This window comes from Pithys albifrons, chromosome 1 (assembly GCF_047495875.1).
Source record: "Pithys albifrons albifrons isolate INPA30051 chromosome 1, PitAlb_v1, whole genome shotgun sequence".
Classification (NCBI taxonomy): domain Eukaryota; kingdom Metazoa; phylum Chordata; class Aves; order Passeriformes; family Thamnophilidae; genus Pithys; species Pithys albifrons.
Window position 1 is genome coordinate 62,632,447 of NC_092458.1, and position 72,089 is coordinate 62,704,535.

The 72,089-nt window shown below is 41.2% G+C and overlaps 1 protein-coding gene across 4 annotated transcripts; it reads right to left on the reverse strand.

The window, feature by feature from the left end:
* Positions 1-22,975: 22,975 nt before the first annotated feature.
* SERTM1 (serine rich and transmembrane domain containing 1) lies at positions 22,976-36,566 on the reverse strand. 4 transcript variants are annotated; one of them, XM_071571048.1, is made up of 3 exons: positions 36,409-36,566; positions 29,377-29,478; positions 22,976-24,154 (listed from the first exon to the last, which is right to left on the reverse strand). In XM_071571048.1, the coding sequence occupies exon 3, from the start codon at positions 23,969-23,971 to the stop codon at positions 23,648-23,650; it is 324 nt and encodes a 107-aa protein (XP_071427149.1). In that variant the 5' UTR covers positions 23,972-24,154; positions 29,377-29,478; positions 36,409-36,566; the 3' UTR covers positions 22,976-23,647. The 4 variants fall into 4 exon arrangements, with proteins under 4 accessions (XP_071427149.1, XP_071427157.1, XP_071427165.1 ...); XM_071571056.1 differs by lacking the exon at positions 36,409-36,566 and adding an exon at positions 35,971-36,402; XM_071571064.1 differs by lacking the exon at positions 29,377-29,478.
* Between the last annotated feature and the right edge of the window lie 35,523 nt (positions 36,567-72,089).

The following is a 72,089-nucleotide window of genomic DNA, read 5'->3' on the forward strand; positions in this document are numbered from 1 at the left end:
TAAATTCCTTAATTCTTAATCACTGAGGATTTGACAGCAAAGTGCTGCTGCTCTACCTGCCATTGGAATGGCTTCATTAGTTTTACAGAATATATCAGAGTGCATTAGTCTGATGTATTGTCAAATATAATTATTGTGCAGCCATACTCTGGACAGCAGATATGTAAAAATGCCATCTTCTTACACAGCAGGTCATTGCCCTGTGTGCATGCATTCAGCTCTGCCTATTTTGTGACAGAAATACTCTTTTTTGGGTTTCAGTTCTGCAAGCCCCTTGTTTATACAATATCAGTAAAACTGAATATGTTGAATGCCTCAAGGGCATTCTCATCACAGTGATCACCAAACCTGAGGCCATGGAGTTGTGCACAAATTTTAGAAAAGCACAGTTAGAGATCTTAGGGCTGATGAATCTTGAGTGAATTCACAGCTTGATTTTCTATAGGCAACAAAGTAGACATAATGAGAAGAGAGTATAGTCTGAGTTTTAGAAGGCAGGCAGAATTTCCAGAGCTAGGAGAGCACATCTTATTGATAGAGGCAGTGTGTTTAATCTGAAAGTAGTTAAGCTATAACAAATGTGGAACACCATAAATGTCATTTTACATGACTTCCATTTTCAAACCACTTTATAAAATCAAGCTGTAGTTGTCCAGTGTTACATTTTATTCTGCAACAGCCTTGTTTCAGTGAGGCTACTCTCTTAATCATGTTGCTTCATTTCTGTATTAATTCACATAACATAACACTCTAGGATGTCCATCTTTCTTCATGGTTGACTTAATCCTTACAACCCTGAGGAACTTGATTTCATCAGAAACATCACAACAGTCTGTTACTCACCTCCTCTTCCAGTTCATTCACAAATTACGTCAAATAACAAAATGATTCCCCACAACTCCCTCCAGTCTGAAAACAATTGCTCCTGTTTCGTTTCCTATCTCTACCATTTACTCATCCATAAAAGCACTGTCCTGCTTGCTCCATGGCTGCTTAGCTCCCTAACTTATCTTTGGCAATGGGCTTATCCCAAAGCCTTTTGGAAATCCAAGTAGACCTCCATCTATAGTATTGTTCACTCAAATTATTTGTTCATAAGGCAGTATTTATCTCACAAAACCCTTGATTATTCTTGTCATTTTTATTCAAGTGTCCACTAATTCTAATCTTCATTATACTTTCATTTAATTTGCCTGGTAGAAGCATCAAGATCACAGAACTAGTTCCGCAAAGCTCCCCCAGAGTCCTTTTGAAAATTAGCATCACATCAATTTCCCACCCTCCAGTTTTCTGATATCAAGACAACTCAGCACAACTGCTTCCCAGACTACTGTGATTTATTTATTCATAGAAATGTAACAAGCAAAGAGAACAAGACTGAAACAAGCAGAACCTTTATCCTTCTTCTTTGCCAACCTAGTTATCTTTTTCTAAAATTTATGTTCCTTTGAGACTTACCTAAGAAAGTTGCCATATAACTTATTTTGTCAGTGTTTCTGTTGGTCTTCCTGCAAGCAGTAGTTGGCAAGTCACTTCTCTTAGTACCCTCAGAGAGCAAGTTTTTAGTCTTGCTGACACAACTGTTTAACTTGGTTGGAGCTTTGATATTCCCATTTTGCAGATAATAGCTATCTGTCTTCTTTCAGTTTCTTTTTTTCCTCTCTCTTGGCCTGTTTCTCATCCAGACTGTTGCTCTTCCTACCTACAACAAAACAAGCCTGTTACCAAAACAAGCCAGTATTTGATCCACTGTGCTATAGCTGTACATTGTAAATAGCTAGGAAAATATTCTTAATATTGCCTGTACACTCTCTTTGGCCTCAGACCTGTCCCAAAATGGAAGACTGCAAAGGAACTTCAGATGGTTTGAGGCATCTGTGCTGGTTTCCCAGCAAGGGCCATGAGGCCAACAGGACAGGACAGTGAGACATAATCTGTATAGCTGGAATGGGTGAGAAGCCAGCTCGCATTAAGCGAGACATCTGTGAGATTCTCTTAGTTCCTGTAGTGCTAAAAAGCAGCTCAAAACTAAGCTTAAGAGGGCAGAGGATGGAGAGGTAGCAGAGTACAACATTCCCATGACACAGCCTAGTTCTGGAGTGCCAGGTTTTTAATCAGAAATGTGAGACATGGATTTATTAAGGCCAGGTGCAGCTGCTGTTTCCCTGAAGCTGGCGCACATCCCTCTGCTACTGTAAATGACTGTTCAAGCCGCTGAAGAGGTTTCAGTAGAGTTTGGCTCTGTGCTTAATGTGGCATGGTATGTTGACAGTAAGGGCAAGTGTTTTAGCAAAGGATTTCTCAGCTTCCCACTCCTTGTGCAGTCCACTAGGATGCAGCAGGTTGATGGATGGTAATACACGATCTGTGCTTTATGTCTTTATCTACAGTTTAGTAACTCAGGAAGCTGTGCATGGCCACAGGTGTTTATCCTTGTACAATTAGCAGGTGACAATACACAGCCTTTAATTCAGTGGCAGTGCCACCAGTTTTATTTAAATGAGAAACAAATGTGCAGCTGAGTGCAGAGTTTCAACCCTCTCCAAAGATACCAGACTAAACTGTAGTCCACATTAAACAATGAAAAATATCCAGAGAAGAGTTGAATATTCACAGCATTTTAAAAATAACTGTGTGGGTGCTTGCACAGCCCAGGCTTGGCAAGTGGCCTGAATAACAACACCTGATAAAACAGAAGTGTGAGGTAAAGTGTGTGTGTGTGTGTGTGTGTGTGTGTGTGTGTGTGTGTCTGTGTCTGTGTCTGTGTCTGTGTGTCTGTGTGTCTGTGTGTCTGTGTTGAATACACAAAACTGTCTGGAGGATATTTGTCCATGTTAACTGACCATGTTAAAGATGATGGTGACCATCAACTCCACACCGATGGTGTTAAAGGGGACGAGAGAATATCAATGCATTAAACTATAGGCAGGGAACTTAAAAGAGGACCTTGAAACAAAGGAGTCAGCTTAAAAAGAAGTATGAAAGAAACGTGAAAACTGGTATGGTGGTGGGGAAGACACAGTGAAGGATAACTAGCTGTAGTCAAACATGGTTTGACACTGCCAGAAGCTGCCCTGCCAGCACCTACATCATCCCTATTGAATTCCTCAAGGAGCCTCTGCTCAGCAGGCGGCATGACTGGATGTGGTGTAACATGCAGGGATCAACACTCAGGATGCGCATAAGGGAACTTGTGGAGGGACCTTTCTTAGCCTGCAGGAGACATGGTTTATCTCTTGTATTACTGATATTGATCCTGAATGTACTGCAAGTGAAGTATATGTCATTAACAAATCAATAAACTCCTTTAATCCTGTTTTGGTTTAAATGATGAGGGCTGAATTGGTTTTCCCTGCTTCATTATTTGGGCACTGGATGGTAACACTAGAGAAATCTTTCCATTGGAGAACACTACTTTGCTGAAGAAGAGGCTTTTAATTTTCAGCTATCTAGTGGCTAGATAATGAGGTCCAGACCAATATTTGCCATATACTTCTAATATGACCTTGGAAAAGACATTTAACATCTCACTTCAAAGACCTAATCAGTTATCCATAAAGAAGAAAAGCAGCTGTGGGTTTTTCCCCTTCCCATTGTCTTTAGACAGGGCATACTTAGGGGCAAGGATTGCCCTATGCAATGTTGCAATTTCATTTGGGGCTGCAGGTATGAAAAAACAAGTCCAAAAGTCTGTTTCAGGAGTAGTGTTGGTGAACAAAATACTGAGGTGAGAATGTCTCCACTGAAACACTTTGCAAAGGTACCCTGATTTAGTACATGTCATGATGAAGTCTAACTGTGACTCCTAAAAGTCAGTGACTTCCATTGCCTAACACAAGGACTCAGCAGTCAGTAAGTGATGGCTGCACAGCCTGATTCCAGCAGAAAGGGACTTCAACACTGTGAAAAACTGTTGCTTTCTCAAATGAATATGCAGGGAAAAGGAGACTGCAAAACAGTGCTTTGGCAAAGGCTTTCAGTTCATGCAGTATGCCCAATGCTTCTCAAAGTTCAATGACCTTCCCATATTTCTTTTCCATTTATGAAAATATTTTCATGAGTCAGGTCCCCACTGCTACCCAAGCTTGATTGCAAAATATTCCAAAAATTCTTTCAAGAAGATTTTGATTTTACTGCTATTTCATAGAATTTGCTTCCAATTCAAAATGATCTATTTCTTCTAAGAGGTAGCTTTGTAAGTCATTGCAGAAGATACTGTAGTTAATTACTGAAATTAAGAAGTAGTAAGCCACATGTTTGAAAACACTACTTTGAGTCCTTTAAATAAAACGAAAGTGGTTTTTTTTTCCACCCTGAACAATGCATTAAGGCTTGAAATGTGGTATCTAATGCCCTATTAACTTTTTCTTTAGGGTGACTCAGACACTCCCTATTTTGGGTAGTCTTCTGTCTTGAGTTTAAAACAAAGAAAAGTAAAACACAATACTGCTGTACTTGTCATGCTCACAGGGCATGACATCTTGTGGTAAGACAAATTCCTCTGAGATGACAAAATATTTTGAATTATTCATTTTTACTATTGACTTAAGTAGGACAGAATTTACTGTAGCAAAGAAGTCTAACAGCTTGGAAGGGCTGAGATTAGTTGAGTTTGTGATTCTGCAGAAAACAAAGCCCCTCTGTGATTTTCACACTTTTTCAGCTGCTTAATAGCAACTTCAGCAAATATTCCCTCTGAATAAAAGTGGAGGTGTGGACTATGCTCTGCTACTGCCATGCTCCAATGTTGCATGGCACTAGCTGGAAAGCTGTGTCTTCAGTGGCCAGGAGTGATGTTATCTCTTAGCATGGCTAAGTAATCCATAGCAGAAGGCACTCATTCTTTTATCAAGCATTTAATTTTGTGCTTAAGACTGAGATCTCAGGTACGCTTTCTATTTTGCTTCTTCCCCATCATCCTCATCTTCAGATCTAGACTAATGAGCTATACAGAACAGCTCGGATTAAAGGAAATCTGCAACAACAGAACAAAGCAAAAAGAGAGGATTGGCTAAGGCTTTAAAAAAAAGTCTAAGTAGGAAAGCCAGTGGAAATGTACTTGGAAGTGACCAAAGGAGAAATGGAAAATATAACACATTTTAGTGAAGGCCACTTCTTGCCTGAAAAAAAGTTGCCAGAAAGCAAAACATCCAGAAATTGGTGAGGGGACTAAATTCACACAAGAGCTTTATCTGACTCTAAAATGTTATGTCATAATGTGAAAGAAAAATAAGAGCATTTAGGAAGTAAAGGAGATCTAATAAAAGACCTGTTAATTGCTAAACCAGACATGGACTCCCGAAAAATCAGAACATGAAAAAGACAGTGGATTCAGGTCATATGGGGACTGCAGTATTTATGCAGCAAATGTAGGGTTTAATTGGGAGCAGCCACATTGCCAGTTTCTGCAGAGGTTGAGCCATCTGAGACACTGTCTGGGAGAAGCTATCGATCCCAAGTAGCTTCAATGACACTTCTGGCGCTGGATGTGCTTCCCAGACAAAGATTGGCAGCAGAGACACAGAGCAAGAGACTTCCAACAGTGGTTTAAGGTTTGAACCAGGAAGAAGTGGATGAAGAGCAGTGAAGAGCACTGCCACTCTGTCCTACTTTAAGGGGAGGTCTTACAGTGACTTCCTGTTAGTTGGTGGCTTTGATCTCAAGGTGCAGGAAACTCCCCAGTAAGGCAACTCATGCCCTAAGTTGTTTGTGAACAAGAAGAGAAAATCAAATGTAATTTAGTTTCTGTGGAAGGGAGGAACAATCATGGCAGTTACATTTGGATGAGGATAAGCTCCCATCCCACTCATGCTATGAGGAAAGAAAACCCTAGACATCTATGAAAGGAAAGCAGAAGCCACTGGGGACAGTACGGTAGGCATTTCCCATCCAATGCAGCAGTCTAACTCTCCCAGCTATATCTGCTCCAAAAGTATCTCAAGGCTCCATGCATGTGCTTCCCAAACACCCATCTTGCTCCTAGGCCCTGTCTCTGCCTCAAACAAGTGAATTAGGGAGAAGAAAAGCAGAGGAGGTAACAACAGCAGGTCTTCTATGAATGTAACATGCCTAATTCTGTTGATAGCTCTGACAATTTATACCAATATAATTATGTTTCAGTAATGCACTAGATAGAGTCACTTATGTAATTTTCTTGATAGACTGACTGGAATAAAATATCTGTGAATTGTAAACAAAGGGTAATGATAAACGTTATTGTTTCAAGTTGGTGCTTGGCGGTTTACTGCCGAGACTGGTTTTACATGCAGGCCTATTTAACATCTTATTTAATAATCTGAATGAAGGTAAACAGAGTATTAAAAGAAATCCCAAGAGCAACTGAACAGGGGCAAGGTTTGCACAATGAAGAGGTGAAGAACTGATGAAAGGATCTTAAGGGAAAGAATGATTTGGGGTTAGTGGAGTGGACCAGGGTTCAGTTTCTGATTCTACCATAGGCAACGTGCCTCTGCCAAGGCTTTCAATGGTGCTGATTGATTTGAGACTCACACAGATGCTTTGGAGATAAAAAAAATATTAAATGTGAGATTGCCACAATATATGGCTGGTTTGGGGGTGTTAATGCAGAAGCATCTCCTTGCAAAGCAGGAATCCAGCAAATGCTTTTCATGCCTGTGGGGTGACAGGAGCTGCAACACTGAGTGGGATGCTGAGTAACTTCCTTGAAGTGACTGAGAAATTCAAAGAAGAATGACAGAAGCGACTGGGAGGATGGAGGAGTTTGGTGGCATACACACAAGTCCCCAAATATAGATGTGTATATGAAAGTGAGAGAAAGTAAAATGAACTAATTTGGCATTGTCAACAAACATTTGCAGGATGTCAGACAAATCTCTGTTTCATACATATGTACTGAAAAATCATCACTGGGAGGCTTGTTTTGGTCCATAGCTTTGTGAAATCATAGCCTTTGCAAGTCCAAAAACCTACACTGAAAGTGCTTCTTTAATGATTTTAATCCAGACTGTAGTACTGGATTTTGCAGGCGAGCAAAACAATTGTGAAATGATAAGGAAGATGTTGTAGTTTGGGATTATTATGTAAATTCTCTCCCCTGCCACTTAACTGCCCAGGCCAGCGGTTGACAAAAGAAGTAGTTAACTGTGATCGCTGGGGTGGGGGGCAGGTTTGTCTCTTTTGGTTTTTTTTTTGGATATTCTCCTCAGTCTTGGCTCGGCGGAACGGGGGAGTGGGGGCTCCTAGGAGGCAGGCTGCCCTGCTGGTTACTGCTGGGGTTTTCCCTGGCTGTCTTGCCGCTGCCTACTTCGGACTATTTTTTTCCTGCTGTGCTGCTGCCTGCCTTGGATTTGCTGCTGGTTGCTCGTACCTTTCTGCTTCTTGGACGGGGAACACAGGGGGAAGAGACTGAGTCCATCTGAAAGCCCACTGCTCGTCTGTTTCGCTGGAGAGGGACTGAAACTCACTCTGCAGCCAGCGGGCTGTGACAAGGACACTTAAGTATAACCTTTTCTCCCGGAGGAAAACCTGCTGGGTTTTGTTGTTGTTTTTTTTTTTCTCTTACGGTGTTGGGGAAGTGGGTTGCACTAGTCTGTTTACATATATATATATATATAGCAGTTATCCTTCTTGTATTAAAATTCCTTTTCTTAAATTTGATAAAGAGTGGTGTGATTATTGTGGAGGAGGCCCCTCCCCTGCTTGTGGGTAAAACATTTTGGTTTTTCCCCTCAAACCGAGACATTTCTTGGCGCCCAACGTGGGGCTTGTAAACAAAGAAGGATAACTGCTATTTTGTGGCACCATGTGGGTCTTGAGCTTAGGGTTCATCAGGACCATCCTGTATAATATATTGGCTTTTTGTTGGTACAAATTCATGCCAAAAGGAGCGGCAGGTTTAAGTCTTATCAACAAATCAATGAGCAAAACTCAAATAGCCGCAATTATTATTGAGTTCTTACTCTGGATTTATGGTGCCATGAATTCGATGCCTTTGGATGTCATGTGGGTGGTGCTCTCCAGGCTGTTTTCCTGCCGCAACCTAAGCTGCTACCTCTGGGGATTCAGTGATAATAGTACGGACCCTTGGGAAGGAACAAAGGGGAATCTCTTCTCCCAACCCTTTGTCCATTCCCCATTCAAGTCTGCTACAACAGCTTTTGAGATGTTTAAATTCTCCCTGGATGCCAGAGATATCTTGCTCTTTATGGTTTTTCTGCAGGGTTGTATCCCTGCAGCTTACAGAATGTTTGAAGGTAGGGCCAGGGTTTTTCCAGAATGCATTCAGAAACCTAGCCCAGTGAAGGGGGAAAAGCGAGAGAATAAAACCCCCGATGCCACAGTGAAGGGAGAAAAGGATGAGGCTAAACCAGGAGGACAGGCCAAGCCTATGGAAGTTGCCCCTATTCAGAAAAGGAAATATAAGACCAAATTAGACCACCCAGCAGACGATGAGGGGGCTGCTGCACCTCCACAGCAAGCAGACCCAGAGCCTGAGATCATCACTGAGTCATTGTCATTTGATAATCTCCGTAGTTTGCGGAAAGACATTGCTCGACACCCGGGTGAGCCCATCCTGACTTGGTTGATCCGAGTTTGGGACCTTATGGGTGAAACCTTACAACTGGATGGTGCTGAAGCCAGGTTTTTGGGGGCTCTGGCCCAGGATGTGGCTATTGAACAGGTGTTCGTGAGGGAATCAAAGCCCCTTTCACTCTGGGCACGACTTCTAACGAGTGTAAGAGAGAAGTTTGTTTATAGAGAAATCCTGCAGGAACATCATATTAGGAAGACTTGGAAGACGATGGAAGAAGGAATTTTACGTCTGAGGGAGATGGCAATGATGGACGTGCTTTTTGGAAGAGGTGGGCAAGCCAATAATGACCCTGACAAGGTCAGATGCACACCACATATGTGGTGGGACCTTTCACGCTCGGGGCCAGCTGAATACACCGATTTCCTGGCATCCATGTATAGGGAAGAGAACCATGAAACAGTGGGCGCAGTAGCAAATAAGCTCCGGATATATGAAAGCATGACCCACAGCCCAATGCAGGCCCGTATTTCTGCTGTAGAGACATTGGTTGAGAGTCTCAAGACGCTGCCTGCAGAGGTAAAAGCGATCAGAGAGGAAATTAGGGAAAGTCTCCAAGTGGCACCAGTGCGAATGAGAACCTCTGAAGTCAGAGCCAGACGCCCCCCAGCCAGAGGAAGTGGACAGACCTCACGAACTGAGATGTGGTACTTCCTGGCCAAACATGGAGAAGACATGGGACGGTGGGATGGGAAACCCACCCGTGCCCTTGCAGCCCGAGTACAAGAACTGAAGGAGAATGGAAGAAGGTCAGTGAGAGTAAGTGCAGTCCCAGTTTCCCACGGGCAAGAATCTGACCCACAGGAGGGCACCTCCCAGGTGTACTCATCGAGAAAAGGTTCTGACCGCTATGACCAGGATCAGTGTTAGAGGGGCCCTGCCTCTAGCCAGGTAGAGGCACGGGACAACCGTGTCTATTGGACTGTGTGGATTCGATGGCCTGGTACATCAGACCCACAAAAGTATAAGGCTTTGGTTGATACTGGCGCTCAATGCACATTAATGCCATCAGGACATGTGGGCTCAGAAACTATTTCTATTTCTGGGGTGACAGGGGGATCTCAAGAGTTGACTGTGCTAGAAGCTGAAGTGAGCTTGACAGGGAGAGATTGGCAGAAACACCCCATTGTGACTGGTCCAGCCGCCCCATGTATCCTGGGCATTGACTACCTCAGGAATGGATATTTTAAGGACCCAAAGGGGCATAGATGGGCTTTTGGAATAGCCACTGTACAGACAGAAGGGATTGAACAATTGAACTCATTGCCAGGTCTCTCAGAAAGTCCTTCTGCTGTTGGACTGTTGAAAGTTGAGGAACAGCAAGTGCCAATTGCCACCACGACAGTGCACCGTCGGCAATACCGAACGAACCGTGATGCTGTGATCCCCATCCATAAGATGATCCGTGAACTGGAGAGCCAAGGGGTGGTCAGCAAAACCCACTCACCCTTCAACAGCCCCATCTGGCCTGTGCATAAGTCTGATGGAGAATGGAGATTGACTGTGGACTATCGTGGCTTGAATGAAGTTACCCCACCGCTGAGTGCCGCTGTGCCGGACATGCTGGAGCTCCAGTATGAACTGGAGTCCAGGGCAGCAAAGTGGTATGCCACTATTGACATTGCTAATGCGTTCTTCTCCATTCCTCTGGCACCAGAGTGCAGGCCACAGTTTGCTTTTACCTGGAGGGGCGTGCAGTACACCTGGAACCGACTACCCCAGGGGTGGAAACACAGTCCCACCATCTGTCATGGACTGATCCAGACTGCACTGGAGAAGGGTGAGGCTCCAGAACACCTGCAATACATTGATGACATCATTGTGTGGGGGGACACAGCAGAAGAGGTTTTTCAGAAAGGAGAGAAAATCATCCAGATCCTTTTGGGAGCTGGCTTTGCCATCAAACGGAGTAAGGTTAAGGGACCAGCCCAAGAGATCCAGTTCCTGGGAGTGAAGTGGCAGGATGGACGCCGTCAGATTCCAACAGAAGTCATCAATAAGATCACAGCAATGTCTCCACCTACCAGCAAAAAGGAAACACAAGCCTTCCTGGGTGCCATAGGGTTCTGGAGGATGCATATCCCAGCATACAGTCAGATCGTAAGCCCTCTCTACTTGGTAACCCGTAAGAAGAATGATTTCCACTGGGGCCCTGAGCAGCAACAAGCCTTTGACCAGATCAAGCATGAGATTGCTCAGGCTGTAGCCCTTGGACCAGTCAGGACAGGACCAGACATACAGAACATGCTCTACTCCGCCGCCGGGAATAATGGCCTGTCTTGGAGCCTTTGGCAGAAGGTGCCTGGTGAGACTCGAGGCTGACCACTTGGATTCTGGAGCCGAGGCTACAGAGGATCTGAAGCCAACTATACCCCCACAGAGAAAGAGATCCTAGCCGCCTATGAAGGAGTTCAAGCCGCCTCAGAGGTGATTGGCACAGAAGCACAGCTGTTTCTGGCACCTCGACTACCAGTGCTGAAGTGGATGTTGTCAGGACAGGCTGCCTCTACACATCACGCCACTGATGCTACCTGGAGCAAGTGGATTGCCCTGATTACGCAGCGCGCCCGTATAGGAAAATCAAATCGCCCTGGGATCCTGGAAATCATCACAAACTGGCCTGAAGGTGAAAATTTTGGTCTAGCAGATGAAGAGGAAGAGCAGGTGACACGTGCGGAAGAAGCTCCACCATACAATCAATTGCCAAAAGAGGAAATACGCTACGCCCTCTTCACCGATGGCTCCTGTCGCATTGTAGGGACTAATCGCAAATGGAAAGCAGCTGTATGGAGTCCCACACGACAAGTTGCAGAAGCTACTGAAGGAGAAGGTGGGTCGAGTCAGTTTGCAGAGCTTAAAGCCGTGCAGTTGGCCCTGGACATTGCTGAACGAGAGAAATGGCCAAAGCTTTACCTCTACACCGACTCATGGATGGTGGCCAATGCTCTCTGGGGATGGTTAGACCGATGGAAGAAAACCAATTGGAAACGCAGAGGGAAACCCATCTGGGCTGCCGATATATGGCAAGATATTGCCACCCGAGTAGAGAAGCTGATTGTGAGAGTCCGCCACGTAGACGCACACGTGCCCAAAAATCGGGCCAATGAGGAACATCTCAACAACCAACAGGCAGACCGAGCTGCGCAAGTGAAAGTATCACAGACAGATCTGGACTGGCAGCACAAGGGAGAGCTGTTCTTGGCTCGATGGGCCCATGATGCCTCGGGCCATCAGGGCAGAGATGCCACTTATAAATGGGCACGAGACCGAGGGGTGGATTTAACCATGGACATTATCTCTCAGGTTATCCACGACTGCGAGACATGTGCTGCCATTAAGCAGGCTAAGAGAGTGAAGCCCCTGTGGTATGGTGGGCGCTGGGATAAGTATAAGTACGGGGAGGCCTGGCAGGTTGACTACATCACACTGCCACAGACCCGCCAAGGCAAGCGCTATGTGCTCACCATGGTGGAAGCAACCACAGGGTGGCTGGAGACACACCCAGTGCCTCACGCCACTGCTCGGAACACCATCCTAGGCCTGGAAAAACAAGTACTGTGGCGACATGGCACCCCAGAACGAATTGAGTCAGATAATGGAACTCATTTCAAAAACAGCTTAGTTGCTACCTGGGCGAGAGAACATGGCATTGAGTGGGTGTATCATATCCCCTACCATGCACCAGCTGCCGGGAAAGTTGAGCGGTGTAATGGACTGTTGAAAACCACTTTGAAGGCGTTGGGTGGAGGGACTTTCAAACACTGGGATCAACACTTAGCAAAAGCTACATGGCTAGTCAACACTAGAGGCTCTGTCAATCGAGCCGGCCCTGCCCAATCAGAACCCCTTCACACTGTAGATGGAGACAAAGTCCCTGTAATACACCTGAGAGGTATGCTAGGGAAAACAGTCTGGATCAACCCTGCCTCAGGCAAAGGCAAACCCATTCGTGGGGTTGTCTTTGCTCAAGGATCTGGTTCCACCTGGTGGGTGATGCAGGAAGATGGAGAGACACGATGTGTACCTCAAGGGGAACTTATCTCTGGGTAAACGACTCATATTACTGTATTTGTAAACACTTAATTATTTGAAAGAAAATTTAAGTTTAATGTAGAGTATCGGCATGGAAGAGAATTTAGGGGTGGATAATGTTGTAGTTTGGGATTATTATGTAAATTCTCTCCCCTGCCACTTAACTGCCCAGGCCAGCGGTTGACAAAAGAAGTAGTTAACTGTGATCGCTGGGGTGGGGGGCAGGTTTGTCTCTTTTGGTTTTTTTTTTGGATATTCTCCTCAGTCTTGGCTCGGCGGAACGGGGGAGTGGGGGCTCCTAGGAGGCAGGCTGCCCTGCTGGTTACTGCTGGGGTTTTCCCTGGCTGTCTTGCCGCTGCCTACTTCGGACTATTTTTTTCCTGCTGTGCTGCTGCCTGCCTTGGATTTGCTGCTGGTTGCTCGTACCTTTCTGCTTCTTGGACGGGGAACACAGGGGAAGAGACTGAGTCCATCTGAAAGCCCACTGCTCGTCTGTTTCGCTGGAGAGGGACTGAAACTCACTCTGCAGCCAGCGGGCTGTGACAAGGACACTTAAGTATAACCTTTTCTCCCGGAGGAAAACCTGCTGGGTTTTGTTGTTGTTTTTTTTTTTCTCTTACGGTGTTGGGGAAGTGGGTTGCACTAGTCTGTTTACATATATATATATATATAGCAGTTATCCTTCTTGTATTAAAATTCCTTTTCTTAAATTTGATAAAGAGTGGTGTGATTATTGTGGAGGAGGCCCCTCCCCTGCTTGTGGGTAAAACATTTTGGTTTTTCCCCTCAAACCGAGACAGAAGACTTGTTAATTAAAATTTTGTATTTCAACACTCTAAACCCACAAATCTTTGGGAACTTCCAGAAAACCAGGATGCAGTGGTGAAGAGGTCTAACTATTCAAAATAGAAAGTATCTGAAATAACTTAGAACATTATTTGTTTTCAGAATGCATATTATAAAATAACACCAGCGAGAAAGAGAAAGAAAGAATTAATTGATAATGTGATTAAATCCATCCTGTGAACAATTCACAAATCATTGTCCTTAATGCAGATCCAGTCTTTCTCTTTGCTGCTCTGAAGGTCTCTGTATGGTGATACACACAGTTTAGTTATTTGACACTCAGAGTTTCAAAGCAGATGTTTTACACATTTTCAGGGATGTGGTTTTCTGAATACAAATTAGTTGAAGTGGCAACGGAAATGGCAATCGGTGGTATTTGTAACTCAAATGAAAACATTCACATTTACCAATTGTTCTGTTTCTGGAGCTCTAATATAATGTTAACTATTTTTCTTATCTGATTACATTCCAGCATAAATTTCTTTTTCCCATTACAAGTCAGTAATTTGGTCTCTAAACAGCGGAAAAATTAAACACCAATTAGAGCAATTAGAAAATTACTAATTTTGTCTGCTGAATCTTGTTCTGCATTCCCTTTAGAAGTGTAACTTCCATGGAGGTCAACAGGAGGTCTGTGTGCAAACATGTGTTAGGATCAAGTCATAAAAGAAAATTAGATCAAGGTTTTATAAGTAACTGACTTTTTATTTTCTTTTTTTTTTTCCCTTCTGGATGAATAATATATTTGAAAAAATTCATCACAGGTCTATCTGAAGTAAATTTTCTTCACAAAAAATGACCCTGTTTTTGAAAAAAATCTATTTCTAGGTTAAAAAAGATTGTTTCATTTAATTTGTACAGACATGCTTTGGATGCTTCTTTTTAAAACAGATATATCCAAATCACTTTTAAGTATCGTTCAGAACAATCCGACAACAGTGCTTGTTTCAAAAATGTTGTAATAAAACATTTCAACTAATAACAGTGTTTATGGAATTAAAATTATTTTGACAGAGAAAGTCATGCTTGTAGTGTTACTCTTTTCCTGGTGGTGGTTTCCTTCACAGTCTTGGAACCATCACTTTCCTCACTTTGTCCCCAAAGAAGTGCATGAACTAGCACAGGTTCTGCTTTCAGTGGGACTTCTATAGCATTGTAAAATAAGAATATCAAGAATAACCACAGAAACTGATCAAATCATAGTAGGATCCATCTACTAGACTTTACTAAGTGGAGATGTAAATACTGTGTTACAGCCTATAGCAGTGGACAAGCTTTGTACTTCTACAGTAATTTAATCTCTCCTTTTTCAGCATTGCTCTCAGATTAACTCACATCATGGAATTGTAGAAACATTAAACTGGAAGGGAGCTTTAGAGAACACAGTCCAACCCCCTGCTCAGTACAAAGACACTTCAAAGCCAGAGCAGGATGTCCAGAGCCTTCCCCAGATGAGTTTTGAGTATCTCCAGGGACAATGTTTCTACAGTTTCTGTAATATATACCTACAATTTAATGGCTGAGATATATTTACTAATGCAATAGAAAAAAATGAAAGCATGTGTCTGCAGGGATAGATATGGATAATGATAAAATTTTTCCGCTGATTCTCTGAGCTAGATGAACAAGGCAAGGTCTGCTCTAGGGGTTATATAGATTATAGGCTGGGGACAGCACTACACTGACACAGGCTATGGCCCTTACACCAGCACTGTCCCAGGTCCTGGAAGCAGATGCATCCTGCGTCCTTGTGTCACCCTGCACCCACTTGTGCAGATCCAAGCATGTGAGCTAACACAACTCCAGTCAGGGCTGGGGGGAACAGCTGAGTTGCTTCTAGCACAATTTCTTTACAATTTTAATTTTGAAAAAGGAGTAGATCAAAACAACTGTAAATCTTGTGATCCTTGGGAATGATGTATGGCAAAATTGGTTCCTCACTTCTGTACTCTGCCTTGCTTTCATTCTCCTTTTACTTCTTTCTTTGCTTTGCCACAGTACTCATAGTAGCAGACATTTCCAGTTTAACAGAATTCAATATCTTCAGATACAAGTGAGGTCTGTTTTTACAAGTTACTTTTTTATGCCTTAGCTTCAAAGAAAGTAACAAAAAGAAACCAGAAGAAAAATATAAACATTTTTTCCCCTAGGCAAGAGAGAGGCCAGATAACCACTTTAGGTGGCCATGAAGTTGTCCCAAGGCATTTATAGCTGGTTGCTATGCTGACATTCCCAGGAGTCAGACAGTCTCACAGCAGCTCCTGCAGCATCCTGGCTGCTGGAGAGGAGAGGCAATGGATGGAACGTGTCAGTCATGGGCACCTGAAGATGTCAGGATGGTCCTGAGGGTGTCTGGAGAGGGTGTAGGTGGAAACAGATGAGGAGCAGATCCTGCTTGCTCAAATCCCACTCAGAGTGCATGTATCCCAGTGTCACTGAAGGCAGAGTCCACCTGCCTGCTATTTCTTGTCTGCAGAGATGGCTCTGTTTCTCCAGGATCTCTGGCACATTTCCTGCAGCAACTGAAAACAGGGACAGAGAAGATACCATCCTCCCCAAACATTTAATCATATCCGTTTTCCTAATTAACCTTCCACTTATCTATTTTGCATGACGAGTTTCTAGTTGTAAATAGGAAGCAATTGGTGGGTGGTTTGTCTCAAAGCAAAATATTTTTTGGTATTTTTCCTCCTCTTGTCTTTCTGCAGCCATTTTTGTTTGCTTGTTTAAGATAGAATTGAACTGAATTTGCACCTCTTATGTCTCTCTATCTAAGCATCATTTCCAACTGCTTTTTCTTGTTCTCCATTTATTCACCTATTTACATATATCTATTTATCTATTTATCTATTTATTATTTATTCCTTGGCTTTTGCTTTTTCATTGTTGAGATGTGTCTTTGGGGAAGAAAGCCAAAGACCATCCCAGAAGACCATTTATAGGGTTACTGTAAGAGGACAGCTACCTAGACTAGAGCATGGGAAGGAGCAACAGCAGAGCTTTGCATTTCTGGATAACCACTTTGGGGAAATCCAGATGACAGAATCTGGAAGCATCCAAGCTGAGCAAGACCTGTCTGTCTGTTTTGCTGCTTCTTCCACTTTCTCTCTGCAACCACTGTCTTATTACAAAATTATAATAATTTTCCATAATGCAAAATCATGCAGAGCTTATTTGCTGTCTCTTTTCCTTCGACTGAAGCACTCTGATTCTACTACCTAACTAATTGCTTTTGATCTTTCCAAAATTCAAGTTACTGGATCTCAAATTCTTCTTCATTGCAGCAGCCTACATTTCCACTTAATGAATACTGATGAGCTAGACACTAGAAAGTGCCTTTGGTCAAACAGCTTGCCTTGTTCTGAATTCTCAGCAAATCTAAGTAATTACAAACCTGCCAGTGCAATCTTCTTTACCTTCAAAATGAGCTATAATGTTTTTTAAACATTTATACATTTCTAAATGTTTCTACATTTCTAAAATTATTTACCAATAGGGTTTTTTTCTGGAAGCTTTTTTTACTGGATTAGGTTACATACAGCTGTGGGGTCCCTTTAAAAAACATGCATGTAGCTTGAGCTATTGAGGCCAGCTAAACTGTCCATCAGTGAATTAACATTTTTATCTACCTGCAACAGTAGATGGCAGATTTTATGATATGGAAACCAGAAGAAATCTCAGTGTCCTAGATGAAAAAAATGCAGATTGAAGAGGATAGCAGAGTCTTCTAATTAGTAACATTTGACCTTATATGGCAACAGCCACAGAAAAACTCTCAAAGACTGCAGTTGGGCTGACAGAGGCATGGTACAGGTGCAGTCATGAGAAACATCAAAGGATGAGATGTTTTTCTTGTATTTGGCTATCTAGTACAAAGGTTCCCTCCCGCCATGTTCTGGTCAAACCTGGTCGTTGCAGAAATGCTCTGGAAGGATTTTGGCTTGGGCAAGCCCACACTGCACCAGTTTGATGGGCACTGTGATTCCAGTAAACTAAATAAGCTCCTCACAGTGCCATAGGTGTATTTTGAAAGAGCATACCCAGTGAAGTGCCCTTTTAGCAAGTATTACACACCCTTGCCCAAGTTCCACTCTCATTTACTGATTTAATGCCAGCAAAGCTGTGTGTAGACACACAACCAACCTTTTAGTGGCAATATTGCCTATTTATGCCTAATTCTAATTCATCACCCCCTCTCACCAGAAGATGCTTTTCTGTCACTGCTGATACTTGTTTCTCCAGCCACCAGTCATGCTATTTCACTTTACTCTTGTCTCAGACATCCATTTGTGTGCTTTTCAGGCAGCATCACCTTTTGCTCCCTGCTATGCTTCTGTTCTTTCTGGGTGCCTTTGTATCATCATTTCTTTTTCCCGGCAGGTGTCTGCAGCTTGTCCTAGTTTAATAAGTTTCATCTTCTGCATCCTGATGAAACTGTTTGGAAAAAGTGGGACTACCTCAGCATAAAGCTCCCGGCACAGAGTTCCCAGTGCTGGAGCAGCATCCAAGGAGCCAGAGCAGGATTTGTCCTGAACAAACCATGCAGGGAATCTCCAACATGAGTATGTCCTTTGCACTTCTATTTCACTTGTCAGCAACTGCTGAGCCTAAGCTCAAGATAAAGCTATGCAAATGATTTATGGGCTATAACTAATATTCTAAGACAAAAGACAAACTGATCCCTGTGCTAAAAGGACAGCGAGAGCACAATTCATTAACTAACAGCTTAGTCTCTATCTTATTGTTAACTAATAATAATTTTGATAAACAAAAGGATATAGCTGTGTTTTAGGACCTGGTCTATACTAACAAAACATCATACATTGTTAGGAGTGCAGCTTCACAAGTAAATACGTGTGGCAAAAATGCTCTGGCAGACACCTATACTTATTTACTGAGGCTAAGGTGGAGAAAAAATTGCATGGAGTAATTTTATGTCACCTTAAACAGTAGAATCGATGAAAAATCTGTGGGCAAAAATATTTATGTTAGCCCAGCTGGAATAAAATGTTCCATTTTCAACAGCTCAACCAAATAGTTTTTCCATTATTCTTTAAAAATAGATATTTTGGCAAAAAAGTTATTTTCCAAAGAAAACTTTACAAGTTTGTTTGGAAAAAGTTATACATTAGATTATACTTTTAGAATAGTATACTTTTTTCGTCCTGAATTTTTAACCGAAGCTGCTCACAGATGTCTATTGTATTAAAGCTGCATCTTTTGGCACTGAAACAAATGCATCCATCGTGGTGCTGCTCTCTGTAAGAAACAGAAGATCAACTGAAATTGTGCAAAAAAGACCAGTCCAATTTCCTCAGGGCACCTGGAGATCCTATACATGTTGATAGCCACCTACAGTGATTTTCAGGCTTATAGTGGGTAATCAGATCCCACTGATACAAAACAACTAAAACAGAAGTAAAAAATAGCTCATCATCCTGGTCTTGCCTCACAGTCACCTGCATGGTGATTACCATGATTCCACCAATGTGCTCACCTAGCCTTGAAAGTGAATACACAGGAGGTTGATGCTGCTTTTATCTCCAAAGCTCAGTGCTGGGAGGAGCTGTGAAAACAGCTGGCATCAGGAAAGTGTCCTTGGCCAAGCCCCAGACTGGGTCAGCATCTTGGCTATTTTGGGCCACCTCATTTATGGACAGTATGAGTGAGGCAGGAGATTCCTGGAGCTGTGGTGTGAGCGTGGGGGTGTGGCTGCAGGTGGGTCCCACCAGCATGTCAAACTGTCTGGCATCACATAGATCATTGAGTGGAAACAGCTTGAGGGCTGCTCTAGGTTATGCCAAAGACATAGGCAAGAGCAAGCCCACTTTTCCTGATGGGAAAAAAGGGCTTTTTCAGGCTAGTTTTGCTCCCTCCATTTGGGAAAGGAATCTTCTGCTGTATCCACGGAGTAGGGCCATTTTCAGTAGCCTACCAGGGGCAGTGGATGTGAAAAGATCATTCAGCTGGGGAAGCAGCTGGGCTGTGATTCACAATGTTTCCCTTAGACAAGCGTAACAGATGCAGCAAAAACAGTCCTGTCAAGAAGAATGGGAGGTATATGGACCTCATAAATGACCTTCCCACGCAGATGTCTTTCCCAGTGCTCTCACAAAAACAAAGACTGAAGGAAAAAAGCTCAATAGGAATGATGCTTGATAGGAATTTGGCCTTGCCATAGTATCACAGGAATAGAAAGGAGGGCAAACAAGCTGCATGGAAGGCGAATGAAAATTGTTTCCAAGTTGAAGGATATTTATAGGAAATGCAGAGAAGACATTCAGCTTACAGAGACAAACCTTTCAGGCGAGCTGCCAGACAGAGAAGGGCTGAACACAGAAAATAGTTCCAATGGAATAAACTCTCCACAGTTGAAGAGTTGCTATGTGCAAACCATGACACTGTTTCAGGATGAAAATAATTTAGTAATGTTGGGGACAGATGAATATAATGGGTTAACTTGACAGGAGGGCCAAGGTGGCCAGCAGTGCAAGAGAGCCTTAAATACAGAGGCTTCTACAGCCCTCACCGGGTACTCTTTGATTAAGTATGCTTAAATGGACCATATTTGTTGAACTCAAGCAAAACAATTTTTCTGCATGTTCCAGAAACTCCTCTGTTTTTTTCCCATCCATTCTTTAGTCATATTTTTTTCCTACAGATTTCCAGGTATCCTGTGCAACTACCTGATGCCATGCAGTTTTGGAGTCATATATTACCAAAGCTAACGGCACTGTTGGAGTCAGAAGGCTTAGAAAAAGCAAAAAGGACTCAGGGCAAAAGCTGTCAAAATTGTAAAAAAACCCCACACCACAAAAAGGCAGTGTAAAAGCTGGAAAAGTATATGGCTGCAGGCAGGAGGGGGAGCAGAGCAGCTCTGTAGTAACAAATTATGGAGCAAATCACCTCCTAGTAAAGATAGTGCTTACTCAGCTCTAGGGATGAGAAAACACATCAGGAGGAGGCAGCAAGCCAGAAACTGCTGACTTTCCGCACTGACATGATCCACTGCATGGACACCAGACCTCTGAGAATCATCTGGCCCAGCCCTCTTGCCCACAGCAGGGTCAGCTGCAGGCATATCAACTCATGGAGATGCCACAGCCCCTCTGGGCAACATGTGCCAGTGTTTGACTACTCTCAGTAAAATATCTTCTTGTGATCAGGTGGAATTTCCTGTGTTTCAGTTTGTGTCCATGGCCTCTTGTCCTGCCACTGGGAAGACTGTGGCTCCCTCTACTTCCTTCCTCTTATAAGGTATTTATATACATTAATGACATCCTTCTGAGCCTTCTCTAGATTAAACAGTACCAGCTCTCTCAGCCTCTCCTCATAAGAGATGCTCCATTCCTTAATCATCTTAGTAGTCCTGCACTGGGCTCACTGCAGTATCTCCACATCTCTCTTCTACTGGAGAACCCAGAACTGGCCACAGGAAAAAAAAATCCCTCCAATTCTAGTTGAATAGAATAGAGTAGAATATTTTCATCTGGAAGGGACTTACAGTGACCATTTAGTCCAGCTGCCTGACCACCCAATGGATGACCAAAAGTTGGAGCATATTAAGGGCATTGCCCAAGTACCTCTTAAACACTGACAGGCTTGGGGCATAGACCATCTCTCTAGTAATCCTGTTCCAGAGTTCTCAAGTTAACTCAGGCTCAGGTTCTCAGGTGGGTTTCTTTTTCCCTTCCTCTTTCTTTTTTTTTCCTTGAAGAACTGGGACTTAGCAATCCTCAAAAATGCCACAGTGTTTTTGCCTGTGGCTTCTTTTGATGCTATTTTGTTGGATCCTACTTGTTTCTACTTAAATCTGTCCTGAAGAGAACAGGTGCAGCTCAGCTGAAATCATGATGATTACACAATCCCATATGTCATTGCAGAGTGGGAGAAAATTAGTAGCATCTAGTAAACTACAAAGCAAAATTAAATGTATGGTTTCAGTTATCTTTGCTACTTTTTGCAGCCTGAAAAATACTTTTTGCTCTTATAAAGTTTGACAACTGTTCATTGCACAAAGCCAATGGGGTTTGAACAGTCTGTATTTTAATATTGTGTCTCTATATCTGCAAGCATAAACATATAGGTTGGAACAAATACCCAAGTCAACCTCTGGTATCATCTCTGGTTTTGATTAAATCCTGCATATGCATTAAAGGAAGCAACAAAGTTACAACTTTGTCAGTAAGAGAAGATAGTTGAACAGTTGCTCTGTCTTGATTTACAGTTCATTTATTTTTATCTGCCAGTCCACACACAAATACATTCTGTTACAGGTTTGGGATTCAGAAGATCTTTTAGAAAGGAAATAATGTTTCCTGATCCCTATTAAATAGCTACCTCTTTTCTCAAAGCCCATCATCAAATATAGTGAGAAGTGACATACAAGAAATTTTTGTTTAGATGAATAAAATATTCCAAGCAATAAATATAACCTCAAGCCAGTTTGGCTCAGGGAACCTGCAGGCTTAAATTCTTTATTAGTCAGCAAGTTTGTTCCCTTTGTCAGGAGCTAATCACCACTCTAAGTCATTACCACTTACCATACTCCATGTTCACTTTTAAAAATTGAAAACACCGACTCCCAGCATCATCTGTGTTGGTTGGCACTGAGCTGCTGCATTTCTAATTATTATATTTACACCAGACTTTCCACATTTCTCTTTTAAAGCCTGTGTAGTTAATGGCAGGGTCTGTCTTGTTGACAAGCACATTGACAGCTCAGCAGGAGGTATAAATCTGGTCAAGTCTCCTGAAGCTCCATAGCCCCTCAGCCTGTTGGGCAATAGGCTTGTTGTGCAGGGGCAGGGCAGCCTGCCCTGTGTTGCTGTCAAGACCAACACATTGGCCAGAGCTGTGCCTGCTGTTATGTCAGCAACAGAGATGGCAGGAACATTGCCATACCCTTCCTCAGATCTCTCCAGTGACTTGGATCCTGCCATGAGAGCAAAATTTGCATGGGCTTGAGTGGCAGGATGGGGCTGTGTTCACACAGTGCAGCAAAGAGGCATTGCACTGCAGTCCTAGCAGGTCACACTGGGCATTTTGAATCAGTTTTGAATGTTTGGCTTGATTTAAAGCCCAGCTGACCATAGAACCTTGTTCACAAAGCTGCTAGTTACTTTACTGCAGAAACTGAGTGATGTGTTACAGTTTTGGCAGGAGAAATCACAGCCCACTTCACCCTAGCCTGCATTTGTGAAATCACAGCACAAAACCTGGCCCAGAAAGTCTCACCAGTAAAAGTAATTTCTGTCCCTCCTTGTCCTGCTCATGTGAGTACAAGCATCTTGTGCCTAAAGGACAGTTTAGGAGCTATTCACTTGCTACCTATATTTATTGAACTCAGGACTTTTAAAAGAAACTACTGGTTTGTCCTATTATCCAGTAAGAGTAAGCTACAGTATCAGCGAAGAATGCACAGGAGTTGTGTGGTATTTATGATCCAGTAGCAAAAGCTGCCCCCTGGAGGAACAAGTCATTAGGCAAATGAGATGCAACAGAGTCAAAAAATACCTCCACACATTCATGAGCATCATTATTGTAGTCACTTTACTAAATTAACCAAGGAGACTCAAAAACTGAAATACAGACTTTATACAGAACAAGTCAGGGGTACAAATAAACAAAAGCAATATTCTTCAAGAGATGGATTTTAGTTGTGTTTATATTATAAGCATCAATAAATACTGAAAAATATGTGAAAATTAAAAACAACAACAAAAACCAATACCAAAAACTTTAAGTTGTCCTAATGTTATAATTTAAGCAGATTTTTTTAAATACTTTTGTAATAGGGATTTCATTCAGAAGTCCTTATATAATTAAAAAGGAGAAAGAAAATTAGCCAGCATATTACTGACAGACAATCTAGGAAGGGGTCACAACTAGAGCAGAAAAAATGACATATCCAGTTAAAACAGTTTGACAGGAATACTCTTAGTGAACACTGTGTATGTGTGAGCAAGAGACAGCATCACTATTACAGACAAGAAACGCCAATCAAGTGTCATTGTCCAAAATGAAAATTAGTTAAAGGGGAAATGAAGACTAAAAAAGGAAAGGAGAAAAAAAAATAATGAAACTTTAAAAACCTCTTCTTCATAGCAGTCTTCTAAGGCAAATGCTGCATGCACTACCTCCCCAAGAAACCAGACAAAGCTCTTCCATTCCCCACGTATTTCCTTTCATTTAGTTTCATGAAGAAAGGTTTGAGAGAGCAGAGTGCTGGGAAGAAATGCTGCAAACCTCTAAATTAGTGAATGAACTTCCAGCATCACTATTGTATTCTGGGTAGGAGGAACTGGAAGAAATTATGTTTTTCAGCCTCTGAAGTGCAATGATCAATAGCAAAAGGAGAAAAGCTAAGAGACTAAGGAATATAGAAACATAGACGTATACATTGGATAAATGGCCAGGTGATGAATCCACTGAAGTTGAAAGGGATGTGGGATACAGCTCCAGAAAAGTCCCATTTTCCATGTTTCCTACGAATCCAGATGAAGGGTCGAGGTCTGACATTATTGGGTTTGTGTTTTAAAAAACACAATAGATCTTGTATTCAAAGGCAGTTTTAGTAGGGTGAAAAGTGTTTATTTTAAGCGAGCATTTTTCCATCACAACGGTGAGATGCCAAGTCAGTCAGTGAACAAATTTATCCTTCACTGCTCAAGCCAGGACAATTAGAGATTATATCCTTTGGAACTGCAAGGAAAAAGAAAAAAAAAGGTTAATTTACTAGCATATAATGTTTACCTGAAAAAATTTAGGTCTTAAGAGTTACAAGTTAGTATTCCTTAGCACAAAGCTGCAATTCTTAAAGAACTGCTAGCAACTATCTTTATATCTCAGTTTTTCAAAATGCAGGGATTAGGAGGAATCCTACTGTATCCTAATGAATTAAAATGGACTCTTTTCCACCATGAGTTGTTAAACTGCAAGGCACAATCAAAAATGTACTTTATATGGGACAGACAGAACACAAATTTCTCTTGTAGAAAAATTCCAGTCAAGGAATGAAACCCCCTCTCAAAACTTCAGCTCCTCACTGTAGATGAGCAAGGCCACTCAGCATCATGATGGATGATGAATCCATTATCCACTTATCCCATAGCAGCTTGCCACAGCTACCCAGAATGAGAAAATCTGCCAGACCTGCTTTCTTACTATGTATTTTTAAATTGGTTTGAATGGTTTCAAATACCAAAATGAGTCTTTCAGTAATTCAGCCATGGCAGATCTCAACAGCAGGCATGTTTCATTGAAGTGATGCAGCTTCCGACACCTACAATCAAAACCTCAAGGGAACGGGCAGCCCCGCCGGCTCAGCAAGCATGAGGGGACTATGTAAGGGCAGAAAACACTAATGGAGAAGAGATCCCACCTTTGAAAAAGCTTTGCCTCCAGCCATTAGTTGGAACCTGGAAGCTCGAGTGCTGGCAAAGGTCAGAGTAACACAGGATAAGCAGGAAATTAGGATCGCTTTCTGCATATAATCATCCACAGGCAATCTCGCTATCCATCCATTTCATGGTCAGCCTTTCCCTGCAGATACCCAGGCACGGCAAGGAAAGTCGGTGTGTTCCTCCCACAAGGAGAACAATATCCATACAGAACTACCTTCCTGGTGTGGTTCCTCTCATCCTGATCTTGCTTTCAGCCATGTCCTGTGGTCTCAGTTCCATACAGTTATCTCTAACTCACAGTTAGAAACTTTGAGGAAAATTCCACTGATTTTCATAGTGATAGAGAGCACAAACACCATTAGCATCAATCAGAGAGAGAGAATCCGATCCCTGAAGCAATGATGAGGAAGTCTGGAGTCTATCCTTTGTGTGGCACAACCACTCAAGTATCTATCTGGATTTCCATGGGATTGTCCCAGTACTGTTCCCAGCAATGGCCTGCCTTAAAATTTTTCCTTTAAACATGCAACTTTTTCTAACACTCTTCAAGTACCTCTTTCTTCAAGAGGCTGACACTTTTTGACATTAAGTGGGACCACAAAAGCCCCAACCTGAACTAAGGATGCTTAAGAAGTATAAGGTATTGAAAATTGCCAAGAAGTTTGCTTTGCAGCCACTGAAGTTATTTGCATAGTTACCTACTATACTTTGGCACTGCAATTTAAGTTTATGTTATGCTACATGCCACAAAAAATTCTAAGTGCCTGAATAAACAAGTACTACATTAAGTTGTACGTAGAGTTCAGTTGTATATTTTAAAACCCTATTTTATTTTCTAGAACTCAGAACTTCACCTATACTACTACATGAAGCAGTTCAAGGTTATTCTCTGATCTGAAGGACAACTTGTGTGGCATGCTGTGTCAGGATGGCTAAACTCCCTTTTATCTCCATGGACAGGATGGCCAAATCACACCTGCCTCTAGGAATGAATGATGGCCAATCCTAACTCCAAATATGTCCAGGCATTACCTGGAGGGTGCCAGCTGACCAAAACTATGCCAGGAGGTCAGGTTGCTAATTCAACTGGAGCCTATGCCCTGGCCTGGATTAATTTACTAGTATATACACATCCATAATGCTTTTATGGAAAAAAGATTACACTCCTGATGTTGTTTTATTGTTTATTTATTACTTTTACTGCTTTATAGTGGAGTTTTTGGTAGTCTTAATCAAGCATCTCCATAGCCTACATGACATGCAGGAGTACAAAACTGCATCTACAAATACCAGAAAAAACATTCTTACTCTTGTGGTATACAACTCAAACTGATGCATAAAATACATTAAACTAAAACAATTTTATAACCTTAATAGTATTTAGCCCGTCAGGAAACAGTATTTATTGTACCTTGTGAAATAACTCACAACAGACTGAACAAAGAGAGATCCTTATGAGATTATACTCCTTTTGAACTGCCTTTAATTTAGTGATCCAAAATTAACTAACAGAACAGAATGTGTTCATTTCATGTTCTGGAAGTAGTTAAGTGTGTTATAGCTAATTTATCCTTTTTTAAAAATAAGCTTTGATATAGGAGATGTTTATCTTTAATTAGTCATCATAATAAAAAGCAGATCCATTATTAATTGAATTGTTCTATAATAACTTAAGGAATTAATTCCCATGAATTCTTTAACATGGCAGAAGTTAAAAGCCTTCAAATTTTTCACAAATTTTAAATCTATTACAATCTACTTTTATCACTGACACTTTTGGTTCTAGTACAAGGAAGAACTTTACCATGGGACTTTCTCTGAAGTTACTGAAAAACTGATGGTCTTAAACAGAACGAATCAGGACCTCAGTTAAGCAGATATATGTGTTTTGCTAAATCAGAGCTTTTATGGGTCTTACAACATCACCCAGGCTATTTTTAACTGAGCATTGTGTAGTGAGGTCCCTGCCTTCTTGGAACAGTGAGTGTTTTTACTGAAATGTGTGAATCTTCTAAGCAGTTTGTCCATCAGAGCATCAAGGCTGTGTAACAATGGAGTAACAGCAGGAAAACCCAGCCAGTGTCAGAAAGGCATCTGGGACTTCAGGCAGTGGGTCTGAACCTGATGACTCAGGAAGCCTCTTCAAGTCACAGAACCATGTCCTGGCATTGAGGAGGTGCCTCTGACAAAGTAATCCAGATCCAGCCACACCACAAAATCTGAGCTTCCAAGCAGGCAAATCCCAGTTCTGTGCCAAGAGTTTTCAGGAGCGGTCAGTTGGAAAGCTTTCTCGTGTCAAATAAAGTCAGGATTCCTCTACATCTGCAGTCATTCAGGAGCAACACTTTCAATTTATTCTTTGCCTTAAACCAACTCAGTGTCCAGACCCACTGCCAAAAGTCCCAGATGCCTTTCGGACACTGGTAGAGTCTTCCTGCTATTACTCCATTATTACACAGCCTTGCTGCTCTGATGGACAAACCGCTTAGAAGTTCATACATTTCAGTAAAACAACTCACTGTTTCAAGAAGAAAGAGACTCTCCCTCCACAGTCTGGTGGTTTTAGATGTACAAGAGAGCAAAACTTTTGTCTCCAAATATGAGGGCTGTCACACAAGGAAAGGCTCTCCTAGGCAAATGGTGTCATTTTTACGTCCCCTCCTTTCAACCAGAAACACTAAATAAGTATTTTCTTCAAGTTGTGCATTGTCTCTCCATTCATGTGCTTGGTATAAATCACCTTTCACAGGTGGGGACAACCACTCATATTCCAAGGGTAGGCCTATCTGGTAGATCCTGTAGGCGGGTTCAGTTGGAATTTTTCACATTTTCTTTTATCCTGTGGCAAGTTGGAGACAGGCAAAGTGGCATTCACCATAAGCAGGGCAAACTGCGTATGTGAGAGACAAGCAAGGTATCACTGTGTAAGAGGTCAGTCCCAGGTACTGTGTAGTACCTCGCCTGGGTAACCATGCCAGAGCTGTCCACTGTTTGCATATTTGACGGTACCAGACATAAAACCTGCTTTTTCAGAAAATGCAAATGTGGTCAGGAGCAGAGACCTCACAATTAGCCTATGCCCTGAGTGCCAAATTATATGTAACATATGTAATTTAATCTTTAGCATTGCTGAGACAGAGTTGCAAGATGGTACTCTGGGCCCGTGCAAAAACTGCTTTGTCCCTATGAGGCAAACAGCTCTTTGTTTTGGGTAGGAGAGAGAAGGCAGAGGACATTTATTAAAGATGACACTGATTATCTCTATTAAAGAACTCTCAAGTTTGTTCTCTGCTCTCTTTTGCTCTTTTGTAAAGTTAAAGCCAGGAGTAAGCAGAGATAATGATATCATCCTCTCATGACCTGAAATCAGAACCACCCCTCCTTTGTTTGGCATCAGGGCAGGAGGACTGTGCAGGTTTCCAGGCAATACGAAGATGCCAGCTCCAGAATGAGACCTCCTCATCCCTGAAGGTGTGTCACATCCCCAAGCTGTGTTATTATAGTGATTGCTTTCAAAAGCTGGCAGCAAGTTTTCACTAGATCGATACATGTATGAAGGCCAGTTAGCTTCTGGTTTAATTCTTTCATCTTCCCCCTGACCACCTTTTTTTACTACATTTATTTCCTTTAGCATATAGGACTATGTTACCAATATTGTCTTTTCACTTAATCTGTAACACAAAGCATTTAATGCCAACGAAAATATGTGCGTGCTCATACTGAAGGACTGAATGAACTTCACATAGTGGAAACACTTCAGTCTTGAAAGGCAATTTGTTCTAGACTGGAAAAATACAGCAATTTAGAATCATGCAATTAAATAAAACTGTAGCTCTAGACAGAAAAAAAGAAGTGAGCAACATCTTATTCCATTGCAAATGTAGGCAGGAAAGGCAAAGAATGTCTTCTCGCTTGAAGTTTACCAAGAATATGATCCTTAATATTTCTTATTCTTGTATAAATGCCTTTGGCAATCAAAAGACCACAAGTAAGTAGGATACTTCTTTTTCCCACTACAGATGGACCCTCCAGGAGCAGAAAATCCCTTCGCCACTCTGCCTGTGAAATAGGATCAGTCGCCAATTGACTCAATAAAATAGACCACAGAAGGAAAGGAAAAAACTACTTCCTGCCACAAGCAAAGTTTTCCTTTTAATTTATGATCTAATTTCATTTTGGTATTATGATTTAATATGATTTAAATGTATGTCTTTCAAAATCTAAGAAGACAAGTACCCAGATGGCTTGGTTGCAGGTTAAAATCAAGTTATATTTTGTTTGGGGTTTTATGTGGGGATGGGAAAAGGAAACTCTCAGAGACAGAAAGATACTTAGATTAATTCAGATAGGCTCAAATGATTCTGTAATTTACATTTCCCATGGATCTGCAGATTATAGAGTAATTTATATTAATGTAAAGCAAAGACAGCATGACCTGGGATCAGACTCAGAACCTGTCAGTTGAATCTGGTCTTGAAAAGTAACAGAAAAACAAGCAAGAAGAATGAATAAAATACTTACAAGCAGGAAGAAGATATGGGGATACAAGCCAAATGTCCAGCGCGTAGGATGCGGCTGGTCATCACACCCAAATCTAAAGGGATTGCATGCTGAGAAAAGCCCCTATAAAAAAGCAAGTCAAAGCTGAAGACTTTAGCAATAACTACCATAATAAAAAACAAGGAGGATAAGTACTGAATTTTGACTGCTTTTGGTGCCAGAAATTTCAGAAAACAACCAAACCAACTGGAATCCTGGCTTGTGTTTTATTCCTGGTAGCAATATCCTTCTGCATGTACAGATATCAAAACCATCAAAACCAAAAAATACTGTACAGCACTGCATGTACAATATCAAAACCATGGTGCTGAACTCTGCTTTATAACCATTCTTTGGTAACATCTTTCTTTTCTTTTGCAATGTGCTCCAGGACCAAGACAGGTATCTATCCCCTGGCACCTTTTTAAGCAATGGAGCACTGAATCTGCACTCCACATCATGTCACGTTACTCCATAAAGACGCCTGCCAGGAATCACATCTTTCAGATTACACAGATTATTTATTTATTTGTTCTCTTTATTTCAGACTATCTGCGGTTTAAGTTCACATACCTGAAATCCTCAAACTGAATGCTGTATATGCACACTGATAGTTAGAAGAATTTTGTGTGCTACATGCATGCAATATTTAATTTTATTTCAGTGTAGCCTCTGAACTGTTTTTAATACAGTAAATTAAATACTTTGTATATGATGAAATAGCCCCAGACAATGCAGATTAAAGCAAAAGAAGGAAAAGGAGGTCCACTTTCAAAAACATCCTCCCCTCCAGGAGAGAAAAAATGCTTTCACAATCATTGAACATCTCAGAGGTCTACCTTTCCAGCACATTTGGTTCAACTGCTTTAGAGAAGCAGTCTCTGGGGGATGGATGTTAATGCATTGTTATGTTGCTTTCATCCCTTCAATCACTGACTCACTTGTGGTTTAAGCCTTTCCCCAAGTTCAGTAATGAAAATGATCTAGTGCAGCTGTTAAAAGTCAGTATTGTTGAAATCCAAATGTTTTGATGACAGCTTCCTGACCACCTTGCTGTGCAGAAGGACAAGTAGGAGGCTGCAGGTGAGCCCCATGGTCAGCTTCCCCAGGGATGGATCCAGCGCATCCTCTGCACATGAGGGCATGCACCCAGTCACCTTGCCCAGAAGCAGGCAGGGTGAAACAGGTGGTGATACTGGGATGGGCAGGGGGTAATAGTGCCCCCATACACCTTTTCTCTGGCAAATATGGCTCATGGAATGAAGAGCTCTATCCTATATCCCTCACTTTTGACTACTCATACATAGCAGACAGCCCTTCCCTTCCCAAACCTTCCATTTCCAAACCTTCCCTTCCCAAACCTTCCCTTCCCACCTTTCAGAACAGCCTTCTCGGGGGAAAGAGGCAGAGATCTCTGCAACGGGTACTGTATCTTCAACTAAGATAAATATAAATGATTTTGCTTTTTTTCCAGATTTCTGTTGTCTCTCTACTCTCAAGATACACAAAGCACTAGTTTTGCCCATTTATCCCTTCATTCAATTCAATGCCCCAATATCCAGGAGTTGAAGGGAACAGAGCCTACCAAATCTTGAACTGAATGAACAAGCCAGAGAAGCAGCTAAAAACACAAGGCATCCTCAAGGCTCCTTAAATGCAGGCATTCTTATTCAAATGGCAAGTGTACACAGTGAGATGGAGAGGTCTGAGCTTTTGGTTGCATTTGAAGAACAGTGAAGTATTTGGACCAGTTTGATTACCTTTGAAGAACAGAGAAATATTTAGACAGAACATCAAGAAGCTTGTCTACAGAAGACCCCTTGGCATACACAGTTGTATTTCACAGTCCTTCATCCTTGCACCACTCTAATGCCCTTCACAGCTATTTTCACCATCTCAGCTGCAGCACTAGCCCACAGAAGGATTTGGCCCAAACAGTGTACTGATTCTCACTGACAGTAAGATATGCAAGTAGCAGGGATATATCTGGTCCCTGTATCTCTCAGAATGTGAATGAGGTAAGGAGTCTCACTGCCGTAGATGTGGGACCTCAGAGAGAGAAATGGGCCCTCCTGGTCCTGCCTCCCATGCAAATGACAATTTGAATCTTACCCAAAAGACATACAGTTGCCAGGGAAATTAGTCTCCTGCCTATGCTGGTTTGCTAAATATATTTATTTTCCACTTTTGTTGAAAATTTCTTGTGAAAAATTAGAGGCTGCTGAACAAAAGCACCCAAAACTCAACTATCTACTCTTTGCTGAGTAGCTGACCCATAGTGATGGGTCATATTTGATTTCTTGGTGTTCAGTACCAGCTTTATTCCCTTTACTGTCACTCTAAATAACTTTTGTTATTGCCAGTCTGAAGCAAATTCAGCTCAGGCAGAAGCCTCAAAAAGATTTGAGTCTCTAAAGTTTGAAGACAGTGAGTCATCAAGTGCAGGGGACATGAAGGTTCACACAGGCACTTGGTTGCCCTAATAACTTGAAATCTTGGTAATTGACTTGTGCAGTCAAACTCGGCTGCTAAGTTATCACTGTCAAAGTAACAGATGCCAGGTACTCAGCTGGAAAGGAGGTCCAGAGCCAGGCTAGACAGGGAAGAGGAAGAAACCAGCAGGTATCTTAATTTCTGCATTTTGTGTAATGACTTCTTGTTTGAACTTCTCCAACCCTGGAATTGGAAGTTTTGTTTGAACAGAAGATTTAGTGCAGTGCAGAATGGTTGCATTGTGAGAAAGGAAAATTCCATTAAACCCCATTTCCCTCAGTGGAACAAGTGTATGAGAATACTTCAACTGCTTCTGCCTTGTTGTCTCCTTTTATGGTTGAGTCATCTCATTCCTGCTACCCCTCCTTACCAAGGCTGCAAGTGGCTGTGTGGAGCATCCCACTGACACTGATAAGCCTCTCAGAAGGTGCCATCCAGACTGTTGAGCAGGGGGCGGGCAGGTGAGAGGAGTGGTGATGAAATTAATCTCAGAACAAACAAAAGCTAATTAAGGTTTGCTACCTCAAGCCTGACTCTTAACATGGACTCTTGATAACCACCTTTTGTATTTGACACAAGTAGATGGCACTGGGCTCCACAACTGGGGCCAAATGGCTGGTGCCCTGGAGGCCTCTGCACCGCGTTCATACGTCCTGAAGCCACATAGACCTCTCATGCGGCAGTGCTTCAGCTCCTCCACATCCTTTACTCAAAGCAAAATCTACTAGATAAAACATCAAGCCCCAGGGCAAGCAGTCCTTAGTATTAGAGCTTGCTTTCATTTTTCATCACATTCATGTGTGAAACTAACAACTGGAATTGCTCAGACCCTCAGGTTCAGCATTGCTCCAGGCAAAGGGGGAAAAATCCCTCAGAAATATCAGGCATAGTCCCCTTCATGTACACGGAGTACAGTTTTAGGACAAAATGTGACTAAATCTAGAATCTGCCCAATGCCAGATGAGGTGGCTGCACACATGAGTGTACCTGAGAGTCTGCATCTTTCATATTCCATATGGGCACATCCACTCCCATCTTGGGAGACCTCTGTGCAGACTTCAGCAAGAGGCTCTGCTGAACAATAAGTGGCTTTTAACTGTGCTAGTCAATGGGATTATTAATCCTTAACTAATGAAGCTATGACCCAGTAAGTTGAGTCCTGACTAACAAGCAAACACTTTCCTATTGTAAAATTCAGCTGACATGCTGGCTTCAATATATTTTATAAAAGCAAAGGATATAGTCCATATCAAACCCAAAAATGTCAAGTAGATTTCACTTTAAATTAGAAATCGTGACACAATATAAAGCTAGGGCAGAATTTTGTACACTTGGTTCAAAAGGAATCTCCATGCACCATTTCGTTTCAGGTTTTTTTCCTCCAAAAAAAGCATATTCACTACCCAACTACATACTGTGAACTCAAATGTCAAGGGTATTTTAGGCACAGATGTGCTATCACAGTACCTTCACTCACTGTAACTGCTTCCCAACTCGGGCGGCTCAGCACACTTTACCAAGAAAACAGTAAGAAAACAGCCTTCTCCTCTGATTCTCTGTTTCCCCTCACTGATATAACAGAGATGATCTCTGTTCTCATGCCATTCCTTATTTTATCAATGCAGGCTGCATGCATGCCCTCGCTTGACAAAGAGACCGTGGCATTATCCTACGTGTGTTTGTGTGCCTAATTTACACATATTCACTGTTTGCAAAACAGTCTGCAATAACTTACACAAAGATACAACACTATTATTGCAAATGGTGTTGCAGTGAACCACGGTGAGCTGTGTAAGCATAAGGGGGCAGGGTTGCACCTGAAATGCCAAAAAAGAGCAAGTGAGGACAACACAGACTATGGAAGGAGAGTTTCTGCTGGTGCAAGATAGAGTTATCAGTTCGACAAGTGCCTCTCAGATGTCCTAGCTTTAGAGAACACCAGTGGGCTAAAATCCAGAGACAGAGTAATTCCACTGACAGGGATGGTGGTAGCACAGGTGGGGACTTGTCTTAGCATCTCACTAGATGGTTGCTGAAGGCAGCAAAAGCAAAGGTGCTGGGACATTTCAAGGAAATTAAAAAAAATGATGGACAAGGTGCCTGTAACAAACTACAAGTAAGTGCAAGGTGAAGCTCACGAAACACAAAGATGATGGCTTGAGGGAGAAAGATGCTGAGAGCACAGGCTGATCAAAGCCCAGGGGCTATGTCTTGGTAAAGCAGGAGAGGTAGTGCATTAGGTATGGGGAGACTGTCGAGGACACTTGAAAGTGAAGCCTGCAACTGACATGTCCAATGCAGGAGAGAAGGGGGAGCAGCAGAAGGACTGACAACGAGGAGATGCAGACATAGTGGCAGTCTAAGAGGTGGGTTTTGCAGCAGCGCCATGGATCTGACTATGTTGTAACAGGATTTCCTCCGCACAAGCCAGGAAAAGGAGGCAACCGCAGTCATGAAGACACAGGGGGAGGAGTGCTTGCAAAAGAGTGCAGGAGGTAGAGGTGAAAATATATTGACTTTTTAGTATTTAAATTCCAAGTCTCAAACCCATTAGAAACATCCCATTTTTCAGCAATTCCTACTCTGCTTCTGCGTAGATGAGGTGCCAGGAGGAAAAACTGTGTTGCTTCCTGGCTCTGATGGGGAATTTACAGAATGCAACTTACAATTTGCGCTGCACCAGTAAGACCTGATTATGAACAAAAGCAGACACGAGCTTTCCCAGTTCAGCCTTTTACATCTGAAAAGGTTAACAAAATGCAAACGACAATAACTTCCTAAAGCAAATATATTCATAAACATACAATCCTCTACATGATGGTAGTACTAGATGAGACTTCAATTCTGAAATAGCCCAGGAGCCCTTTCCCACCAGTTCAAGGTCCTACAGCATTTATCCTGTTGACAGCAAAGCACACATATTGGATATAGTAAGTGACAGTCAGCAGGCAGGCAAACCTGTGCATCAGAGCAGAGGAAAGCTGGGGAAACATGAGTAAGGCAGGAGTGACATGCCTGCCTTCCCCTCCTTTGGATGACAGGATGACCTAGTCTGAGGAAAAGGCAGCCAGTATGTAGCTACAACCAGAAATCGTTCCTAAAAAGTCCTTCTAGGCATTACACCAGAGAGAAGCCTGGTAGTTTCAAGTTGCCTGTTGTTTCAGTCTGTTCAGACACAGAAAAGTCACAGTGGGTTCAAAATGACTGCAAAAAGCAAAATTACAAGGAAGCAGATATCGACCCTCCAGCTTATCACAATAAAACTGCCAGCACTATATATGTCCTATACAGTCCAGATTTAATACATGCCTCCTATTCATCTTTCTCCCATTCTACTATTATTAACTAAGCATTATATTTAATAGTAGTGTGCATTCGTAATTGTCTTTGCTTATGTAACTGTTAATCTGCATGACAAATGCTCTTTACCACTATTTTCACAATTTTCCTCTCACTGTTTAGCATTTGCAAGGGTAGGAAGAGTTTGCTTGACTTGCTTTCTGTTTCAAACTTTATTACCTCTACTGAGATGATGTTGTAACAGTCTGCAGTTTCTAGCTAGACATAAAGTGTTTAGAAAAGGTACATTTTTGTACACCTATCCCATTTTCTTTTTCCACATTGCGTTGTCTGAGCTCAGCTCTTCTCCCAGAACGCTGGATAGGCATGTTACAATTTGCAGAGGGAGCAATTCTTTTCCCGTCGTCTTCCCACAAACAATGTGAAAGAGCACATGGAGTGGCAATCTATGCTAATGCCCACAGAGTCAAGAATGTGTTTGCACAGTGATGACCCAGTGGTCTGCATTATCACACCCCCAGTCTGCAGCATCTTTCAGCATTGGAAACCAGCCTGTGCCTCCCTTCTCTCCGCATCCCTCCTTCCAGAACCAGCGCAGCCACAATGCTGTCCCCATGCTCTCACAGAGCGTTCTCTTTCTGCCTCCAACAAAAGCGTTTTCTCCGACCCGAAGAAGCGTCCATTCAATTCAAGTACTCTGACAACCCACGAAGTCAGTTACACTAAAACCAGGTTATTTCCAAGGCAAGTTTGCAAACGATCAAACACAGGCCTAATACGTACCTCGCCTAAAGCTTGTGAAAATCAAATGCCCTTGGTTACGGTACAGGACAGGCAAGGCGCTGAGAAGGCTCTCTCGGAACAGCAGCACCGGCGAGGCGCGGCGGGCGCAGCTCGGGAGCACAGAGAGGCTTCCCAAGCCCACCGGGACCCGCCGGAGCCGGACAGCGGGAGTGAGAGGGAGCTGCGAGCAACAGCGCCCGGCGCCGGGCAGCTGTGCCTGCCGAGGGCACCAACAACGCGCACCGCGGGCTAGGTAGGGGGAGTACAAGCACCCCAAACCCGGAGTGCCCGCCTCCCTTGGAATGGGGATACGGCTGAGCCCGCCGGGATGCTCCGGCTCAGGCGCAACCAGCAGCGCGGCACCGTCCTGCCCGCACCCGCCCCGCTGCGGCCGGACCAGGTCCGCTTTCCGCGCTCCACCCTCCACTCTCCACTCACCACGCCCGGCTCCTACTGCGGCTCCTCCTGCCCGGCTCAGACTCCGGCTCCGGTCCTGGCTCCCGCTGCCGTCCCGCGCGGCTGCGGAGACAGCACCGCCCCGGCCCGCCCCTCGCCCGTCCCCGCCGTCCCCCGTGCCTTTTCACTGCTGCGGTGCCGCGGCGGGCGGGGGCAGCTGCTGCCCCATCGCCCCGTACGTGGTGATCTGTGCTGTGGCAGGGGCTGGGGGCCGTCCCGCCGGCTCAGCGCGCCCTCTGTGTGCGAGCCCGGGAACATCCCGCCTCTCTGGCGCTGGGGGATGGAAACCGCCGGGCATCGTACAAACCCGCCCCAACACCTGGCTCTTACCGTCCCACGGCTGGCACACCGCGCGCACCCCCGAAGTAAGCCCCTAGGGCTGATCCTTTTCTAAAGAGATCATGTGAAGTCCATATCCCACCGGGCAGAGTAGCCCGTGGGAAACGCGGGCTCCTTCGGGGCAAACCGTCTGCAGAGGGTCAGATGGTGGTGCCACAACTGGGAGCACAGCGAGGGAGTGGGTTAGAAAAGGGATTCCCTGGAAAGAGGAAACTTGCAACTGTCTTTCAAGAAGTCTTCCAAGTTTTGAGGATAGCTGCTGAGTCCCTCAGGGATACTGTGATATCATGTACGTGGAAGTGAATTAATAGTTGTGCCAAGACCAACTGAGATAATAAGGTAGTGTAAATGACAACAAAATCCAGCTTCCCTAGTTCATTTGGCGAGTGGCTTACCTACAGACATTAGATGTTCTGGAATCAAATACTGAGAAAAAGCTGGCTGGGTCAGACACCTTTCCTTCTGTGGACACTGTGGAAGGAAAGGCTCAGCTGGCTTCTGGTACACTTGTCTCATCCTCTATGATTTTTTTGTCCAAATGACTTTACTGTGGGTTAGAAATCAGTGATGATCACCGTGAAGAGCAGATGGAGAGTTTAATGCACCCTCTGCAGCTCAGTTTTGTGTCTGGCTAATGTCCATGTACAGTTCTGAAAGGATGTTGGGAAAGGTTGTTCTTCATTTTAAATTGCTCTTAGGGAGCTGTGCAGTTCGTAATGTGCTGTGGAGACACTTCTGTGAATTGTGCTTTCTTTGATACAGTCTACACAGTTTCAGTAGAAGAGTAACTTGGAATGTCATGAAACAGTCAGTTTTGGAAAAACAAGACATACAGAATAAGTAGATAAAAGACAAAGCTTAAAGGAAAATCATTCCCAGGAATGAAGCTTATTTCTCCTTGATAAAAACTGGTGAGTGCAGTGGTGTATAAAGAGATGAGCTTGGCTTTCAAGTGGCAAAAATGCCCTTTGTATATTTTACCTATGAAAAAGGAAGTCAATGTTTTTGTGGATTTGGGGTGTTTTGTTTATTTAGGTATGGCTTTTCAGGGTGGAAAGTCATGTGTATGGTATATGAACATAAAAAGAATAGCCTACTAGTTAGTGCTGTGATATTGTTAACCTGGAAGCAGACCACTGGCTTAGTTCAACTTGCAGCCCCTGCAGAAAAGGGCACATTTGACAGTGAACTTGATGACTACATAAGCTTTTGTGGAAATAACACATAGAGCCTGTTGAAACTGTAGGGAAAGAAAAATTGTAGACATCTACTACACTACTGGCAATTATTACATTAGTTGTGAAAACTCCTGCTGAAGCCATTTTGAAAGATACTGAGAATTTGCTATATCCTTTCTTATTTGTATACTCACACTAGAGGACTCTGTGGTACAAACCCTGTATCTGAGATTTTGCTGGATATAAACAGAGACAGATGGTGCCTTAACGTTCTCAACATTGATTTTGCATAGATAGGGACCCAGATACAAAACTCTAAGGAGATGGGAGGACCAAAAGTGGTAAAGAAAAATGTTTGAGTCTTGAAAAAAAAAACCAAGGGAAGTGCTTCTGTTATAGCTCAGTTGTTCTAGCAGTAGAATTGCAAGATACATCAAGATACAGCAAGAATTTCCCCAAGGTCAAGTAGGAGGAAGACAAGGAAAGGCAAATGCAACAGAGCTGAAGTGGCTGCTAAGCCAGGCATGCTGCTGCTAGCACTAGTCACAAAAATCAGTGCTTTCTGAAGAAAATGAATTGTGATCCTTTGGACATTTATCACTTTCGTGGATTTTAGTTCAAAACCTAATCCACTGAGGAAGGAGGAAATTCCTAAGTACATCCTACTGATGAATGTGCTTATCCCACAGCATCAGCCATAGTCCCTAGTAATCCTTGACTCTAGAATAAACTCAGAAGTTAGATCCAGATCTATCCAGTATGTATCACAACCTCAATCTACACAGTGTAGATTAGGTCATATCATCCTGGCTTGTACAGCTACAAAAAGTACCAGCCCTTAAGCAATGAGTGGGAATTCATATTTGCAGCTGTGCTCTGATTTTTCACTCTTTTCCTGAATAAAGCAGCTCTCAAGGGGAGGTGAACAGCACTGTGAGAAGGGTACTGTTTGTTCAATAAAGGACAGGGCAGAAAGGCTTTTGTGCTTCTTGAAGGTCACTGGTATTTCTTTAAGTGTTTTACCTTGGGTTACATCACTGATGTCCTGCCGCTCTTTGTGATTTGTTCATGTGCGGTGAGTTGCTCAGTGACACTGGGTAAAGCTGCACCAGAGGAGTCGTCAGCAAGATCAGGTGTCTCAGTCAACTCCGGTGGCTGCGTCAGGACCTCCTGCAGAGGCCATGGTAGTGGGAAGCGCTGCAGCTCCAAAGTAATTAAGTTGTACTTTTATTGCTCTTCCTCCTTCTGGCTTTCTGCACAAACACCACACTGTGAGCTGGCCCTTCCTGAGGACAGCGTCTTTCATGCAAAATGCATCTCAAAATGTTTTGCAATGATAAAATATACCAATACAGCACTAAACAGAGAAATGGGAAGACAGGTCTTTTCAGAGAAGGTTTGAAAAAAAGATGACAGTACAGCAAAGCAGAAAAAAAAATACATAAGAATCTTCAGATGGTGAGAATAACAACAAAAAAGGTAATTATAAAGCCACCTTTTTTTTCTATATCTCCCCTAATGCAGTTGCAGCCAGATAAGTACTGACTTGCCTTACAGTCAGAGTGGCAGGCTGAAGGTCTGGAGAGCATACTGCATGTGTGGATATGGTTGACTCTGAGGTTCTGGCCTGGAAAGGGCACATCAAGGAGATATGGCTTGACTGATGCTTAGTGAGATTAGGCCTCCAGAGCTCAGTGTCATTCCTGCTGCTACCAGGCTGTGTATGAGACAGCATGGCTGTAGTGGATCTATTAGCGTTTCTGTTTTAGAATTTAGAAAAGTATGGGAAATTCATCATCATCATAATCATCATCATCATCATCATCATCATCATCATCATCATCATCATCATCATCATCACTGCTTTGATGGTCCTTAATCTGATCTCCTGTACCTGCTCAGAGTCATTAGGTGGTGGAGTAAGCAAACACTTTCTTCATTCCTCCACTCTGCAGAAATGTCTGCCAACAGAGTAGCTATATCCATGCTGTCTGCTTGGCTTCAGTATGGCTTTTCTGCTTTAGTATTCCATGCAGGTGTCCCTCAACTTGGTCAACTTTGAAGAAGTTGATAGAATTCCAGCCTTCTGTGGACTATTAGAATGTGATATGTGGAACATTTTACGTTGCCATGAAATGAGTCACTGAAAAGCTGTTTGGCCCAAATATCCCCCTTTATCTTTGTGGTTAGAGTTTGTACCTGGCAATTTTTTGTCCTCACAAAGATACAATAATTTATTTATTCAAGTCTATGGTTGGATGCTGATCAGCTGGATTACGCATCTAACAGAGCCATAGTTTAAGACTCTGAAGATGACTCTTTCTGAATTCTTAAATTCCCTTAGTTGTCAATGGAAATTATCAGCTGATCATGAAAACCTCCAGAGGAAGTTCTTCTCATCCAAATTTGAGTACATGAGTTAGGTGTACATGACCTTTTCTGGTGGCTTTAAAACTTTTTTTCTTTCTCCTTTTGACTGGGGAACTTAGGGACTTGTTCAGAAAGGGCTGCCTCCCTGCACTACTAAGATATAGGAACACAACAGTTATATGAACTAAATTCCACCCAAGAAAATCAGATCCTCACTGTCCAGCTGAGATCTGCACTTTGAATATTTACATATGGAGAATGCTGTTCTACTAAGAGCCAGGATAAAAATAAAACCTTAGATTTGGAATTCTGGCTCTCCCTTTGTTCTTCACTGAGCTCCCAGGGGAAGGCAGCAAGTAGTGATGCCTTCCTGAACCTGACCATGCCCTCTCAGTGATGGATTTGTACTTAGCTTGTAGCACTGCCTTCAGCACCTATTTGGTCTTGTACTTTTTCATGAACATGGTGGCTGAAAGTTAAATGAGTTTTCAGGGTAACATTTTCTGATACTGGAAAGGTTTCAGCACAATAATTTACATAAACATTACTATTTAATAATGGCCAACACTGCAAATAAGAAAAGTCTTTAAAGACCAATATTTAATTTCTAATTCCTCCATCACATAAAAGTTACTTGTTAATGCAAGGCTGGCTGAATGAATTCTAAAGCTCAATTAAGTCCATAGTTAGATGTTTTTAAAATACTGTTAGATCACTATTGGACCTAGAATCCTCCAGATACCTCTAGTCTTTTTAATTACCTGCAGTCATTATAAAGAGCAGTCACCACAAACTTCATTCATTTTCTCCATGCTTTCTACTAATCCACTTAGGAACTTTGCCATCGAGCAACTGCAGGAGAGGTTGCCTTTAATGAGAGCCGTGCGGAATAATGGGCTATTCATTTCCCTAAGTGTCACTTGTATCATATTAACATATTCACATGCTAATAAAAGGACAAGTGCCTCATACACTGCTTATCCGTGATGTAAAACCTTGACATGGATCAAATCTGTCTGTTAATAGTTAACTTTTTTCATAGAGTTATTTTAATGTTTATAAGTTGCTTCTTTGTTTAGGACATATCTGCAGTGAGGTACATGAAGTAACACGGATAATGTCCAAGGTCAGACAGTGATGTGTTTTCATGTCCAGGGACTGCTGCTTCTTCTGGGAATCAGGATGCATGAACATGAATAGCCAACAGCAAATCCTGTACAGAGCCAGATGAGAAAGTTGCACTAGATTTTAAAGGCAAGGAAATTCACACATAACTTATGATGAATAAATAGTTCTGCAAGCATTGCAACCACAAAATTAATTTTCTTGGAGATTTGTGCCTTGTGGCTGATGGCTTTTCTTCACAAAGACACAAGCTCCACTTGAAGCTTTGATAGGCAGGGCAGTTGTAAGGTGACGTGTGTGGTTTTTCAGATGCCCAATAGCATTTTTATTTCTGTGACGATGACCATGGCATTTCTTGCCCTGAGTTGACACAGTCTAATTCCCCTATTTCAATGAAGTGATTTCTGGTTTACATAAGCATTGGTAACAACAGATTAAACCCATAAAACGTGCCATCTTGGGCTTGATTTAGTTGCCTGCAGGTACCATCCACAACAATTTAGGTATTACAGGATACCTGAGACATTGTGGAATCCTGGTAGATACAAAAGGGGTTTATAGGAAACTTTCATGTTTCTTACTTGGTAACTAGGATGCAGGCAGGATGTCTAAAGGCATCTCAAATGGCACTGAGCTGAGCTCTAGTTCTCCCCTATCTGTATTGGGATCTTGGTTGCTCAGCTCCCATAAGACATCTCCAAATATGCACATACAATTAGGTATTTTAATGAAAACCCAACTAGCCAACTCCCACTCCCCTTTATATCTATCTATCTATCTATCTATCTATCTATCTATCTATCTATCTATCTATCTATCTCATATATATATATATAATTCTATTACCTATGTTGGGGCAGTGACTGCCATCTGGAAAGGGTTTTCTGTTGGCACAGATCTCACTGTGGAGCTGGAAAAGCTTTAAGTGCCAAACCAGGATTTCCAGATTCAAGTGTTGTTCTCTGCCTTGACTTCCTGCAACCCACAGCCTCTCCCAAAAGCATATCACTGCATCAGTCAGTAAAATTCATTTTTCACTGATATCCATGTCCTTTGCTGATATAAGCAATTGTTATTTTGCTCAGATTATATGTATGTGCATTTTTCTATGAAGCTAGCTTGAACATGGCTTCCAAGTCGTAGAGTCTGGCCTCAGCTATATAGTGCATTTCCTCACTTTCATTGCTATATTCACATAATTAGTGAGCCAAGATTAATATCTATAATAGTTACTGATCAGAGTACCCCAGATCAGAGTATCTCTCTTTATAATATACATTCAAAGTGCCATTCAAGACATAATTTTGTATTTAGTCTTTTCACAGAGACACTCTTGGCTGCTATTGCTCTCTCCTGTGTCAGATGATCCACTTAGAAGTAGTGGATATACCCAAGGCAGAGCTTCACTAGTATCCTTACCTCTGATACCTTAACATTCATGTAATTTTCAAAACATAGTTACATAGCTGTTAGTTAAACAAAACATTACAAATCTGATGCCAATGTGCTCTACAACCATCTAATGCCATTCTGTCAGAGCAGAAGTGCTTTAAAGTGGGTACAAATGTGATCTGAGATGATTTTAAAGCCCTATTACACTGCCAGAGTACTCCAAAGTGGCCTAACTATAATTGAAAATCAGGATCTCCATCACACAGATAAATGATCCTGCCAAAAGATCAGTCTCATCTCCACAAAATAGCAGAAGCAACAACAGTAGAGACAAATCTCATCGGGAACCTTCTGCGTACAGAGCCATCTGTGGAGCCAATAGCAAGAAGGGAAAACAAACCCAAAGCACAAGATGCATCTCACAGCACTGTCTTTTACGCAGGGGATGAAGCACAGCTACTGTAGCCCATCTATTTACGTCAGATGAAATATTCCCAAAGGAGTCCTCGTTCTCCTTAAAAGGCACCTTTTTTTTTAATACAGTAATAAATTCTGAGCTGAGCAAACTCTAAAGCAGTGTAAGGAAAGGAAGTTCATTATAATTCAGAGAAGTGGGAGGTTTTTTGATAATTTTAGCATCTCAAAGGTCAGTGGCTGTTGCTTCTCTTTGTCCTTGAGGGGTAACATTGCCTTTTCCTGTAGTGTCCCTGCTTCATCAAAATCAGGGGAAATCTATGAGCTATGTGATAACCTTAGTTAATTTTTCAGAGACTGGTAACATAAAGGGCTGTGACATCAGCACCGAGATAGAAAAATTTGATAACATATCAGCTCCTGAGTGCATCTGCACATGCAAACCTAGGAACTTATATTTTGAGATCACCTTTTCATCTCAACACTATAATAAAATGTAAGTTCTGTCACCAACTGAGAGTGAAGAAATAGTAGCTGTTCCTTCCTTTTTCTGTGATCTATTCACATTTGAAGCACTAGCAAAAAAAGAAGTGAGTTCCCTACTGGTTTAGAGTCTCATAATATCAAAGGCAAATAATCATAGGTTGTCTTTGGCCAGAGACACCAAAGGTATACAAAAGGGACTTAAGTTCTTTTTCTTCACAAAACTCAGATATGTTAATTGCAAGGGAAATTTTCACAGGCTTTTTGATTGCAACAGTGTTTAAATAAGCTGGATCTGATTCTAAGGACTACTAAACATGCACTTGATAATACATGAGGGGATTCCTTTGTTTACATTGACATCAGATCCTTTACCTTTTGAATCTCTTGACTGCAGTCAAGGATGCTAAGTATGACTGATAAAAAGGCAAATAAATCTTCACTAGACATGCCTATCTCCTTGTTCAAAGTAGAGGTTTACCATTTCCTACACTCTTACCCTAAAGCAAGCATATAATATATACTATGTTATGCATCTGGGCTTCAGACCACACTAAACTACAATTCCCCTATTCCTGCCTCCTTAGGTTCTCTTTTATAGTCTCTCCTCAAGTTTTATACAGAGAACTCAGGTCAGAAATAATTACACTTTCCCATCCAATTTTATGTTTATCTATTAAAATGCAATTATTTTTTGCTATAGCTTTTTGACTGTATTTCAGATCAGAGGAAATGTAGCAGACAAGCTCTTCCTGTGTTGCACCTTTGAGGACTGGAAGCTCAAACCTCTGCGAGTGTAACCCAGAGCAGCAAGAGAAGATGCTCGGTCCAGCCATTTGGACAAATAGGTTTGTCTGTGAAAGGCAGATTGTCTCGGTTTGAGGGGAAAAACCAAAATGTTTTACCCGCAAGCAGGGGAGGGGCCTCCTCCACAATAATCACACCACTCTTTATCAAATTTAAGAAAAGGAATTTTAATACAAGAAGGATAACTGCTATATATATATATATATATATATATGTAAACAGACTAGTGCAACCCACTTCCCCAACACCATAAGAGAAAAAAAAAAAAAACAACAACAAAACCCAGCAGGTTTTCCTCCGGGAGAAAAGGTTATACTTAAGTGTCCTTGTCACAGCCTGGCTGGCTGCAGAGTGAGTTTCAGTCCCTCTCCAGCGAAACAGACGAGCAGTGGGCTTTCAGATGGACTCAGTCTCTTCCCCCTGTGTTCCCCGTCCAAGAAGCAGAAAGGTACGAGCAACCAGCAGCAAATCCAAGGCAGGCAGCAGCACGGCAGGAAAAGGTGGTCCGAAGTAGGCAGCGGCAAGACAGCCAGGGAAAAAACCCCAGCAGTAACCAGCAGGGCAGCCTGCCTCCTTGGAGTCCCCACTCCCCCCTTCCGCCGAGCCAAGACTGAGGAGAATATCCAAAAAAAAAAAAACCAAAAGAGACAAACCTGCCCCCACCCCAGCGATCACAGTTAACTGCTTCTTTTGTTAACCGCTGGCCTGGGCAGTTAAGTGTCAGGGGAGAGAATTTACATAATAATCCCAAACTACAACACAGATCAAATAGGTCACATTAGATTTCTGAGTTATGCTCTCAAGCCCGGCCTCATGCTGGCTACAAGCAAGACTATTACCTTGGTCAAGCCAACACAGAGAAGGTAATGCAACACTTAGTCATATATAAGTTGTGTCAGGAATACAATGTCCAGTATTTTGTCAGACTGATTAATTCTAATATTAAGTTTTTCCCTTTTCTGATTTTCAGTTTTTGCTAGCTTGGAAGAAACTTTTGTTTTCAAAAGTCACCCAAGGTCTATGGAGGGCCAGCTCTGTGGTAGGAGAGACAGGCAGCACGAGGAGAACAGGACTTGTCTTGGTGTCTCTGATGAGTCCTCTTCATTGCATTTCCCAATGTCCTTTTTTGTTGTTAGACTGTTTGAGAGCTCTTTCAATGAAAGATGCTATAAAAAAGGATTTTATTTCCTAAGGATAAAAAAGATTTTATTTCCCAATAAAACGGAGCAAAGCTAAACACATCACTGTTGAGAAGACTCAAGGGATGACTGAGAAAGATGGTTTAGCAGTTTCAGGGTGGCAGGTTAATAGCTGCATGCTGGGGATGACTCACTTCTCATATAATTTTATGCACGTGCCGTTCCATTGGCACCAGTGAGTCACATGAGTGGCAAAAGAAAATCCTGTAAGAAAAAGTCAGTCAGAAATTCACTGATTTATTCCCATTGTTCCCTCTGAAAAATAGCTTTCTTGAGCCATGTTCCCCAGTACTGAAATCCATGAAAGTATTCTGTTTGGCAGCTTTTTTCTTTTTGTTAGCAGAAGAATTATGGAAAATGAATTTGTGATATGATTTATAATCTCTGTTCCAAGCTGTCCTTCATAAGTAATCAAAGGAGATCAACTGATCCCAATGTTTTATCCTCTGCCACTACAGCAAACTCTTCACTGCTTAAAATCTGATTTTTCATGGAATAAAATGAAAAATTCCACCAACTTTATATGATTTGATTCTTTGTTGCTTTCTCATAATTTATGCATGGATATGTGCATACATTTTAGTAAGTTGCTGGGTTCCTTGGTCTGTAGTCCTGATTATCAGTAAAAGCTAAATTCATGTCCCTGGTAATGGTCACATGAACTGTGAAGGACTTGACATTTGGAAGCAAGAAAACATCAAAGAGTGCTATTTAATCAACCTTTTAAGTTTTGGACATGCTGTAGTGTTATGAATGCAAAGTCCTCAGCAAATAACATCACAGATGAGGGAAGGATTTGATTTAGTATTTCTCTTGCCCTTAAACTGACATAAATGGTTTTAATATTTATAAAATAGTTAACAATAACAAATGAGTTATTACTAATTCCCAGAAAAGAAGTTGAATATATGAATTTGATTTTTTTTCACCTAGTAAATAGAAAAATATCAGAACTAGTTATTAAAATTCACAAGTTTTCAATGTGAGGCATATGTTTAAGCCTTTCTCACAGAGTAATTTATTTCCATTAAGCCCAGCTCTGTAATGATCAAAGTCTTCAGTTTTACCACTTTTTAGTTATTTACTTGTCTATCTGAAAGAAGACTGGTTGTTTCAATCCAATAAACCCATGCCAAGTTGAACGTATTAACACAGCTCTTTTCAAGTCAAATCACTTCACAAAGTACTAAATGTATATTAAAGTTCTGAACTGTACCAGTGTACTTTGGGTACACTCTGAAATAATCTTTGTACAAGTACCAGAGACACAAAAATTCCCAGTTATCACTTGAATTAACTCAAAGTTATCATACTTTCCTCCCAAAATAATTCTTAAACTATTGTTTCTGTTCTCTATCATGCAAGTTGTGACGTTATGGCTCCTGGTTTTCTATTCATTAAGTATACTAAATTATTAGCTGATAAAGGATAATGATGTTTTTCTTTAATTTATTAATGTTCCTGCTAATTCTGTTTGTGAATGTATCTCTGAAACAACACTTTTGTGCTTGGTGAAGGGACAGATGTCTAAAACAAAAAAATATCTGTGCTAGTGATACACACATTTCAAATAAATTCTATCACTGCCTTATGGCAAAGTCTTATTTTTCTCTATTTCTTACCTTTGCATGGGCTGAAAAGATATTGGCATATAGCAACTGCAGCAGAGAAAGCCTGCACATTGCCAGAGGTCTCCAGGGGTTCAAGAGGCATGAAAACTGCTTCCTTTCTCTGATTTTTTTTTCCACACTATATTCCGTAGTAGGATTATAAGGCCAGAATTTATCCCTTAACCCTTTCCACGGTATTTGAGTTTCTGTAGTGTATCTCTGTTCTGAACTTGGGAAATAATCATAGTGTTTAAAATTGCCATCTTCATCTATGACAGTAACCAATCTGGAACCCATGTGTGTTTGCTTCTATAGTAAGTCAACAGTCACGTGTGAATACACCTCTTCATTTATCCCTCCCAGCTGTGCTATTTTGTATGTTGAAAATATTCTTTCATTCATTTTACCTTGTTCTGGAAGACACTGAAACATTTCTAAGAGGGCACTTAATTTCATTAACTTTTCTGAAAACAAAAGCACAGCATGAACACCTAAGTAGAAAAATTAAATTACTACATGTAAGTCAGGGGAGGGAAATGTCCCAATACCAGCTTTACAGACATCAGACTGTTTATAAACTCACCACTGTGGTAACTAAAATTATAGCCACAGTCTCAGTGACCAAAACTTGGTGCAAGGAGGAGCAAGAAAGGCTGACTTATTGCTGTAGTGCTCTGTGTATCAGGACAAGAAGGCTATGTCTGAAAGAGCTGTCAAAGCAGTCTCATATGGTCCTCCTTTATTAATCAAATAGTTCCACTATAATATTGAACATGGCTCCTCTCAGAACATTTTGTTTCCTTTTAGCTGGAGTAGTCTCTGAAAGCCATGGCTGCACAGATGTTTTCCTCTTCAGTATCTGAAAGCCCTGATGTTGATTTGTTGGCTTCTGAATGTAACTGAAACAATTGAATGCTATTTTTCCTCTGAATAATGCTAGTAATCAGCTGGATGCATATAAACTTCAGGAAAACTTATGTAAAGTTTATAAGTTTACATTTTATATGTATTTTAATGATGTATTGTTTTGTTTTAGCCAGTGAGAGTTCATTATCAAGGTCTTGCAATTTAAACAGAAATAAGGGGGCTTTTTTATCCATTCAGCAATAATAGTATACATCCACAATAACTCAGCAGAAATCAGTTTATTTCCCCTGACACAACATCAGTTATGAGAAATACAAACCTTACTCAACAAACTTTAAAAATTAAAACTCTCAAAGATATTTATGCCTCTATTTTCATTATTCCCCAAATTTCACAATCAAAATGCCGATACTCATCTCACTTGCTCAAGAAAAAGGTTTTTATACAAGAAGAGTAGGTTCTTGGATGGGTCATATGAGATTTGCATATAAATACATGGTATCACAGGTGAAGTGTCCTGTTGTTACTGCAGGAGGCTGGGGGTAAAATAACCTGATTTATAGTTTTTCTACTATCTTTGCCTATCCTGTAAAGTGCTGATTGCTCTCCGTGCCTCCCAAAACCAAAGCTGTGGTCATTCACTCCGTTGCATCTAATACAAGCAGTAACAGCAGATGCCACAATAAAAGCATTGGATATTGATGCTAATGAGACAGTGGCAGTCCTGATGAGTCTGAGAAAGCAGCAAAGTGCAGCCTGGAAACAGTCCTGAGCACCTTCAGACAGGAGTTTGAGTGGAGCAGAGCTACAGCCGGGGCTGAGCATGGCCAGACACTTCGCAACCACTTCTGCGACAGGCACTGCTGATGTGGCAAGTCTGCCAACCTGTGCAGAATGAGATGAGACTGCACATCCTCCAAACACTACTGCTATACAGATAAGAGTAATTAATAGCATTTTTATTCTCATGTGACACTCTTTAGGCAGAAAGGGACATAAGATGCAGAGAAGTAATAAATATTATATTGGCTCTAGGCTTTGCTCAGTATTTCCAAGTTTGGAGATAATAGAAAGCCTGATTGTAGGGTTATTTAGTGTTATTTTACTTAAAAGTCATGCAGAGTGGTAGCTGATGATAAAATTGCTAGTTATTTGAGCAGTCACTCAGCCATGAATTTAAAGACAGTTGAATGGACAAATCCCCACCCATTCAAAGCAAATCAAAGGAAGCATACTCGATTCTTCTTGAATGGTCCAAGTTCCATATTTCAGTGAAAAAAATTAATGCAAAAGCATACTGAATTTTTGGCCTGCCTCAGGGCTTTTCAGCTGGAGGTATTGTCACTTTTGATCATCAAAAATGCTAATAATAGATGAGTCATGAGCATTGACAATGGGAAGAGCAGTGGTTAAACATGGACTGGTGACAGAATTTCATCTCTTATAATATGAAATCTATTTAGCATTAATATATTCTTCAAGCTAAATTGCACCCAGTGTTTTGCATACAGAAGTACAGGAAAATAAAATTTAATAGCTTCATTGATCAAAGCACTCTTTTTAAGACCTGGGTTACACCAGTTTGGACCTGTGGACTCTCTTCCAAGAAAACACTATGATGGCATGCAGGATGCAAATAGAGGTGGAGGAACTGGCAGGATGGTGTGGAACCTAAGGATTTGGAAGTGAACTCCAGGTATCTTATGGATCCACCCTTTTTAAAGAGGAGAAATGTCTGCCCCCAGATGCCTCCACACCTTTCTGTCTACCTTTAACATAAACAGGTGAGACAAAAAGACTCTGACTGAGGTTAGCTTTAGAGAGACTTTGCTCAGAATATACGACAAAAAGAAAAGATATGCTGTGATAGTCCTAGAATCATAGAGTCACAGAATGGTTTGAATCGGAAGGAACCTTAAAGATCACCTCGTTTCAATACCCTTGCCATGGGGAGGGGACACCTTTCAACAGATCAAGCTGCTCAAAGCCACATCCAGCCTGGCCTGAAACAGTTCCAGCGATGGGGCATCAAACAATTTCCCTGGGCAATCCATTCCAGTGCCTCACCACCCTCAGAGTAAAGAATTTCTTTCTAATATCTCATCTAAACCTGCCCCTTTTCAGTTTAAAACCATCACACCGTGTCCTGTCACTACATGCCCTCATAACAAGTCCCTCTTCATCTTTCTTAGGTCCCTTTTAGGTACCAAAAGGTTGCTATATGGTCTCCCTCAAGCCTTCTCTTGTCTGGGCTGAACAACCCCAGCTCTCCCACCTTGTCTTCATAGGAGAGGTAACTCCATCCCCTCTGGTCATTTTTATGGCCCTCCTTGAAGGCCCTTCTTTCTGGGTCCTCCTTTTCATATTACTCTATGTGCTATATTCTAGCTGAACCCCCCCACCCCCCAATAATCTCATCTGTTTGCTGCAATGAGTTTAATGTATGCCTCATAATAAAATAAAATGCTTACAAAATATCTTGAAAACATAATGAGAAAGTACTGAGGGCTGTTATTGTAATGGATGTCTTAATTTTTGCATATAAGATGTAGCAGACAGTTTTAAAGCAATATCATGAAAGACAAGAAGCATTTATTACTTTGTTTGTAAGAAATAAATAATGGATTAGTCATTCTTGGGAGCTTTTGCTTTTTTTGGGTAGTGTTATTTGTTCTGTAATTTATAACTTTTTTATCTCAAGACATATGTGGCTCTTTGTGGGCCTGAGTGAGATGAGTAAGAGCAGAGGGAGTCAGGGAGGAGCTGGAAAAGGAAGAGCAACACCACCACTATGAATATTTAATCAGTCAAAGAGGAAGGTGTCAGCTCTTTACATTCATTTTTAGGGTTTTCCCTGTGCAGTTTGGCCCTTGTGCTTGAGAAGGAAATACAATACTAGATCAGCATTTATGCCACAGGGTGGAGAGGTGCCAGGTATGGGCAGGCTGGAGTTTCCTATAGATCTTTTGAGTATGCATTAGTGGAAAGAGGTGATTGATGGGAAGACATGATTTAGGAGTCTGAGATTCCTATGTAAAATACAGCCAAACTTGAGCAGAAACCGTAATTTTTATGCTGAAGAGTTCTTTAAGCACTTATTTTCACAAAGAAGCAAACTCTTCCTCCATTAGGTCAGCTGGGCAAATTTCAAAACGTTTTAAATAGTATCCTTATTTTCAGTCACATACTAGTGAAACTTTTTTCTTTAGTTTGATTGTTTGCTAATGCGGTTGAACTGAGTTTCAAATACTTCTGAAGGATGATCCTCCTATTCTAAAGTGAACTTTTTCCTTTCTTCCCAATAGTGTTCTTTTTTTTCTGCTGCAAAAACCAATTTTGAGGGTATGTGGGGACCTATAGATTAACTCAGTTGAATCAGATGTTAATGCTTAAAAATTTTGAAGTTTTCCTGCTTTTGAAACTGATTATTACTTATCTGATAGAAGGAAATCTGTTGTTAAATAATCCTTAGGCACAAGTTTACAAGGCTTTAAAATTCAGAGAGAAACTACTTCTGTCATTTCCTAGGTCTTGTAATCGATGTTCCAGTAATTAACACATTGTTTGAGTTACACAGTAGTTTCTATTCTTGCTGCTGATCTGCACTTAGTTTTTTTCCCTTTCGGCTGTCGGCCCTGGGAATCAGGCCGAGGTTTTCACGTGGTACAACTCTGGTGCAGCTGGGGTGAGAGCCCCTCTGTTTCCAGTGTTTTCAGCTCCATTTGCACAAGGATGCAGTTATCAGCTAACCCAGTATCAGTTGATTCCAGAGTTTTAATGGTCTCATCATCTTTCCGTGGGCACCACTTATTCTACATCTCTTGCCGGTAACAGTGGCTACCCCCAGCTATACCCTACAGAAATAAAACCAAGGTAGAAGCATATTGGGTGTCAAAAATGTGTGGTAACTGAGCCCCACAGACAGGTGACAAAAAAGTGAAATATTAACCAGGCCTTTGGAAGAACTTAAAGCTCTTTCATCTTTCTTCTGCTGGTTTACACTCTGGATGTATTTGGACCACTAATATGTTTCATCTTCACCAAAACCAACCAACCAACCAAAAAAATCTGATTTTTGTTTGGATTTTTGTGTTCCAGTGTACACACATCATAGATACATTCATGTTTGTACATGTGTACTACTTAAAGAGCATTATATATAAAATTATGAATATATATACATATGTGAATATATAATTCCAGCCTGTACTAATGTATTTTGTATATTTTGATGCCTTTAATTCAGAAATAATTTATTTGTTAAAAGAGATTACATAGTGAAACCTTTTTCCATGGCTACAATTATGGGTACATGCATACACAAAGCAAATGAATGTTTGTGAAGTGCCAAAGTATTCTTAATATTGAATTATGTGAAACAGACTCATTTTTACTTTTATTCATTTGTTAAAATTTGTAATTTCTGCTGACTATCAGGGCTTCTTAGTTGCTTTTTAACCTAAAAATGAACCCTTGCTAGTGTTTTCATTCAATTGAATATGGAAAAGAGACATGACATTTGCTGAAATCCAAAACATTTTTTCATAATACATCTTGTACATCTTCTGAACAGTGACAGAGGAAATTGTGCCAAGGGCTCTGCTTGCTTTTTTTGTGTGTGTTCTGACAAAGCTTCTCATCTGAAGATCTCTTCTAAGCACAACCTTTTTATAATGCTCTCCTTTTTCTTGAATATAACAATTTCAGATTATGTTTTCAGATACTTTTTGTTCCCTCTTCACATTCTTATCAACAACGTGATTTGGATTACTTAACTTTACAGATCACTGTAACTGTTAATAAAAAGACTAGACTTGACATGGGTAAGTGCAAAATCCCAGTATGTATTTTTTATAAAGGTGTACCTACATGAAACATGTGAGAACATCATATTAGTTATTTGCCAGTCTAGGGTTGAAAGTGTCAGTAATTTTGTGCCCCAACAGGATAGGTACTTACTGAATCAGTGGCTGGCTCTTTCTTAACGCTTTAGTTCAGGTCTGTACCAGAAAACTAAACAGTCGCCTTCATCTCCATGGCTTCTTGCCCTCCTATGTTTGATAATCTCACTAAGTCCAAAAAGAGGCTTTCCCTCAGTCCATTAACTGATTCAAATCTGTTCTCATCCCTACACTGCTAATTTGAATGAAACTAGTGGGATTTAGTAATTTTTAGATTTTTTTCACTGAAATGTGTCAACATTGAAAAGATATAAAGAGGCAGGAAATTTTACACAGATGAGACAGATGAGATTCTGGCAGCTCTATTTCCATAGAAAATCAGGCATGCTTTCTTGTAATACAAGAAACATTGCTGCTATAACTCTTAATAACAAAATGCAATTCCCTCTTCTCATCCTCGCCTCTACTCATTAGAGGATAAATGGAGTTTCTGTCATGGCCAAGGAGTTTAAATAAGGAGGCTTCTGCAGGACTCAGATCTTGACCTTGAAATTAAAATACACATAGGATTTATTTCTTCACTTCCCATAGGAAGCAGTTTTCTTCTCATCACAAAAATAATATAGGTCCCAACCCCATTGTTACTATAAATATGAATGTCCCTTACTCTTGTAAGCATTGTGTTGCATAGAGAGGGTTTTATTTCCTAAAGTCTTTATAAAGCCATTCTATACCTCAAAATATCAGTCCTATTTCTGGATCAGTCACTTATTTCTTCCCAAATGCTGTTTTGAAGAAAACTGCTCCAGGCCATGAACTTTTCCTTTTGGGACACGATGAAGGGCTGTGATGTGGGACCTGGTTCTGCATATGTTGTAAAAGCAAAGGCAGCACACAACAGGTAAGGCTGTCACTGTGCATGAATACCTGAAGTCACACAAACCTCCAACCAATCAGTGTAAACCACAATAATGGGTGTGTAACAGCATCTTCTTGGTGAAAAACATGGCTTTAAGAGGCCATATTTTGGTGGGTGTTTTTTGCTATATCCCTGCCAAATAATAGACTTCTAGTAGGGTTATAACTGCATATAAGTAAAAATAGTTTAATGTAAAGAAATTCCAGTTCATCGAGCAAAAGGGTTTGATAATTCAGAAAACTGATGTCACTGTCAGTTAATGGTTTTCAGCAGCAACAAAACAGTCCCCATATTACCAACAAGAGGGATCATTTTCACATTGCTATGAAATAATCTGTCTTAAACTATTAGTTTCGTTTATTTGTTTTCATGAGATATTTTTTCACAGTCTCACAAATCTCACCCACCTTTTTGTCATCTTTATTTGTTCCTAACACCTCCGATTTTAGCAATTGTTCAAAGGCCCTTATGTTAACTCTACAAGGCTTCACAGACACCTGTATCTTGAGTCTGCTGAATCTGTATATGCAAAGAGCTGAGATTCCAAAGTTAAACTATTAATTAGTTTCAGTAGTAATGCTTAGCATAAAAGCCAACAATAAATGAAGTGTAGCTCTGGTTTTGCACCATAGTTTATGTACAGTCTTACCTGGGATTAAGTTGCAGAAATACAAGTAAATAAATGTTATCTATATTAGAAGTGGAACGTCGTTACTTAAGACTAAATACAATGTCTCATTGGGTTTATTGATTGGGAAAAAAATTTCAGCCATTTCTGCTACTTCTTCTGTTGATGTTACCACAATAAACTGTGCACATTGTATTTTGTCCTTCCTGTTCTTTTTAAATTTACTCTAGCACCAAAAGACTTCATATTGAAAAACTCAGTTGTATGTCTGGATAACACATGCTTGCCCTAAGTCCATGGTGCTGTAATACAGACTTTCCCTAGTCCAAGTGGTGCTGCAGTTTCAGAGTGTTTTGGTGTGCAAAATACTATTGTGTGTTAAGAACACTACATTTAATTTTTATGCACGTATTACAGAGATGTGTTTCTAAATCAACATCATATAAAAATAATTCTGAGGGATTTTTTTCCTTTGTGCATGTAACTGCTTATTTTACCATCATTGTAATCAAATAATGCTATCAGTTTTAAGGTTGGTATGTTCATATATTATGTCAAAAGCTGACTTATTTATACCCCATCTCAAATTCCTTCTCTCACTGGGGTTCCCTGTGGATAATGAATTCACTTCAGAGATTGGAAAAGGCTTAATTGTAGTTCATCTCCCACTGTCTCATATATGAAAAGTGAAAATGAAATCTGTAGTAAGGATATTATAACAAAGAAGACCTTTATCTTCTAAAATAGATTACTAAGCAGTATTATTCTTCCCTTTTGTATGCATATCCCAACATCTGCTTCTGCTCAGTGAAACTTGCATCCACCTTTCTATTTTCAACAATCCTGTTCCCAAATAATTAGAGGAGGTGCTGCATGAAGATGATATCCTCATCAGGTATTTGCTGATGGTTCCATGTGACATCAAACAATCCATCTCTTGGGTCACAGAATGGTTTGGGTTGGAAGGAACTGTAAAGATCATGTAGTTCCAACGCCCTTACCATGGGAAAGGGTCACCTTCTACTACACCAGGTTTCTCAAAGCCCTAACCAACCTGGTCCTGAACACCTCCAGAAATGGGGCATCAACAACTTCTCTGGGCAACCTGTTCCAGTCTCACATTACAAAAGTACTCCTCCATTTCTTTGGATGTTCCTATTACTTTTGAGTCCCTCATTTCTATTAAAAAAAGGGTTAATGCCATTTGCCTAAAATAGAAAATGAGCATACAGCCCTTTTATTACATAGATTATCTTTGCAATGCAGAGCACCAGTGAGGAGTTGATCTCCTATTTCAAATTATTCTGCACAAAATATAAACATGTACATTTTTTGTCTTAAAACCGTCATGTATATCTTTAGCACATAGTTTCCTCCCCTCAGGTGGCTGAGCATTTTGGTTTCTTCACCCTCTTATCCCTTTGATGGAGGTTCTACTTGTCCTATTCACTGGCTCTGATTTTCAGAACGCATCAGGGTCTTGCACATTTCCAATCCTTTGCTTCATAATAAAAAAATCTTTTCAACAAAAACCTGATGGTGCAGATCAGGCTTTTTACTTGTAATGACTGAGGACAAAAAAAAGATATGAGGCCTGTTCTATTTCATGTATTAGCTGTCAGTTTTTCTATAAAGAAGTGTTCCCTAGTTCAATTTCACTTTGACAGATCAGCTCCCATGGACCTATTATACCAACACATGAAAAATGTGAGGCAAATTATTTTTGTGTGGAAAAATAAGTCTACCACAACCAACACTTATGCTTACATTTCTGGGGAAAAGCAAGCCTGTCTTCAGAAGTAAGGTTTTCTGTATCAATTTTTCTCACACTTTAGCAAGGAAGGTATCCTATGTGGTTTATTTTAGCTTATTATCAGCCAATTAGCTCTGTCAGTCGGAATGGTTAACCATAAGGTGCAGGTGGATCCTATAAGGCTGATAAGTTATACTAAAAACTAGTTGTTTGGATTATAAGTGCTCTGAAATTTTGTGCATTTGCCTAAATTAAAGATGACTTTAATTTATCCAAATAATTATGAGTGTGCTTTCTCATAAGCAGGATTTCCTTTAAGCAGAACTCAGCTTGGTTGCAAATGGTTTGTGCTCCTTTGAAGCCAACTGTGTTTTATTATTTGATGAAGTGCAAAACAGAGCACTCTCCTCCCTGCTTGTATGATTCATTAGTATGTACATGACATTATTTTCACAGTATTTTTCCCATCTAGATTTGATTACCAGCCTTCTAGTTGCAAGAAACTCTCTTGCTCTCTCCAACTTTGATTAGCCAGAGAGAATATTCACACTGCAAGCTCAATTTTATCTACAACCGGATATAACTCACGTGCTCCTTGTTTGCTTTTCCTGCCTTTTGCAGCTTAAACTTTTGCTTTTGTCCTAGCTGCATATAACCTGAGAAAATTCCTCTTCCTTTCTTCTTTCATTTTTCCAGTATTTGTATAAAATTTGTATTGACCTTAGCTACACTTCCTGTTCATTACTTTTTTGTCTGCCTTTTTTCTTCATTTAATCTTCCATGCCACTTCCACATCCACATTCTTTATGGGTGTTTTTTGGATACTGAGAGTCATAAAAGACATACCGGAGCCGCCCATCACCTTCTTTTCTGTTTCTGATCTCACTGTGCCTTAGTGAAATGTTTGGGAAGAGAAAATGGGTTTCAAAGGCTTATTTTTGTTAACTGTGCCTCGTTCTGACTGCTGGTGTCCTGTGGTAATATTAGATTACGAAGAACCAGCACATATCCTTCTTCTATTTTCTTGCAGCCTGGCTCTTGTTGTGTTAAATGGCATTTTACCAATACATTAGCTTATAAAGCCTTGGGTAGGAGATGGTTCCTGCTGGTCCCTCTGAGCTGGGGAACAAGAGAGAGATCTGCTCACTCACAGAGCCTTGTGGTGAAAACCCTTTTAATTGCACAATCACAAGGCTTTTATAGGATTCTGCGGGGAAGGTACTGGAACTTGGACAGGATTGGGTAAGGGCTTAGGGGAAGGGAGTGATGTGGGCACTCGGCCAGCCAATAGGGGAAACAGAAGGACCAAGCGACTGGGGATAGATGGGTGAGATGGGATTAGCACAGGGGCAGAAACACGCAGGAGGGACGGGTGGATTCGGTACCAGCAGCTGCATCAGCAACTTGAGGCAGAGGTGATCCCTAAACAGACAGCAGACCCCCGATCCGGGAGACAGTCCTCGCACCTCAGCAGCACGATGACTCATCGGGGACAATGCCTCAGGGGGAATACACCGCGGGGGGGGGGGGGGGGGGGGGGGGGAGGTGACAATAAAACCTTTTGAACTAGAACCCGCACAGTAAAACACATAACTTTCAAACTCCCACAAGTCTCTCATGTTTACATCTGGTCAGGTCTGGGCTGCTTTCTAGCACCGTCCTCCTCGCAGATCCATTTTAACATTTTCCCACATTAGCACAGTGCTGTATTAAGTCTGTGTCAATGAGTTGTCAGAGCATGTTGTTATAGCTAATATTTTTTTCAATGTACAGGGCAACAAGACTATGTCAGGTATGTGATACAGGTCAGCTTGCGGCAGGAGTCCACTTGGAACCTTTTAAGATTAGGCTGCAGTTCTTGTTATTCAGTTTTATAGTTATGAGCTAGTGACAGCTCTCAAAGATGATAATCATATTATCTGGTGTACCAACTCCTGTAGCTTGAAAATGAGTGGGTTTAACTCTCAAATAACTAAGTAAAATCAATTACTACTCATTAATATTCAACATCAACGTTAAAACTTCATACATTATCTAAAGGGAATTGTAATTGTGCTTGCACCACTCACATTCTCATTTTTTCCAAAACTGTGATCTCAGAATTGCTCCTATTTATATGCCGCTTGTTTATGGCACTTGAAACATTTAATTTCACTGCTGTGTATCTCTCCCACACCTGCCTTGACTCGATGTTTTTAAGTCAGTTGCTGCCAAGCTTTCAAAGACCATCGTACTAACTGTAGCTAGCATAGATACAGTTCTGCTGTGCTCCATCAGCCGCAACAGAACATTTGTCTCATATATGATCACATGCCAAAACCAAAATTACAATAGTCAGCTGCTAGCTGCCTTCCCCATCACAGCCTGGTATGAATACAAACCATTCTGGGAGTAAGTTCATGATTAGGCAACTTAGCCTGTGTACTGTGAAGTAGATGACTGAAAAATGAAATTTGGCCCATGCTTAGAATCATAGAATCATTTAGGCTGGAAAAGATTGGTAAGATCACCCAGTCTAATAGTAACACCTACCTCTGAAATGAGATGACTCTACCTCTGCACATGGTTAGCAAAGTGCACTGCTGATAGACCCCTGAGCATCAATTGTCCAGTCTTTTACAGCACCACTTATAGTAGGTAGTCGAGTGTTTGAATCATTGATCACTAGCAGTTCAGTCTCTTCAAAAAAGGCAAAACGCTAAATAGTCAAAAAGGCATAGTTGGAGAAAAGAGAAAAGGTGGATATCAGAATTTTTGTGTAACACAGTACACCTCTCCATTTAGATTCCAGTAATTTTAGTACTATAAATTAAAAGGGGTTTTATTTCTGAAATGGCATCATGATACTTGTAATAGAATAGATTGGAATATGAATAATTTTACCTTCAGGATAAAAGAAAAATCAGCTTCTTTTTGTCCACTAGATAACAGAGTAACCAACTCTCTGATGTGATGATATATTAAAACCAGAAAAAGATGCTGAGATAACTTAATTTGTGACAACTGATAAGACAGTTAAAAGAATTGAGTTGTTTGTCTTGACATTTGCTGAGAGGTCAGGAGAGGTGACATTATGGCCCATAATGGTGATGTAATGTAAATATAAACCAGACAGTGGTTACCTAACAGAATAGAGTATCCTGATGTGTACTACAGGAGTCATATGAGATGTTAACTGCTACACATTAAATAACTCATGGATTGATATGTGAAATGTTGCAGCAAAGAAGATTGTGCTGTATGTTGTTTGATTTCTGATTCAGTGACAAAAGTTATTGTTCTAACAAAGAAGTAGCTCCTTCCTCAAGATTTAAGTATGAAATCCCAACTACTTTGCACCTGCTGTAAATTTTTATAAGTCAGTGCATAGTGTTCTTATTTGCATTTTACTGGAAAATGAAATTGTCAACCACAAGTTGTTTTTCCAGGTAGCATTTATTTATTTCACCTACCACCTAATTTTCAGGAACAATTTTTTTTTCCAAAGCAAGGTTCTTAGCCAAGAAAGTGTGCTCAAATATCAATATATCATACAAGCTTTTGTGTCGGCTGTTAGGGTAGTTTTTGTAATTACTTTAAAAACAGGCCATGACAGACCAGTTACCCCAACAAAGCCTGGTGTTGTTTTCAGAGGATGAGCTTAGTCCTCAGCTTACCTGTAACATTTTTATGTCAATCAATGTAAAGAAATGAAAGTGCTTCGTACCTTCCTCAATGAAAAGCAGGGTAGAAGCTTTTTTTTTTTCACAATATAGTTATTGGAAGATGAAGAGTGAATGAGAATTTGGAACAAATTCCGTAGAAGTAATACTTTATGTAAACACATAACTCTCTAGCAGGTAGTAGCCATATTATGATGAACTATGAGAACTCTGTGTTCAAGGTCAGGTTGGATAGGGCTCTGAGCAACCTGTTCTAGTGGGTGGCATCCCTGCTTATGGCAGGGGGATTGAAACAAGTTGATCTTTAAGGTCCCTCCCAACCCAAACTATTCAGAAAAGGACCTTGGAGTACTAATTGACAGGAAGCTCAACATGAGTCAACAGTGTGCCCAGGTGGCCAAGAAGGCCAATGGGATCCTGTCCTGTATCAAAAATAGCGTGGCCAGCAGGACCAGGGAAGTGATCCTTCCCCTGTACTCTGCATTGGTGAGGCCACACCTTGAGTACTGTGTTCAGTTCTGGGCCCCTCAGTTCAGAAAGGATATTGAGATGCTGGAGCGGGTCCAGAGAAGAGCAACAAGGCTGGTGAAGGGACTGGAGCACAAGTCCTATGGGGAGAGGCTGAGGGAGCTGGGGTTGTTTAGCCTGGAGAAGAGGAGGCTCAGAGGTGACCTCATCACTGTCTATAACTACCTGAAGGGAAGTTCTAGCCAGGTGGGGGCTGGTCTCTTCTCCCAGGCACTCAGCAATAGAACAAGGGGGCATGGGCTTAAGCTCTGCCAGGGGAAATTTAAGTTGGATATCAGAAAAAAATTTTTTACAGAGAGAGTAATCAGGCATTGGAATGGGCTGCCCGGAGAGGTGGTGGATTCACCATCCCTAGAGATCTTTAAATGCAGATTGGACGTGGCGCTGGGTGCCATGATCTAGTAAATGAGCTAGAGTTGGACCAAGGGTTGGACTCGATGATCTTGGAGGTCTTTTCCAACCCAATCGATTCTATGATTCTATTCTATGATTCTATGATTCTATGATTCTATGTGTCTATGACAAAAAATAGATTACGTAGTTTTGAGTCATTTTCTGAACTGTGACTCAGGTGTTGGTGTTCAGCCAGGTTAAAGGACAGGCAACTGGGCTGCTTAGTTTCAACTCTATGTTGTCATTGAATACATATGAAAGATACTCAGTGAAAATTTAACTGGAAGAACTCATCACATAAATAGATAATTTCATGGCCAGTACACAGGGTTAAATTTGTTTCTTTTTAAACTATCCATGTCTACAGTTAAATACGGCTTTTATCAACACCAGTGATATACCGCAGGGACTCAGATATTTCTAGTACCTTGAGAGCCAACGGCTACTAAAGAGCAAAGAAGAAATTAGCCCTGTGTAGAAGTGTGCCCTAGAGCATGGAGAGACAACTCTGGCCATCCTGACCCTAGGCAACTGGTTGTTAACTGTAAAAGTGTGTGAAGAAAGCACTTGGATCCCTGACACTGGGTGAGTTATGAATACACTATGTAACAGAAATGAGAGAAAGGCTTTTTCAGCAGAGAAGAATTGTTTCCTTTGCATTGTCTCTGCTAATCAGCAGAGAAAGTGATAAAATCATAGCTGTTAGGTTAAGATGTGCTTAGCCTAAATGATGTGGTCTGACAAGCCATTTGGAAACAGGAGTGTTATGTTACATACTTGAGAGTTCACCAGAACCCTGATAATTTTTTACTCTAGAAAGGCCAAAATATAAGTAAATCTATGTTTAATCACAGAAATGAGGTTTCTCAAAACCACTGTGGAATATGTGACAGCAGATAAATAAATATTTAAATGACATCATCTATGTTGTAAAAGAATAAGTGCCTGGAGTGATTCTTTGGCACTTTCCCAAAGATACCTTTAAAATATGACAGATATATCGCTCTGCTTGGTCGAAAAAGTTGCAAATTTGAAAGGGATGACAAGCTGCTGCCTAAGGCTTGCTTTACCAAAGTGTTGTTTCAAAGGTTAGTGATCAAGAGTCCTACCTTTACTTCCTGGGGTTTCGTGGTGAGTTCAGAGTTAATGGTCAAAACTTGAAGCTTTGTGAAACAGAAGTGATAACTGGCTTCCATAGTCACAGTCCAGTCTGAGTGAGACAGGCAAAGTGGACTGGGCTTTACTTAGCTAAACATCTTAACATGATTTTTTTACTATGTATTTCACAGTTTTTTTCCTTAAAGTACCCGTAAAAGTCCTCGAGTATGCTCTCCTCACAAAATCCTTTGTCTCGTGCTAGAGATTAAGAATTGTACAATTGCTACAAAAATAACCATGAGACAAACGATGCTGTGGGGAGAGCTTGGTACAATAAAAGCACCTAATCAGCTGGCAATTATCTAATTGGCAAATGTAAAAATGGGTGGAGAGATTTTAGAAAATACAGGTGTAGTTGGCATTTACTTACTAGCATTTATTTATGAAAGGAGGTCAGGTTGCTCCTGTTTCTTGGCACAATAAATGTCCTTCTGCATTTTCAGAATAAATGGTTCATTTCAGAGAACTGAGCAAAGGTGAACAGAAAGGAGCTGGTGTATCACCCTGAGCAATGATCTCTCTTACCTTTGGTCATCTGAAAATGGTGGACCTGCCTCAGTGGTACTGATGGAGAGAAGTAATGCCCATCAGCACTTCAGGTCCTCCCACCATCATCTAGACAGACAAATCAGGTTTTGGAGACACCTGAGTGTCTCCTCTGACCTCAGAAAGCCTGGACAGCTAACTTTGACTAGAAACAACCAAATAGAGGGCTTGCTTAAATGAGGAAGAAGCTTGCTCATACCTTTTGACAATTCAAGGTAGCTGAGGGAAATGCCATTTAGACATTTATACCTTTCTTTCTTTTCTTTAGACTTGTGTAGCTTTGGTGCTCTCCTTATGTTTATCTACCTATATCTGACATATGCTGAAAACTAGAATTTTGCACCTACATATAGGTAGCTAGAAAGCCATGGAGTACTAATCAGTCAATATTGAACAGCTGAATAAACACAGCCAAAAAGCTTTAGATCTTCCCTCATAGTGTGGAACTCCAAAGCCCTTGCCATGACTGGAAACAGCAACAAGAAAAAAAGTGAAAATCAACTGAAAACCTTATATGTATACCTATTGAGACCGTTTCTTTCATGGTAACATCTCAGTGAAACAAGTGAGGTCAAACATAATTTTGACACATTTTAGGACTATAGAACCCATCTTAAAAGCCTGGAGAAGTCAGTGGGTACTGACTTAGGTGTATTATAACTGTAAATTATTATAATGTTGAATTGATATTTAATATCCATGCATTGATGTTTTTTTAAGTAATGTGCATAGAGGATTTATCTTCTTCCCTGAGTATTCATTTCATGCTCTAGCAGAACTTAAAGGCTGGAACAGAACTCATTATACAGGTATTTATAAGCTCCTTAAAAAGGTGTAGAAGTACTATCATTTTCTAATACATATTCTTAGACGTTTTTCTGTGTGTGTTTTATCCTGAAAGTATTTTGCCTCTTGTTAGCAGAAAGTGTCTAGAAGCACATATGTAATAAAATGTCTTCAATTTAATTGTTAAATTCTTTGAAATAGCTGCTTTTGTTTTCTTGTCCTGCTCTCCTGGTTTCCAGACACAGAGGAGTCTTCTGTTTTATAAAGAAAGTCGTGATTTGTAGAGACTTTCAGAAAAAATGTAAATAATTGCAGTCATTAGTTCAAATGCTTAAGCACAAAGCACTTCAATCAGACTGTTGCCTTTTTTGGTTTTTTTCCCCAAATAAATGAAATTCCAGAATTACTAGGTGAGAGTTTCAAAGTTCCCACATCAAAGTTTTTATCTTCTTTTTTTATACTTTGTTTTTACATTTGGACTGAGACATGGTAACGTGCTTTTGTTTCTGTATTTCATATTTCAATGTTTGCTTCTAGGGCTGTTTTGAAGATACGAGGTTTTTCCTATGAATTTGCAACAGAATGGGTATTTACAGCTCTTTACATGTCTTAAAATTGCAGTAGAGGTATAAAAGCAGATATGAAACTTCCCACAAAATTAAGGAAAGTATGAACAACTCCCCGAGAAAAAAAAGAATAATGTAAGCTGAAGAAGCCAAGATAGGAAAATAATTGAGGTAAAGAAGCCAAAAGAGGTAAATAATTGGGGTTCTCAGCACTGCCAGTGTTTTCCTTTGGGAAGGTACTGCTTCTCTATGAACAGATTGTGCAGCACACAGTGGTGAGGCAGCTGATTCCCTCCTTGTATCTGAGAAATAAGTAATTGGTGTACCTGCCTTCCCTAAGGATGTTTGTCTTCTTGAAAGTTGCCCTTCTCCTGGGGCTGGGCTGACGTCAGAAGTTGTTTGCGCATGAAAATCCCGGAGTGTGTTCTTTGACTATCTTTCCCCTAAGAAGTGACTTATCACTTTTCCCCCTTTGCTCCTCCTCAGTTAAACACTGCACTGGTTTGCCAAGTGCCAGCTGTGCTGACCTGAAGGTGCTGTTTTCCAGCTCTAAGAGAAACAAAACTGCTCAGTTTCTGTGGTGCACACTGTTGGAGGCTATGCAATTTTGTTTTTGTTCCCTGCCATAATTTGCCTTTGGAGCCTTTATGTGGTGGCTGGGACTCTTCATTCCCTTTCTCAGTACAAGCATGCACCTTCTCTCATCCAGCTCTTCATCCATGTGCACATGACCACAACAGAGCCATGAACGCAGAGAAGCAACAGGATATTTCATAGGCACAAACTACACTTGCAGATGATTCTTTTCTGAATTTTATCCTCTGTCTACTATTAAAATCAACAATCTCTTTATTATTTCTAAGCAGTGGCTACCCTAGGAGGGAGTGTGCTAAAATTTTCACACTGCTGACTAAAAGCAAGAACCCATTCCTTTGCAAGCAAAACAAGTAAGTATATACATAAAAAGGAATGAAAACACTATAATCTCTTCTTCTGGTTGCCCAAGTCAAATTTTTGTTACTGTATGACCTTCAGACTTCTTCTGATTTACAAAGGCAAAAATGAAAAGTTTTAGTTACTTCTTATATCCCTAAAAGGAAGAACTGTCTCTTCCACAGCAGTGACTGGAGCTGCTAAAGGGGCCTCTGGCAGCCCCAGCTGGAAAGAACCACGTTGCAGTTGCTGGGAGGTGACAGGTTTTTTCCTGCTGAAATTCACCCTCATCAGAAGCCTGTCACATCACCAGCTTTTAAGTTTTATGCAGACCGTATTTCTTCGGACAGAGTTTCCTAATATAACCTTGATGGTTGGCTGACTATCTCCTGTGCTTTCAGAAAGTCTTATGCAACACATATACCGTGCCTTGCAGGAGAACAACTCTTTTTTTTTTTTTTTTGTCATTAAATATAAAAACACTGCTCAGATGTGATGGTGATAAAAGCCTTTAGAAAAAAAAACAACACATTCTCCTTTGTTACATTTTGAGGTGATTTTTCTGTTACTTATATTGTTCTAATCCCTACTCAAATCATTCTCTCTGGCTTCTTCCAAGCTGTGTCATCAGAAATAAGCATAGAAAAATTACGACAAAAGCTGCAATCAATTGTTACGGGGTATAGAAATTTTGAAGCTTTTAAGAAAAAATTGAATATTTTACACAGTAGAGTGACATTCAACTCAGTCCTTCGAACAAATATAAAGATCCCACAAAGAATATTTTAATACCAGCATAAGTAAAAATAGATACATTAGTTTTACATGAGGAAAGAAAATTTTTAAGTGTAAGCTCAAAATAAGAAAACCCACATGTTGTGCTGAGGTCAAATGAGACTGGATATGAGGAAGAAAGAGGCAATCATGAAAATGCATAATTCCCCTTTTGTGCTAACATGTGAGAGGTGAGGTACCACCTTCCTGTGGCAATTGCATCTGCTATTGCAAATCTATTTACATCTGTAGTGATAGTCTCTGAATGTTACCTGCACCTTTCCTTCTCCTTTATTTTAAAAAAGGAAACACATATGCAACTATGTTTGTATTTCTCTTTGAAGAATCTCTGTGCTCAGGGGTGTTGGACAGAGTAGCCACTGTGCTCCCACTGCATCAAGACCCTTGGACACCTTTGCAGTAGCAATCACCCCATGCTGCTTTCTTCCAAGTGGATTCTAGCTGTTTTGGATAACATTTTTCCTATTTAAAATGGTTGTAGATGTGTGTGGACAGAGCGGTACAATCAGTACAGACAACCTGTCTTGGTGAGGGCGAGCGGAGCCAGACACCAATGCTTTCCCTTTGGGGGCTTACACTTGACCCTTAACATTGCAGGGACGAGAGCCACTGCCATCAAGACTCATAGAAAGGAAAATGAGTGTGCGAAGCTTGTAGGAGCACATGTTGGTAAAAGTGTGTCCTGGAAATATCCATCTGGAGACAATTAGAGAAAGAAACAGAGGACAGAGACAGGAAAAAAAAACGCCGGTGTGTTTTTATAGAAAGTGGGAGACAGTTAAGATGCACAGTAACACATATTGATACCACTCCAGCCCCAAAGCTGCTCTTTTTATCCCATACTTGCTTACTCTCAGCCTGAGTTTTGCTTATTTGGGGGCTAAATTTGCTTCCCTCCCCCTTGTTTTGCATTTCACATTAGCCTGCTTGAAGTAAAGCCTGCTTATCAGGTTGGAGGCAGGCAGAAAGGAATCACTCTTTCACACAGGTCTTTCCCAGAAATTATTTCCCATTCCCACTCTTTCATCAGATATTGCTTGGGATGCATCCCTGTGCCATGGGCAGACTCCCATGTCCCTATTCAGTGTCTTTCTGCAATGGCTCCCTGGGAGTGTGCCTTGAGGCTGCCCTGAGTACTCTTGCAGGATTAGTCACTCTCAACTCACATTTCTTTGGGGGAGCTCAGTCTCACATTTTTCGTTCTACTAATTAACGTCAGAAATATTTTATTGTCATGCTCTCTTTATCCTAGTGTTCCTTTAATTAGCTGCTGAGTTATTCAGTGTGCATTTGAGGCTGTTCAATGTTAATGAGCCTGTCAGTCACAGTCTTCAAAGACTCATAGCTTCAGGGAAGCCAGAAATGGAAAGGACCTATTAGAGATGCTGTCTCTGAAAGCAAGAGTCCTCCGAGCTTAGTTTAACCACTTGTAAAATTGGCAATGTTTATTTGGGGCTTTGAGGGTGGCATATGTGTTTATTCAGCTCAGCAGTTTGACCAAGGCAAACTTTGCATACGAAAATGGAAAGGTACTGCCATGTGTCAGAAGCACATGAAAAGTTGGTACCTGATCTGCATTCTAGTCTTATTTTCACAGCATACCTTATGCTCAAACTGCATTTTATGTAAATAAAATCCTTTCTGATGTTGCTGAGGCAGGGACAGTACAGAAGCCAATGAATCCTCTAAAATGCACATGGGATTTTTGGAAACTAGCCACACTGGACCTAGGATGTTGCACTTCACCTTTTATCAGGACCTGAACTACTTTTTTGATTTAGATCTACTTCATGCATATCTCCTGGATTCATCCTGTATGGCTGCTGCTGCAGACTTTCACTGAGCCACAGCTCTACAGAGCTACCTTTTGCTGACCCAACAAACCTTTCCCATTTTACTTATTTTAATGTTTCAGAGGCACTAGCCACTTGAATGGCAGCTGGATGGTTTCTGTGCACTTATGTCTCTGCTGCAAAAGGGACCTCATTCTGTGGTTGCTCCATCCAGCTGCAGTGCAGAGATCCAGCCTTTCATTCAGGGAACTGATCTCGCTGTCTCCTAAAGATGTGGCTCCACTGGCTGAGATGATTTGACAAGGCTGAAATTCAATAATCAGCTCAAATTTGGCAATAGCACATCATGACATGCGCCTATTTCCATGGAGCCCTTTGTGTAGTAGTTGATTCCACTGCATAGATATTTTTAATGGATTGCAAATGTCCACTTGCTTTTCTCATCTTTTTTTCTCTCTGCATCAGCACCATATTCATGACAAATGAGAAAAGCAGTGGCAAGGTATTTAGAGAGATTAATGAGAATATGCTTTTTATTTGGAAGCTGCTCGAAGTCACTAATGTGACTGAGACAAAAGCTATAAAGCCCTGGGGAGTTCAGTAATATCTCAGCTTCAGCCTCCTCTGCCAGACAGCAGAGCTGTGGGGAGCAGGGTCCTTGTCTTGCCATGGAGGGTTGTTTGCTTATGTTGTGTTGCCTCAATGACATCGGTGTTCACTAAAGTTTCCAAGGAGCTTTACCAAAAAATCCTGCATGATTTCTCAGCTTGTCACTGAGGTTATTAAACATAGCTCAAGTAGTTGCAATGCCATCAGGAAGCCCCCCATGTGAAACTCTTTTTTCTCATCCAGCCCACCCAGGCCCACCCACTCTTTTTCCATGGGGCTGTTTGGCTGCCAGGTCCTTTGGACTGCAGTTCTTGCAGACACTTAGAGGTTGCAGAGCTGAAAGGTGTCTCAGTGGACAGTATCCTCCTGGCTTGTAAGGGTTCTGACAGCTTTCAGCTTGCAAGCAGCAGCACAAGTCCACGACTTCCCACAAGCTCACACTAGGCAGAGTTCAGCTTCTCTTCGTTTTGGCAATGACCTTTCATGCTTACACACCAAACTCCTCTCTAAAGACTAAACAATCTCAATGCATTTGATGTTTCCTCATAAGCCATGTGTATAGGGGTCACCAAGTATTGGGGTTAGCACCTCAGACTCAGGCAGGGGTGCCACGGATGACCATCAAAAGAGCTCAGGCACAGCAGACATCAGCAGGCTTGATCAGAAGGCTTACAAGGCTTTATTCAAGATAGTTAACAGACAGACCCTCATAGCTCATAGTAATAGTAGTAGAAGTAGTTCCTAGAAGTTCCTATTAGATCATCTCTCACTCAGTAACATCCACACTTCTTACAACCTCTCACATTCAACATGCCATGACATAATTGGTTAACCAATTCACCTCACATACACCAAAGCCTCTCATTGGTCACCGGACCACACACACACACACAGACACACACGCACAGGCTGTAGGTCTCATCTCTTAAAGGTGCACTCCAAACAGCTTTCCTTAAGGGATGCACTCACTGTCACCCCCACACATACCTTTCCCCTTCTTCTAACTATCTTATTTGCTTTTTGCAGCACGAAAAATTGGTCACAGAAGTCCAGAGCTGACCATAAAATAGCTGAGAGAAACACAACTCCTTGCCTCGTTTGTAAGCTATCATCTTATTGGGGGCTGGTGTTTGCCTGCTCTACTTTTCAAAACCACACAATTCCTGCCTTATATTCAGGAGTAACTGTAACTCAACCTATCTTCTACCAGTCTGTTTTGAGACATTTATTCCTAAGTAATCTCAGTAAATCCATGAGAGTTGATTTATCTAACTTCCTTCTAAGTACTTCCAAAGTGCTTATTTCTTGCAGGATCTTTCTGGTGTTACGGGTTTAGCTGATAGGCCTAAATTTAGGTTTTAAAGTTCAGACCAGGCCTGGGATTGTCAGCTGACTTGAGCTGAGCTGGGCTAGCTAACAGCTGACTTCTTCTAGCCAATAATATTGTATTCCATACCATATTACAGCATCATCTCAAAAGGGGTAAAATCCAGTGTGTGGGAGTGGCTTAGTCAGTTCCACCATGGCTGAAGTACAGAGAAGGACGTGCTACAGCTCTTCTGCTGTGCTAGGCCCCTGCTCCTGGGGCCACTGCTTGCATTTTGTTTGAATTCAGGGAAGTAGAAACATTTTGTTACTCTTTCTGTTTCTTGCTAGGTGTCTTTTAGAGTACTTATAGATCTAGAGTAATAGACTCTGTATTAACTGGGGAGAGGGAGGTTATTTCTTGTTATATATAACTTATGTAAGTGTGTATTATATTGTACTTTTAATTTTCCCTTTTCTGTATAAATACATATAGTTAGTTTCAGCATAAACCTAGTTTGGAGGGTTTTTTCCTCTCCCTCTTCTTCCCTTTTCACTCTGTCTTGGACACTTGACAATTTGCCGGCTCAACACAAGACACCTGGCTCTTCCCTGCCCTCTCACACAGGTTTAGCTGAAAACCTGCCTTTCCCAACCTTCTAGGTGCTCATATATTTCACAGGTTCACACAATTCTGCCCTTGCTGTGGCTGTGATACACGCTGAGGTGCATCTTGTCCCCTTGTCATGGGTATGAAATGATTAGTCAATTGATTGCAGTTAACCTTTTTACTACGGGAAGAAAAAAATCATTTAGCACAGTTGCAAGCAAAAGGCATTCAGCAGAGTCAGTTAATAGCTTTTCCCCTCTACTGATAATAGATTGCACATTTTCTGTTTGTCTCCTTATTACCAGTGTTCCTACAGAAGCTAACAAGAAATCATGCTATGATCAGAGATAGAGGAAGCTCATTTTATGCTTTTCTTTTCCTGATTTCCCTGTGTTTTAGAGTTGCACTCAGCAAGCTTCTCTCACCTGTCTTTCTATGTGTCCCATGAGTTTGTGTCAATGAAGAGCTCAGTAATTAGACAAACTCCCCACTTCCTAAACTTCTCACTCCTCCTCCTCTCTGGGACAGTTGGCAGTTTTATTTTCAACAGCATTTCCTGAAAGAAATGGCCATCTACTCAATTTCCAATTTAATTGCTTCCCTTGAGATCTTACTACCAGTTGCCTGAGTCTGTCAAAATCTGCTTCCTCAAAGCCTATCTTAGCTTGCTGCTGTCCCTCCTGCAGTGAGACATTTCCATCCTGGCATGGTCCCTTGCATCCTGTCCTCTCCTTGTCTGAAAACAAAGATGAAGAGTATCTCCCCTTTTATGACTAGCTTCTGCTTTAAAAAGAAATTCTGCATGTTATGCCTCTTTCTTGGAGGCATTCTGTACTTTATTTGGTCTCTTTGGGATTGGTTACATTCTGTTTTTTCATTGCTTACAGCTCATGGCTTTTTGGCCTTGTGTACTGGTTTTGGCTGGGATAGAGTTATTTTTCTTCACAGATACCGTGTTTTGAATTTGTGATAGAAACAGTGTTGATGACATACCAATGTTTTAGGTATTGCTGAGCAGTGCGTACACAGCATAAAGGTCTTTTCTGCTTCCTGGTCTGCCCTGCCAGTGAATGGACTGTGGGTGCAGAAGAAGTTGAGGGGAAACAGCTGAGACAGATGATTCCAACTGGCCAAAGGGATATCCCATACCATATGGTGTCATGCTCAACAATAAAATGGGGAAAAGTGGGGGTGGACTCAGAGGCACAATGTCCAAGATGCCATTTCTCAGGATCTAGCTGAGCATCAGTTGTTTGATGGTGAACAACTGGGATTTTTTTTTTGCATCACTAGCTTTTCTTTGTTTAATTTTCTCTTCTGCTTTTTTTTTTTTGGTGTGTGGTTTAGTTTTTGTGGGTTTGTTTGTTTTGTTTTGTTTTTAATTATTTAATCATCTCTATCTTAAACTAAGATTTTTGGCAATCTTACCCTTCTAATTCATTCCGCCATCCCACTGGAGGGGGAGTGAGTGAGTGGCTATGTGGTGCTTAGCTGCCTGCTGGGTTAAACCACAGCACCTTGCCAACCAAATTCTCATTCATCTCATGCCTTGCTGCTGAACCTTTAGTTTTCTCACGTGTCTAAGTCACACATGAACAGATGTAATTAGTCCCAAAAAATTTATGCTCAAGCAATGAATTGAATTGGAAGCAGTAGAATGACTATGGTGGAAGTACTTGTTTAATGTGTCATGAGCAAGTTCACAGTCAGTCGTGGCTTGTCTCCGCAGATAAATACAGATACAGCCTCTTTTTTGCAGCTTATGTGGCAAGGTTATTGAATTCCTAGAGCTGGCTCCCAACTTGGAAATGTGTGTGTGAAGGGCATGCACAGGTCTCTCTGTACCACCTTCATGCCCTTGCAGAGGAGTGTGTTTCTGTAGCTACTGACCCTTAGATACCGAGTGCAGCTGTCAAGGTAGAAGAGAGGAACAAGCTCTTTTTTTCATATCTGCTGAAAAGTGTCCAGGTATAACTGCAGTCTCTGTGATCCCT

Excerpts from the sequence above, each read along its gene's own strand:
- SERTM1 (XM_071571064.1), bottom strand. The coding sequence starts at position 23,971 with ATGTCAGACCTCGACCCTTCATCTGGATTCGTAGGAAACATGGAAAAT.